Source organism: Telopea speciosissima, chromosome 8 (assembly GCF_018873765.1).
Source record: "Telopea speciosissima isolate NSW1024214 ecotype Mountain lineage chromosome 8, Tspe_v1, whole genome shotgun sequence".
NCBI classification, from domain to species: Eukaryota; Viridiplantae; Streptophyta; class Magnoliopsida; order Proteales; family Proteaceae; genus Telopea; species Telopea speciosissima.
The window spans coordinates 34,128,296-34,187,548 of NC_057923.1; the positions used below are offsets into that span (position 1 = coordinate 34,128,296).

General features: G+C 43.1%; 1 protein-coding gene and 1 pseudogene across 1 annotated transcript; one reads left to right on the plus strand and one right to left on the minus strand.

Annotated features, from left to right (window-relative positions):
* The first annotated feature begins 28,051 nt into the window (after positions 1-28,051).
* LOC122672304 (G-type lectin S-receptor-like serine/threonine-protein kinase SD2-5) lies at positions 28,052-30,930 on the plus strand. The gene is made up of 2 exons (XM_043869798.1): positions 28,052-30,712; positions 30,833-30,930. Exon 1 carries the CDS (start codon positions 28,164-28,166, stop codon positions 30,633-30,635), a length of 2,472 nt encoding a protein of 823 aa, XP_043725733.1. The 5' UTR covers positions 28,052-28,163; the 3' UTR covers positions 30,636-30,712; positions 30,833-30,930.
* A 2,472-nt stretch (positions 30,931-33,402) lies between these two features.
* LOC122672249 lies at positions 33,403-35,806 on the minus strand (annotated as a pseudogene).
* Positions 35,807-59,253: the final 23,447 nt, after the last annotated feature.

Sequence of the window (59,253 nt, forward strand, 5' to 3'; positions counted from 1 at the left end):
TGCATCCTCAGACTTCATAATTGGTATGGGAGTACGTGCACCAAGGCAAACCTTACCAAACACACCAAATGACAAGCAAGCAAACTGTGAGTGGGGGTTGGACTTTGTTTGTTTATTGAGTGATTCTATGTTTAAATGCAATGTTTATTTGCAATCACTTTACTTGTCATACTTCATTCATAACGCATATTTGCATTATTTTCCTATGGTTATGATCATGTGGATGTTAGTTGATGGCTATATGTTGTGATTGTATTGAAAATGGATGAAATAATAATGTGATTGTTTAATGTCTCTCATCATGCTTTATATTTGGCCTGTTATGTGTCGTGTCATGCTGGTACCCGAATGATAGATGGAATAGGACGTTGATGCACCCGGAATACCTCTCGATACAATAGTTTCATATAACCTTTTGCACAATATTGCATTTGTATTTTGTATTAAAGGGATACGTAAATGAGTAAGTTCCTACACCATGATTGCCTTATTGATAATCCAACTCGGGGATCAAGGGTAAGTTCTGGTACTGTGGTTGAGATTATCGGAGGTTTGCTGGGAGATCGATGGTGTGTTTCGAGACCCACAGGCTTCCATTGACGTAGTTAGGGTTATATCATTGGGGATCGAGGGTAAGTTCCAAAACAAGGGATATGGCTCTACTATGTCGTAGATTAATGGTGTTGTATCGTTGGGGATCGAGGGTAAGTTCCGGTACCAAGGATACAATTCCAGTAATCTACGCAGCATTTTCCTCTTCTCTTTTGCAATATTTGATTCGGTCTTACTAGATAGGGCTTAGCTTACATTCTATGAGTTGTCACAAATCATATTTACTTGTTTCTTATGATTCAATCTCCAAACCACAAAATCTGAAAAAAATTTCCTTAAAGTTTATAGCATGTTTCAAGATCAAATAAGTTCATATTTTGCTTGAACTCACTGTTTTGCATAAACCATTACTTTCTAGGCATATTATGACCATGAATCTTCATTATTTATCGTGTCATTCATATAATGACCATGCCCTTCCTTTTTCCCCAACTTCTTAGATCACAATTGGATAAAATCAGAATTTTCTAGCCTAAGAATCCTACTGTAATTTAATTGCTTTGGGAAAAGAATCAAAGGCTAGGTTTTAAACCTCATAACCTTACATTGATCATCTACTTAGGCCTTAGCATTCAAGGTATTAATTTTCTCTCTACTTGGCTCTTGGCTGCAGGTCAAAATAATCAATGGCCCCAAGAACACGACGTGCACGCGTTGAACAAGTTGCACCAACTATCCTAGGTCCACTATGGTTTCAAAAGATAGAGGACCAAGATCTTTACCAAGACTACTTCCGCTTCAAAAATATAGTGGAAGGGGCGGGATGTAGTATTGGATGATCTCAAAGCTTATAAGGTAGAACAGAGATTCGAGGCATTGGGGTGGACCAACATTCTCAACCTCCCTGAACCATATTACCCAAAACTCATCCGACATTTCTGTGTAAATCTAAACACCAAGAACCCGGGCACACAAAATTATCGGGTTGTCTCATATGTCAAGGGGGTCCCTATAGCCTTCATAGTAGCACAGTTAGTGGGGATTCTTAATGTATCTATTGGGAAAGCGAAGACCTATTGCTCACCGAGAAAGAACCCCTATATTTTTATCAAGCGGGAGGTATTGACATTCTGACGGCCATCAGGCGGCTGAACCTGCGAGTGGTGGATGGCTTCGATGAGGTCACGAAGCAACTCTCCGATCAGACTCGGTGCCTAGAGGGTATCGAGAGAGGGACAGATGACATCAACACCTTTCTTGGTCGCGGTGGTAGCGGTGGTGCAAACGACTACCCCAGTTTTCTCTCAACAAATTTGAAGTTATCTTGGATCAGTTCTTCTAGTTTCTTGTCTTAGGATAGATATTTGTGGATCTCTTTTTCTTTTCCTTTAGTTTTTCTTTTTCTCTTTTTTTTTTTTTGATCAGTTTGTTTAGAACAACTGGGAACTTTTAGAAATGGTGGACTTGTATATATTTAAGTTGAGATGAACAGAATCAAACATTTTGAGTTGGAATAAATGGGATCTTGCATTCTGAGTTGGGAAAGGTACAGTTATGCTAAAATAGAGAATCTGGAATAATTATGGTGTTTAGATTGGTATCTTTTGATTGAGCAGGATGTAGTCATATGTTTTTATTGGAATGGATGAAATCATGAATGTTAAAATGAGAAGGATATAGTTGCCTTCCAGGAAGATTTGGAACAACTGGATATTTGTAATTAATTTTATATGTATCTCTATGTATTTGTTTAATTCTCTCTTGTTTAAATCATTATTGATAATTGTGGTTGGTTATGATTGATTCATTATTGTTTATGAATTATAACATATAATTGCCCATTTATGATTTACTCAAGACTCAACCAAGCAATTACATAGTTGTAGCTTAACAGCCTATGGTTCAAGTCCTAAGTTTTATGTTGCCTATTATCTTCTTAGTTCTTGTTTCACCACAATCAGTCTTCTCCTATGTCTGCACACAATCATTTATGTTCTTGAAGATTTTTAGTTTAGAACCTAATTGTGGAGAGTAAATCAAGAGTCCGCGAGACTGTGGTCGGTGCAGAGCATCATTGTTCTGATACCACGCTATCACGCCCCTATTCTAGATAAGGAATATAATATAATATAAAGGGTGACTAGGACGACGCATGTCATCCTACTAAACCGCCCTGATCACTGACACAGTGTCCCAACGCATAGTCATAATCAATATTAAAGCAAGATAATATTAGAGTGCGAAAAGGGAATATTACATTCCAAAAGATCAATAGTTTTGCGGAAGCATATAAAATCAAATAGTTACAAGATGTTCAAAGGCTAAATGATAAATACTGTAATTAATACATTTCCCATGACCATCTAATAACTATCAACAAGGGTATCACAGTAAATGTTTATACATGGGCTTTAAGCCCTAAAATAACAAAAGGGAAACAAGTCTCAAGTATCTTCACGCCGTAGGCGCAATCGTCACAAGGACACCCGTTGCCATGTTCCTCAAACACAGCTTCCGGCTCCTCCGTATCTGCACCATGATCTAAAAAGTGTGTACACGAGGGGGTTAGCTCCACTGAGCCAATGAGGGGATGGGGATGCACAAACACGCAATTCACATAGTCCAATGATGCATGCACATGTAAATTTCATTTTTATTCCACCTATCACACAACTAAGTCAGGTATATGCTACTGTGACAACTCGGAAGACACTGTGGGTCACTTATCTTATCACCACAATGAATTCTCAATTATCACCAGGGGGCCTAAGCCGATCGAAGCCTCCAAGACCACTCAGTGGCAGACCCCGATAACCAATACTACCATGACTGGCCTCTCTTCCCTCCCCAGAATTCGGTGTACTGATTACCCAACACCTAAACCCCTGTTGGTAAGGGTCGTAGCATAAGGGTGCAAAAATCCTAGCCTCAGATATACTACATGCATGTCCTATCGTCTTAAGAGATAATCCAGGTACATCAACTTTTCATCTGGTTTAGTGCCCGGTTACCAGCACGGCATGGTGCATACAGTTCAATATGACAATCAATAATGGTATTTCATAATTATAAATCTTTGGGTTTCTGGCACCGGCACTCACCGGCACCGTAACCCATCAAAGTAAAGCATCTCTCATCAACATCAAAACAAACATATATATAAATATGCAATATGCACAAGCATGCTTAATAAATTATACTGACGACATAATATACAATGCAATAATAATATCAAGCCCAAATAACCAAACCCACTCACCCTAGGTGTTATATCCCGAAGTTATGAGATGTCACCGCGATTAAGTAGCACGTCGTAAAAATGGGAGATTTAATCTAGTGAAAAAGTGAGAATAGGGTTAATTATGTCAAAGGGGAGGATCCCCAAAAGGTCCCCCACAATTTACCTAAGTTGTAGACTTTAAAGGTAGGGTGATTTTATGGGTGGTTTCATGCCCAAACCTAAAATCACATGTAAATCCAACCTTAACAGGGGCTTAGGAAGGGTTCTGCTAGGTGCGATTTTATGTGTGGTTTCTCAGGGTATATGAAACCGCAGGTAAAACCGACTTTAATAGAGAGCTTCTTAAGAGGATGGTCTCGGGGTGGTTGCAGGGGCGGTTTCTCGTAAGTCTTGAAATCGTAGATCTCCAAATCTCAAAATTAAAGGGTTATTCACCAAGGCTTCCATTCCCAAGTGGATTGAAGGAAAGGGAACACCAAGGGAGCTTCCTCCTTAGTCCATTAAGATCCTAAGACCTCATTAGGTCTATGTATTCCAAGGAATCAAGAGGGGGTAAACAAGAGAACTTCATTTAGAGCATAATAGGATAGAAACCCTATGTCTATCGATTGGGATGGGATTGGGAGCTTTGAGGTTAGCCAATGGAGTCAAATAGTTCCACAAAATCAAGGTCATGAGTCCCCATCAATTTTTGGGTTCCAAAGTAAACCCTAGATCGATTCTCTCCCATCTGCCAACCCCAAAAAAATCCAAAATAAAGAAGGAAGGGAGGGCAATAAAGGCTTACCTACCTCAAGGAAGTAGAACCCACATTGAGGCTCCAAGAAGCAAGATCCTCAAGCCTCCCTAACAAGCTCCTCCACACCTCTTCTCCTTTCTCTCCTTCATCTTTCTCTCCTCCATATTTTAGGTTAGGTGAGAATAGTAATGAGAAGTAAATGTCTTTAGCTCTAAATAAGCAAAAAAAAGACCTTAGGACCCGTTTGGTTGGGTAACACTAAAATAGAAACCCATTTTTAGTTCATTAAGTCAAATGGGCCTAATGGGCTAAATGGGTCGACCCACTGGTTTCAAATAGAAAAGAACCCACTTAGGGATGGGTCTACCCACCATGGGATTATCAGCCCATCACACGCTCCCTTAAATAAATAGGACCCACAAATAAAATATTTCCTACCCAACTAAAATAGTCCGGGCGGTTCAAACCTTGGCCTGCACTTTGAGGGCATCGAGGAAAATGGTAAATAAATAAAATTAAAAGCTAGAACTTACTTCTCCAATTGTCATGGTTTGTCCCCCATGACCCCGATAGTTTTCTCTACAGGCAAACCCATACTGTGATCAATAATTTTATAGCTGGGTTTGACTATCATCAAGAATAGGTCACCAGCATACATGGCAGTGGTATCTACACGTCATGAGGGAGAAATAATAATTAATTACGATCTGGGGTGTGGGTATAACAGGTAGACCGATGCCAGACACCGCCTGTGCTAACCCATTTACGGCCTGGTTCCTTGATTGTGGGATGTGGCGAACCACTACATCCTGGAATCCCTCGATTAGCTTCTTGGCCTACGCAAGATAGTCCACCAAGTGTTCACTCTCACATCGATATTCCCTGGCCAGCTGCTTGATCACCAATTGTAAGTCTCTAATGATGTCCACGGTGTCAGCCTTAAGGCCCAGAAGTAGGCCCAACCCTAGTATGAGAGCCTCGTATTCGGCCTGGTTGTTTGAACAAGGGAAGTTGAACCGAAAGGCTACTTGAGTCTCTGTCCCTTCTAGTGATCGCAAGATAACCCCTGCCCCGGTGGCCCGCTCGGTCTTGGACCCATTGAAGAAAAGCTTCCATGGCGTGAGGCCGACAAGGGGGACCTCCATCATCTCCCTAGCGGTCTCCATGGGAGGATGATTCGTAAGGAAGTCTGCCAACGCCTGTCCCTTGACTGCTTTCTGGGGCACGTACTGGAGGACGAACTCAGTGAGGGCGAGAGTCCACTTTCCAATCCTCCCCCTAGAAATTGGGCGCGTAAGCATATACTTAATGACATCGGTCTGGCAAACCACCCTCCGTTGCTGGCAAGAGATAGTACCTAAGTTTGCTGCAAGGGAAAAATAGCACCAAACATAACTTTTTAATCATGGGGTACTTCCGCTCCACTTCCATCAAGGCCCGACTTAGGTAGAACACCGCCTGCTCGTTCCCAGCCTCATTGTCCTATGCAAGTAAGCTCCCTATTGAACCTTCCGCTGTGGACACGTACAATTTCAGAGGTACCCCTTTCCTTGGAGGCATTAGGATTGGAGGCCTTATTAAGTAAGCTTTTATCCGATCGAACGCCTCCTAGTGGGTATCATCCCACCTGAAGTCCTCGTCGGTCTTCAACTTTAATAGCGAGGAAAAAACCTTTGTCCGCCCTGCGGAGTTGGCAATAAAGCGTCTGAGGAAGTTTACCTGTCCCAGAAACTTCTGTAGCTCCTTTTTGTTGGTAGGCGGCCTTGCCTCCTGGATGACCTTAGCCTTGTTCTTGTCCACCTCAATTCCTTTTTGATGAACCAAAAACCCAAGGAAGTTACCGGTCGCCACTCCAAAGGCACACTTCAACAGATTCATCTACAGACCGTGACTCCTCATCTTGGAGAACACCTGTCTCAAGTGCTCAAGGTGTTCGTGCTCCTGCTTTGACTTGACCACAACGTCGTCAATGTAAACCTCAACAAAGGTGCCGATCATGTCATGGAAAATGGTGTTCATCCCCCGTTGGTAAATGGCACCGGCGTTCTTTAACCCAAATGGCATGACCAACCATTCATACATCCCTAAAGCGCCTGGGCAATGGAAGGCTATTTTTGGGACATCCTCTTCTGTGATGAAGATCTGATTATACCCGGCGTGGCCATCCATAAAAGACAGGATGCGGTTTTTTGCGGCCACATCAACCAGTATATCGACCACTGGCATCGGATACTCGTCTTTGGGGGTGGCCTTGTTCAAGTCTCTAAAGTCAATGCACACCCTTAGCTTCCCATTCTTCTTCATAACCGGCACTATGTTTGACACCCACTCCACATACCTGGCGGTCCTGATGAAACCCACCTTAAGCAACCGTTCGATTTCATCCTTAATTTTCAGGACGACATCCCGTGCCATTCGTCTGGGTAGTTGCTTTACCGATCTGTAGTTATCTTTGATGGGCAACCGATGTTCAACCAACTTTCGATCTAGACTAGGCATCTCAGAATAGTCCCAAGCGAAACAATCTTTAAATTCCTTCAATAGACTTATAATATCCCCCCTTAACTCAGGTAGGAGTAGACCACTAACATAAATAGGCCAGTGGTCCTTGGCTGTTCCTAAGTCTACCTCTATCAATGGATCTTAGAGCTCCGCCAATGTTTCTTCCATTTTCAACGGCACAGGTGGCAGATCTTGCAGCCTGACTTCAGGGCCTACCACCATAAGACATCTTCTACTCCAGGCTTACAACTATCAGTCGGCGCATTATGTCTGCCATAACCTTCTGGCTTCTCTTCATAAGTAATCTTTGTCAGTCTTCCTCCGTCATTCTCTGAGATTTGGCAGGGCTTCTGTCTACGGTCCCTTCAACTGGAACACCTCTTCCAGGACCGTAGATGAGGTAACCAAGGATGTAGGTCTCCCATGCTCATCTGCTCCAGTGAACTGGATAGGGCCAATACACCCATCGTACAAGGCGGCCTCGGTATGGCTGGCATTGACCATAAACTACTGATTATCGGCCATCACCAACTCAATCTTTCCTTTTCACCATAGTACTAGGAACTAGTGTAAAGATGACGGGACGCAGGAATTCACATGGATCCAGTCTCATCCTAAAAGGGCGTTGTAATTGGCCATGGCATCCATGCCAAAGAAGGTCGTCAAGGATACGTGGTCTCCCACTTTTAGGTCAATCGGGAGTACGCCTCTTGGCCTGGTGGAGCCACCCAAGAAATTCATGACCGATACGTCAGCTGGTAGCAAATCAGTCTCGTCCCTACCGAGACGTCTCATCATTCTTAAGGGTAAGATATTCACCGCTGCTCCGCTGTCAACCAAAACCCTGGACACGGGTTTGTTGTCCATGTGAGACTGAATATACAATGGCTTCTGATGCCGCATCATCTCACGAGTTGGCTCCTCGAATATGTCGGGCATCCTCCCCTGTGGGATTGGATTGTCAAAAGTGTACTCTGTTTCTCTGGTGATGACCGTCCTGACATTATCTTTAGGGCCCTGCTGGTCTGGCTCGCTGTAGTCCACCTTCTTCTTGGCCTGCTCCTGAGTGGGCACCAGTTCTATCCCCAATATCTCTGGATGCGAGCTGCCCCCTTTGTCTATGTCTCCCTCCAACTGCGTCGCCTGGCTGGGCTGATACTGGAAGGTCTTTGGTAGGACGTACACCATTGAGATCTGTACCTGAGTCGGGATCATGCCAAACATCATCTCAACCAACCCACCAAAGTTGATATCTAGTGAGTGTATGGGGCCACTATTGTCTGTATTGTCAACTCTTGGGCTGGCGTTCGTCACTATGTCTCCCAAGATTTCAGGATCACTGTCCTCGATCTTATAGTCTGACACCTTCGGCTCCAGAGCTCCTCCATTTCCTATGGCAGCGTCCGGGTCTTTTACCCCTGATTCCCCTTTGATCGCCTAGTTCTGTTTCCCAGAGCTTATGCCTTCCTCCACTCAGGCCTGAGAGGGCCCCCTGGTGCAGCCCTCGTTTATCCGAGTCTGTTCGTGCCGTCTTTGGGCTGCCCTCTTCTTCTGTCGCCTTCTTTTTGGTGCTCTAGACAAGCGAGCTGGATTAGGGTTAGCTGGGAACTTTGGATGCCTTGCAACCTTCCACTCTTCTCCATCTGCCTTAGGGACAACCATCCTCGGCCTGTGGCCCTCCTGGTGTTGAGGGGCCTTTTGTCCGGAGTACTCCTAGTGCGAGTAGTCTAGCCCATACTATTCATATGTCAAGCACCTCCTTACCGAAACCCTCCCAAGCCGATCTTTGGCGGACTGCCTGGAGGTGTGTGTTGGCTGATGAGGAACCGGCCTCCTATCTGCTGGATTAGCCCCCTCTAGGGCCCCCAGGGAAGGCCGAGTGCCCTGATTAGATGGTGCTCGGCCTGACCAAGCTATGGTTCTATTCCGTTGCCCCTCGATTAGGGACCTGCAACTGGGACAGACTTCCTGGTGGAGCCTTGGTGCTTCATTCAGCCTAGGTGTGCCAATCTCAAGTTCTTCTGGTCCCCTTGCTTCCCCTCGTAGACTGAACTCATAGCGGGGGTTCACTGTGGGCCTTTTACCCCTCCTTTGCCGTCTCTGGATCCTGGCCTATTCTTTGGACTGAGCTGGCATATGCTGGACCGGCCCATGATAGGTACCCTGGGTCACTCAAGTGGGGCCAGGCATTCCTGCGCTGTTTTGCCCATTGCATCTTCCAGATTGCTAATTGCTCGGCCGCTGTTGGCCTGGGTATGGAAAGGAGTGGCCCATGGGTTCAAACGGGAGCCTGATGATCGTGCCAGTGTATTCAGCCTGGGCGGGTTACTCCCCTGTCTAAAACTCATGGCTGGTGTGCTCCCTCTCGGCCCGGCCATCTTCTAGAAGTCGGCGCTGACCATGTTAACCGGGAAAGGATCTTCATTGACCATCATGACCCCCTTTTTCTTTCTTGGGAACTACAAATGTCCGACTGTAATTGTTTTCTGCAAGGCATTACGTAAAACCACACAAGTAGTAGTAATATGGGTGTGAGTGTTGTGCCACTTATAGTACTTCTGGTCTTTTAGCTCGTGACTAGGTGGTATCTGGTGCCCTGGTGGCAACTTAATCTACTAATCCTTGAGCAACTGGTCAAAAATCAATTCAGCCTTCGAAATGTCAAAGGAGTATGTCACCTTCGAGTCAAAGGTCCTCTGAGGTGCCATCTTGAATGGCTCGGCCTGCTTGGCCTGATCATTCGGCCTGGCCAAAGCCTTACATACATAGGGTTTTCCCTCTGTGATTTCTGCAGCGTCTACCTTAAACTCTACGTAGTCAACCTATTTTTTCTCGCTGTTCCCTAACAATGGGAAGGTGTGACTAGCTGCATCCTTATAATATGTTCTAATAGAGGCTGCTTTCCGCTAACCCTCCTTTTTTAGGAGCTACTCATAAGGTGCGGCCTGTAGCACCAGTTGACCGAGGTCAGCAAAGTATTGACTAGCAAACCTTTTTCGAAGCTCAAAAATGAGTCCCCCCAAGGCCATCTTCGCGTATTTGGCCTCGGGCAAAGTGGTTGGACATTTGTATTTGGCCATCTTAAATCGGGTAATGAACCCCTCGACAGCCTCACCCGGCTCTGAGTCATTTTGGCCAGGTCCCATCCAATATGCCAAGAAGTGCGAGCAATGTCAATTGTTCGCCCCAGTACCCCATCTACCCGCCACCAAGCTGACATCAATCCTCAACCCAATACCTTTTGCCATGTGGGGACTAGACATCTTAGGCAACTTCACTGCAACACCGGGAAACAGAAAGTACCTGGTCGTCACGATCGACTACTTCACCAAGTGGGTCGAAGCTAAACCCTTGGCCAAGATAACAGAGACAGAGATTGAGAAGTTCGTTCGCGACAACGTCATCTACAGGTTCGGGGTACCACGGATCCTCGTCTCAGACAATGGAAAACAATTTAACAATCCCAAACTCCAAGCATTCTATCACAGCTACAACATCGACTATCGGCCTGTGTCGGTAGCATACCCACAGGCCAATGGTCAGGTGGAGGTCACCATGTAACGCATCTTGGAAGGAGTCAAGAAAAGGCTAGAAGGAGCCAAAGGTAAGTGGGTAGAAGAGCTACCAAGCGTCCTGTGGGCATACCGAACTACAGTACGGACGCCCACAGGAGAGAGCCCATTCCGCCTAGCATATGGCACTGAAGCATTGGCGCCAGTAGAGGTCTACGCCATGTCCCATAGGGTTCTGCACTTCAATGAACGTACCTATGTCAACGCACTGCAGGTGAACCTAGACTTTATAGATGAGGTCCGTGAGAGAGCACTACTAAGGAACGTCGCCTACCAGCAACGTACTACCAGGTACTATAATGCCAGGATCAAGGAAAGGCTATTCCACCAGGGAGATTTAGTACTACGGAGGGCAAGTGCATCACAGCCACAGAAGGCAGGGAAGCTGTCACCCAACTGGGAAGGACCCTACATAGTCTCCAAGCAGATACGCCCAGGGACTTACCGCTTGAAGACTCCAGGGGGCAAGAAGGTAGACCGTACCTGGAACTCAGAACATCTGAAGAAGTACTACCAGTAGAAGCATAGCAGTAGTGGTAGTGATAACAGAAGCAGTAGTAGTAGGAGTAGCAGTAGACGACATCACTGTTTCAAGGTCAATTTGAATTTCATTCAAAATAAAGAGATGTTGCAGGAATACTTGTCTTCTTCTACCACTCAATCGAATCACTGCCACTACATTAAGGCATCATGCCAACATTGAGGCTTTATGCCTAAGGCAACATGCCAACATTGAGGCTTCATGCCTAAGGCGACATGCCAACACTGAGGCTTCATGCCTAAGGCGACATGCTAACACTGAGGCTTCATGCCTAAGGCGACATGCCAACACTGAGGTTTTATGCCTAAGGCAACATGCCAACATTGAGGCTTCATGCCTAAGGCGACATGCCAACACTGAGGCTTTATGCCTAAGGCGATATGCCAACACAAAAGGCTTCAGGCCTAAGGCGACATGCCAACACTGAGGCTGTATGCCTAAGGCGACCTGCCAACACTGAGGCTGTGTGCCTAAAGTGTCATGCCAACACTGAGGCTCTACGCCTAAGGCGTTAACCCACCAAGGTCCGAGGATCACCAAGGCACGACGCCACTACCAAAACCCCATAACTATCAAGGGTCAAAGAGTATCAACGTGCAAACAATCACCAGGAGACAATGCAGTCAAAGAGAAGCAAAAGCGATCACATAGAAAAGTCATAGTAGTTACAAACTCAAGTTCAAAAAAGGAAAAAGGTTGAGACGTCTACAGGATCGGTACGGACGTAGGGTCAAGGGATCACAGAGTGGTGGGTCACCTCCGACCCAGCAGGAGACATCATGTCCACCTCAAGAGGACGCGCAGCAGCACCCCCCTCAGGCAGGGCAGCCTCCAACTCTGACACCGGAACGCTCTCCACCACAGCTACACCCGGAAGCGCGGCAGCAAACTCAGAGAACCCCAAAATAGAGAAGTCATAATCGGGGGTCACCTCCAGGACATAAGCGGCTAAGTCCCCGATCCCTCCCTCATAGGCGGGCGGAAGCTGCGCCTGATACAGCATCGAGAACGCAGAGGATGCCTGGAACTCAGCCACAGCTCGCTCACCTGCAGATGCCAGCTTCGCCTCATGCCTTCCCCTCAATGAATGAAGCTCCTCCTCCAAGGCAAGAACCCTAGCCGAGCTCTCAGCCGCACCAGCAGAGGTCACACGCAGCTCCTCAGACACCTCCAAGAGCTTCCCGGACGCCACCGTGAGCTCCCCCGACACCCTCTATGCGTCGGCCTCGGCCCTCTCATGGGCATCGATCTGTCCCTGGAGCTCCCTCTCCACGTCACGCAGGGTGTGCTGTATCTGCACCTCACGAGAAGCGTGACCCTCCAATCGAAGCACCGCCTCAGCAATACGGTGATGGACCTACAATCAACATGGCAGGCGATAAAACAATCTAAAAATAAATGGAGCAATGAACATGACGAGACAAAAAAGGGATAACTCACCAAAGCCATATCATGGTAGAGGGTCTGAGCCAGACAAGCATCGCTAAGCCTCTGCAAGGCCATCCTCGCGGTAGGGAGCCTGCCCCTATCCACCCACTCCTGCGACATGCCGGCTTCGGCCAAGGTCGAGCCCTCCAGCACGCCCAAGGTGATCACCAAGGACTCACCCAGCGTGGGAAGATCAGTGGCAATACCGCCAGAGGAACTCGCACCTTTCCCCTTGGAAAGGGGCAATACAGAAGATCCGGAAGGAGCGACAGAGGGAGGCAGAGGCACAGAGCCTGAAACGCCATCATCATCAGGAGAAGTACGGGGAAGGAGGACAAGCACACCAGAGCTCGTCACGCGGGCATGTCTTGGTCCACCCTTCCGCTTCGCTCCAACAACCATAGGCGCAGAAGCACCACTAACATCGGTCACTCCAGCAGATGGACCACCCTGAGAAGCGGCCTTCCTCCGCAGATTACCACAGAGCAAACTGAAGTCCGGACGCGTATCCACTTTATAGACCACCCAACCAATCAGATGACATATACATTCAAATACCAACATGCCAATCAAGTACAAAAGACAATGCTCTTACTAGGACTCAGCTTCCAGAGAGACAGGAAGGCCTCCGAGTCCAACTCCTGGACGTGGAACGGATCGCGACCCAGGCACAGCTTGAGGGAGTCACCCTCAAAATCACTCAGCTCAAGCCCCTGATTGACCCTCTTGAGGTCAGTAACTTCCCTAACATTCCGTAATGAGCATCGGGGGACCGTGGAAAAAAAGAAGCGATCCCTCCAATACTTCATGTGGCTAGTGATCCCCATGAGAAGCTCCACAGAGGCATAGGGCCCCTTGAGCACGCGGCGAGCAAAGTGATAACATCCATGGTTCCCCTTCTTCAACAGATAAAAGTGGGAGAACAGGGGAACAGTGGCGGCACGCCCAGGCAGGCGAAGAAGACATAGAAACCTAAGATCACCCTCCAAGAGTTGGGCAACACCTGCCCAGGGGTGAGGTGCCAATGCTCTAACACCAACTCGACAAAGCAAGGTATAGGAAGGCGAAGGCCCTGGAGAAAAAATGAACGGTAGAGACAGATCTCACCCGCACGGTGAGAGAAGGCATACTCGCCAGGCCCAGGAGCACGCAACATGACCTCGGCGGGAATATGGAACTCCTCACGAAGGGAGACCAAGTCAGAAGGTGACAAGATGCTAGCAACAGGGCCCAACCTATCAGCAGGACCGGCGACTGAGGATGCCACCCCCGAGGGCCGACGATCCCTACTGGGACCGGAGACACTAGAAGGTCCCACGCCTCCATCAGTAGCACTAGGGGAGGGTATAGAGGAGGGAGTACCCACAGAAGAAGGCGATCCGGGGGAACGCTCCTCTGAAGATCCAACCCCGACAGAAGCAGGGCCAAGGTCACCCGGGAACTACATGAAGGACAAGAGAGGAACGAACTACTTACTCGAGAAAGCGATCTCCCCGAAGCTGGTAAGAAAAAATGAAAGGAATGCCACCTGCAAAATATAAACAGCTGATCCATCACATACAAGAGGAAGAAAAGAAAGGAAGAGCGAGGGTCCATCACACCCACGCCGCTGCCACCATAGGCGCAGCCTCACCGGCATGGCGCGGCCACCCCAGGCACGGCCACACCTGCAAGGCGCGGTCACCCAGGCGCGGCCAGCTAGGTGCGGCTACACCCACAAGGCAGGGGCCACACCCGCAAGGCGCGGCCACACCAAGGCGCGGCCACACCCAGGCACGGCCACCCAGGCGCGGCCACACTCACAAGGCGCGGCCACACCCAGGCACGGCCACCCCAAACGCGGCCACCCTGGCGCGGCCGCCCCGACGTAGCCACACCCACAGGCCCGGCCACCCAGGCGTGGCCACACCTACAGGTGCGGCCTCACCGAGGCGCAGCCCTACAGAAAAAAAAAAAACAAAAGAAAAAGAAAGAAAAGGGACCGAATTTACCTCAGAGAAAAGGCGACCGCACGGGGAGATAGGCACACGATGATGACGCGGCCACACCACGGGCACGATCAAGTGACAGAGATCACAAGAGGCAAGGCACTCAAGCCAAGCACCACTCAAGCCTTCCAAGCAAACCAAGGCACCAAGTGAGCACAAACCAAACACAAGGACCCAAAATCAAGCAAAGTGGATACTAGTGGAGGTGACCCAAAAACAAGCACATGGTGGGCACCAAAGAGAGGACAAAAGACAAAAAGTGGAATGCAAGGGGGGAATTAAAGAAGAGCAAAATGGGAGACAAAAAGTAAGAAAGAGAAATGAGAAGTGAAAGAAGAGAAAGTGAAAGAAAGGAACATATACCTACAAAAAAACAAAAGAAGAAAAAGTGTAGGAGGAAAGGTTTGAACCCCCAACCTCTCCAACCTCATTAGTGGATTTATAGGCAAACCCCGCAAGGAAAGTCTATTCGCAGCGGACCCCTCACTATGTAACGGCATCTACTCTCTTGGACATCCTATCCTAAGAGAGTGGGGGGCAAATGATACATCCAATATTCACCGGGCCAATCAACGACCGCCACGTGTCACAGACGACCCGCTCCATAACCAAGGGGAACAAACAGGGGTCCCAGCACCCGGGCACGGCCAGTACCCAGGCGCGGCCTCACCCAGGCGCGGCCACCACTTGGGTGCGGCCTCACCTAGACGCGGCCACACATCCGGGCATGGCCTCACCCAGGCGCGGCCACCACTCGGGTGCGGCCACACATCCGGGGCACGGCCTCACCCAGGCGCGGCCTCACCTAGGCCCGGCCACACATCCTGGAGCGGCCTCACCCAGGCGCAGCCTGCACCCAGGCACAGCATCGTGGGCACGTGAGGTGGGGGCTACCCACCTATGACCCGATCGTATCGCTACAGACTCATGTCACCACCAGGACTCTAGGCCGCCGCTTAGAAGTCACGTCACCCAGACGGATTCAAGCACCAAGGACGTTATCACCACACGCGGGTATCTATCCACCAAGGATCTTGATACCACTAGGACACTCCCTCCCACGGGGAGATGATCAATCAGGATAGAGCCCCGTTACCCAGGGTCTCTATCCACTCAAAGGGACAATCGCCATCAAACTGGGACTCTCCACACTGCCATACGCTACTATAAAAGGCAAGGTACACAACCCCATCAAGGGACATCTAAACTCATACTGAATAATCACTATTCATCTATTTACGCCAGGAGATCTAACTTTGGCATCGGAGAGCCCTAGGCCGGAACCACACCGGTTCTCTCTGTTGACCCCTTGGTCCACTTGTAGGTGACGGCACTCGCAGGACCGCTCGACGATTTCTTGACGCAACAGATCCATTCTTGCCTGTCCATAGAATTCAACTGAGCACAGCCGACGCCCTATGGGCTAAGCACTTCAAGGTAGTTGTGAATCTTGTGATATCCTTTAGACTTCCCTTGTCCCATGGTTTTACAGCCATTTTTGTGGTAGTAGATCAACTTACCAAGTATGGCCATTTTGCTAGCCTACCAACCCATTTTACAGCTTCCAAGGTCGCCACTGTGTTTATTGACATGGTAGTTAAGCTTTATGGATTTTCTTGTTCTATTATCTCAGATAGAGATCCCACTTTTCTTAGCAATTTTTGGACGCAATTGCTATCATTCAGTGGCACTACATTAAAATGTAGCACAACCTATCACCCCCAAACTGAAGGCCAGGCGGAGGTGGTAAATCGTTGCTTAGAGCAATACCTTCGATGCTTTGCAGCAGATAACCCGAAGAAATGGTACAGTTTTTTACCTTGGGTTGAGTTCTGTTATAACACCTCCAACCATACAAGTATCAAGATGTCTTCTTTTCAGGCATTATATGGGCGACTTCCACCTGTCATTCCATTCTATGTAGAGGGCAGTTCTTCCATAGAGGCGGTTGATTTGGATCTTCAAGATAGAGACCAATTGCTGCACCAATTGAATGGTCATTTACTCAAAACGCAGCAACGGATGAAGGCTTATGCAGATAACAATAGGAGGGAATTGGATTTTCAAGTTGGTGATTGGGTATGGCTTAAATTACAGCCTTATCGACAGTTGTCTGTGACGTCTCAACCCAGCCAGAAAATTAGTAAGCGCTACTATGGGCCATTTGAAGTGTTAGCCAAGATTGGACCAGTAGCTTATAAATTACAACTCCCTTCTCAATCCCGGATCCATGATGTCCTTCATGAGTCCCAGCTTAAGGCTTATTTTGGGATGATTCCTCCTGTTACAATTCAGCACCTACCTCCTATAAATTCTACCGCTCAACCAGTGGATGTACCGGTGGCAATTGTAGGCCAACGGCAAATCTGAGTGAATGAGAGGCTTGTACCTCAAGTACTTGTTCAATGGCATGGATTGTTGTTAGAAGATGCAACTTGGGAAGATTTTAATAAATTCAAAGCTTTATATCCCAATCTCAACCTTGAGGACAAGGCTTGTTTCAATGGGATAGGGAGTGATACACCCTCAAAATTACAGGTGGACATTAGTCAACAATTTGAAGATACAACTCAGCAAGCCATGGAGTAAGTTGATTAGCCTCAGATAACAGAAGAAGCCTTTAGACAAAGAAGAGATCTAGCTTGGCTTAAAGATTATGTGACTAGTTGAACTAGGAATTGATCCAGTGAATTGAACTAGTCTTGCAAGATTGCTGATTTTAGAAGAAGCTGTAAGTTGTGTTGGTCAAACAACGGTCCAGGGATCAAACCATGGTTCCGTAGGGAAACCAATTATAAACCAATTAGGGTATTGCACGCCCTGGGTTATCCCATGGTGTCCCATGGGTGCCCCATTTTAGTTTTAGGGTGTCCCATGGTTTCCCATGGGAACCCTGGTGCATCCCAATTAGGGTTTCTCCTTCCCTATTGCGTCCCATAAAATTAATTATCACAATAGGGACGGAGAAATTCGTCTCTAGTCCATCACATGGCAAGAGGGATCCATCCCATACTCGAATGCGCAGCGGAAATTAATCGATTCAAGTTTCTTTCGCATCCCATAAATATTAATAATCAATGAACAGAAGGAATTAATAAAGAACTGCTAACCTGGTGAGCCTCAAGTGTTGCTCCTCCAATAGACAGTGGTTCTTCCTCCAGTGAGCCCTCCAAGCAAACAGATATGAACCTCCAATGGTGCTACCAAGGTTCTACACGCCAATCCCAGATGCCCTCAAACTCCTCAGCACATATCTAGGGTTTCATAAACCGCAACTCTCAAACACAGGTGAGAGAAGCAAGAAGAAGAAGAGAGATCACAAGAGGAAGAGAGAGAAACCAAAAATGTAGGAGAGAGAGTGTCTGCTCCAAAAATGTGGAGAGCTTCTCTTCTGCGTTTTATGGTCCCCTATTTATAATAATAGGGTTTAATTAAATCCTAGATAGATTTAATAGAGCCCTAGTGAGAGTCTGACTCTCTCTCTCACTCAGTCTGGCAATTCTGTTTAAACTCAAAGTGCTACACAGGTGAAGAAGCAGAATCTAATAGGGAAAGTATTAATTAGATTCTTTATTTAATTATTAATGGATAATTACAATTAGCACCAAATCCATTAATTAAATAAAGAGCCAATTAAATTAGCAAATTCCAAATAACTCCCTATATGATAACAATTTATCATATACAACCCCCCCCCCCACTAATCAACACCATCATTATGGAATCTAGGGCATGTACACATGTACTGCCAAACCCCAATCCATAGTACATGTCCATATAAGAGTGTCTATGCATCCGATCGGGTCCCGTAAAACTCGATAAAACACTTTATTTGAAATAACTATAAATAATGTATCATTTTATGTAAAATAAATTTTGCAAAATCATTTCCAAAACGGTACTGGATCTAGATTTTGATCCGGCCATGCACGGACAGTCTCTATCTTGGTGTTCCCCAATCGGGCAGTGGTGACCGTGTTGGATAACTCCTTCACTCACAAAGTGTTCATGCATTCCCAGAACACCGGCTTTGACTCGCTTGAGTCTCAGTGATTGATGAACCAAAGAATGCGATCACACTTTGCAGTGACAGGGTTCCCTCAGGTACAGGGTGTTGATGACACATGTCTATCCCTTCCTACATTTGGCAGTAATACATGAGGGAATCGACAAAGTAGATTCTTCGCCAATGCACACATCAAACATGTGAGCACTAGCATTTGTACCCTAACATCACATGTCCAGGCATACCCAATGCGACGACCATATGATAAGGGTGCCCAGCCCAAACCCTAGTCGTGACTACCATTCTAAGTATAACTTACGGACACATAATGCTCAAAAAGTTTATATCGCATGTGACAATATTAAACTAAAATATATAAATGTTCAATACAAAGGTGAACCGGGTTGAATCGGACCGAACCGGGTTTGATGCACACACTTGTCCAACAGTCTCCCACTTGTACATCAAAGCCAATTCCCCATACATTTTAAACCCATGCCCTCCATGTGTTTCTCAAACACTCCTGGTGACATACCCTTTGTTATGGCATCAGACACATTTTCAGTTGTGTCCACTTTGGAGATACTCACGTCACTCTGCTGGATAATCTCTCTGATGAGGTGATACTTCCGCTGCACGTGCTTGTTCCTCTGATGAGCCCTAGGCTCCTTAACTTGTGCAATGGCCCCTCTGTTGTCACATAACAGGGGAATAGGGCCCTTGACAAGATCAGGGACTACTCCAGAAATGTTAGGAACTTCCTTACCCAAACACCTTATTAGCCGCATCACATGATGCAAGGTGTTCATAAAAATAGGGATCGGCTGTAGATTTCTATTTTGTACTCCTCTATACAATGGCACCTCCACTCATTAAACTCGTAATGACTCACAATACCTGCTGCATAGAAGACATCCGGCCTTGTGCGCAATATAGCGTACATTAGATTTCCTACTGTTGAGGCAAAGGGAATCCTCTTCATCTCTTCAATGCCCGTCTGAGACTGAGGACATCGAGATCTGGAGAGACTGACTCCATGACTGAAGGGAACACTTCCCCTCTTGGAGTTCTCCATACTAAATCTGGCCAGGACTTTGTCTATATAGGTAGCCTGTGACAAGCCTAGCATCCTTTTCTGGCGATCTCTTACGAGTTTGATCCCAAGGATATAGCTAGCTTCACCAAGGTCTTTCATCGAAAACGTTGTGGATAACCACTGTTTTACTGATGAAAGGAATCCTACATCGTTACCAATCAGCAATATGTCATCTACGTATAAAACAAGAAAACATACTGCCCTCCCACTGATCTTCTTGTAAACGCATGGTTCATCCATGTTTTGATCAAAACCAAATGATTTGATTAATTGATCAAACCTAATGTTCCAGCTCCTGGAAGTCTGCTTCAGCCCATAAATGGACCTCTACAATTTGCACACCTTGCTTTCTTCCTCCAAGGAAGAGAACCCCTCTGGCTGTTCCATGTAGATTTCCTCTTGAAGGAACCCATTTAGAAATGCAGTCTACACATCCATCTGTCAGATCTCATAATCAAAGTGTGCTGCGATAGCCAATAAAATCCTGATGGATTCATCATCGCTACTGGTGAAAAGGTTTCCTCATAGTCTATACCCTCTTTCTGAGTATAACCCTTTGCCACCAGTCTTGCTTTGAATCTCTCGACCTTTCCATTTGCGCCCTTCTTCCTCTTGAAGATCCATTTACATCCAATCGGCTTGTCGCCAAATGATGGATCGACTAGAGTCCAGACCTTGTTGGAATGCATTGAATCGATTTCAGAGCGCATTGCTTCCAACCACCTAGTGGCATCAACATCCTTTAGAGCCTCAGAGTATGTCATCGGATCATCATCCGATTCAACCGATACCATGTGGAACTCTTCCACTGTTTCCTCTTCGGTTAGAAGAGTTAGCCTGGTGGGTGGTCTAATAGTCCTCCCACTGTGTCGAGGTTCCTCAGGTGTTGGTATTTCAGCGGGTATGTCAGTTGGTCTCACTTCTGGAAGTGACGTTTCTGAGCCATCTGATAGCTCTTTTATGACTACTGGTTCGGACCTCTGGGTCATCATTTCTTCCTCCAAAAATGTGACATGTTTACTTACAATGACCTTTTGGTCAACTGGGTCATAGAAATAATAGCCTATCGTGCCTTTGGGGTAGCCTAAGAAATAGCATCTCAAAGTCCTGGATTCTAACTTGTCTGTCTATTGCTTTCGCATATGTGCTATGCAACCCCATACCCTAAGGTGTTGAATACTGGGCTTATGCCCTTTCCACAACTCAAAAGGTGTCTTGGCTACAGACTTAGATGGAACCCTATTCAAGATATATATCGCCGTGTCTAAAGCGTACCCCCAGAAAGAAAGAGGCAGCTCACTATAAGTGAGCCTCGTCCTGACCATATCCAATAGGATCTGATTGCATCGTTCGGATACACCATTTTGTTGTGGTGTGCCTGGATTAGTTAGCTGACTAACTATCCCTTGGGATATGAGATGTTCTTTAAACTCATCCGATAGATACTCCCCTCCACGATCTGATCGTAAGGACTTGACGCGTTTATCGAGCTGTCTTTCGACCTCGACTTTGAATTCTTTGAATTTATCAAAGGCTTCCAATTTCCTACGCATCAAGTATATGTAACCATATCTAGAGTAATCATCGGTGAACATGATAAAGTACTCATACCCATATCTTGCTTGTATGTTTATGGGTCCACACACGTCAGTATGTATCAACTCCAACAGATCTGTGGCTCTAGCACCTTTATTGCTAAAGGATTTCTTGGTCATTTTACCCTAAAGGCATGACTCACAGGTGGGGAATGGTTCTACCCTCAGACTCTCTAAGGGCCCATCCCTCACCAATCTACTGATTCGGTTCATATTAATGTGACCCAATCTTAGATGCCACAGATATGTTGAGTTCACTGGAGCTGCTTTCCATTTTAAATCAACATTTGAAACAACATTCGTTCTAATAGGGCAATCTAGAAAATACAAACCACTTTGCATATATCCGGATGCCACAAAGGAATTATTAAAACGAATAATCAATTTAGAATTAAAGAAAAAACTATATTCGTCCAAAACAAGTTTTGAAACGGAAATTATCTTCCTCTTGAAAGAGGGTACATAATAGCAATCCTTTAAAACTAAACTAGCAGAACTAAAATTTGAAATAAAAGTTCCCACAGCCAACGCCATGGTCTCAGCTCTAGTGCCCATCCGAAGATGCACTTCATTTCTTTCCAGGTTTCTTGTCTCCTTGAACCCCTGCAAATCATTACAAATGTGAACAGTGGATCCACTATCCACCAACCAAGAATTGGTTGGTTCAAAAGACAAATTAGACTCATAAAGAACGTGAACATCACATGTACCTTCTTTAGCAGTCTCTGTTTCATCCGGCTTCTTGTCTTTCAAAGTTTCCAGGTAAGCACAATAGTTTCTTTTCCAGTGACCCTCCTTCTTGCAATAGAAGCACTTGCCTTTGCCTTTATTGCCAGACTTCCCACCCTTGGCTTTCAGGGTCTTGCCCTTACTTCTCTTTTTCTTCTTCTTCCCATTTGAAGAAGGCTTTGCCTCAGTTGCATTGACCTCAGCCTTGTCCTTTTTCAAGGACGCTTCAGCCTCTACTAGTGCATTAGCAAGCTCGGTTCGCTCCATCTCCTTCTCGGACATCTTAAAAGGTGCGTAGGCAGAAGTGAGTGACGCTAAGATCACATCAGTCTTGTATCGCAGGCTAAAATCAGTCCCCATGGATTCCAGTTTTTCAAACAGATTGATCATTTTTATTACATGATCCATCATTGGAGTCCCCTGAGACATCTTGGAGTTATGGATTTGACTCACCGCATCAGAATGTGCGTGTGTCAACTGCCTGTTGAACAATTCAGCAAGCTTATCCATTTTACCCCCAGCAGTGCGTATATCCTTGACTGAGTCTACAACTGATTTTTTCAACGATCCTAGGATATAGAGTGATGCCTTGGAATCCCTCATAAGGAACCCTTGCATCTCTTCATTTGCCTCAAAATCGTTTGGGTCGGGTTGAGGAGGAACTTGTTCATCTAGAACCATGTATAGTCCTTCAGCAATCAGGAGCAACTTAATGCTCCGGTACCAATCGACATAGTTTGTTCCATTAAGTTTGTATTCGCTAATGAGTGTTAACAGGTTGGAATTAACGGCAGCCATCGTATATTAATCTACACATGCACAAGTAAATAACCACATGCTAATTAATGACCATTGAAAATAATAAATTGAGCACACACACATCAATGGTCTTTCATGATTTGGGTTTTCCTCATAACCCAAAAGATGAATTGGATACCTACAACCCTTGCATGCATAACTTTCCCTGTCGAGAGTCATTATACACACCATGGTAGTGTGGACTAAGCTGTCCGCCTCATGGGCTTCCAATATTTTCGGCCACCTGGGTGTTATGTCCAGATCCTGTCGGCTGACATACACCCAAGTCATGTACTTACCTATTGCATTAGTTAGAATCATGGAATCATGAAAGATGGCCCACTAACACAGTGTCCTCTCACTATCCATACCCTAACGTATCTAGATGGAGGTAAATATAGATAAATGCATGACAGAGGTCCTGGCAATGTCCTGTCGGCTTATGCGGGATCATGTCACACATTTTCTACATTTTTCTTCAATAGGAGGCCATTGACATGTCTACCGATTAAGACTAGTCCATATCATACATGTATTGTGAATAAAGAGGGATTAATTAACTCTCACATACATGGATAGATTTAAACAACATAATTAATCAACATTAATTAAAAGTGATTATGGGATGGCGGCATTTTTATCAGAAGCAATTAAAGAACCCTCCCAATAAAAATAAAACTAATAACTTTGGGTGCATTTTTCATGCCATGGATGTCACGCCTCGATCATCTCTTCCGCCCGATCACGTCTTCAAAGTAGGTGACTTGCATCTCCATAAGCTTTGAGCGCCACATGTGGATCACCATCTACATACCCTGGGAGTCCTAACTCCTTTAAAATTACAATGGAAACCTAGAAAAATTCTATACACTTTCCTTTCCATAATAATAAAGAAACCCCGCATGGAGAAACCAACCCACCATTTGGGTTGCCCATGGGGTGGAGTACATTTGTTTATAAAAAAGAAAGGGGGAGAGAGAGAAAGAGAGAGAAGCATCACATCCACCCACAATCCCATGTATCACATACATAAACAATCCATCCATTTATTAGAATGCCATTCCCATAATCACATCATAATATAATTTCATGCATGGGCATTAAAGCAAGTGAACCAAAAATTAAAACATGGATTCCTTCAATTATTGAACCACCACATCGCATGTGATATCATGTATCCAAGCCCATAAAATTAAAATCGCATTTTAATTGCAAGTGGGTAAAGAGGGAATCTCTTCACCCATCATCATCCTCCAAAAACAAAACAAAATAATAAAATTCTGTTTTGAAAAATCTTTTTTTTTTTTTTTTGTTAAACTGGAGGGAAAACAAGGGGGGTGCATGCAGCCCACTTGCTTAAGCTGCAGGCACTCCCTGCGCAACCCATAGGCACAGGGCCCACGGACAGCAGCCTTGGGCTGCAGGCCATAGGCCTGCTGCCCGTAGGCTAAAGCCCACAGACAGCAGCCTGCAGGCCCGCAGCAGCCCACAAGGGGATGCGCACAAGGGTAGGTTCATGGGGAAGGGCGTGTACAGAGGCTTGGCAGCGTGCGCTCCCCCCCCCCCCCCACATATAGAACATGATTAAAAAATTTAAAAATAAAAATTAGTAATCACAACCTAATTGGATACATGCTTCAATAATTGGAATAAACAAAACAAACCAAATCCATCATCACATGGGTAGGTTGTTACACTAACAACCTTGTAACTACCCATGTGCACATGGGAAGGTTGTTACAACAATCATATCCTAACTACCCATGTGCCAACTTGCATCCCACTCATGATAATCATATTAACCATTAATTATCTAATATTCATGGGTGGGAAAGGTGGCTTTGATACCACACTGTTGGTCAAACAACGGTCCAGGGATCAAACCATGGTTTCGTAGGGAAACCAATTATAAACCAATTAGGGTATTGCACGCCCTGGGTTATCCCATGGTGTCCCATGGGTGCCCCATTTTAATTTTAGGGTGTCCCATGGTTTCCCATGGGAACCCTAGTGCATCCCTATTGCGTCCCATAAAATTAATTATCACAATAGGGACGGAGAAATTCGTCTCTAGTCCATCACGTGGCAAGAGAGATCCATCCCATACTCGAATGCGCAGCGGAAATCAATCGATTCAAGTTTCTTTCGCATCCCATAAATATTAATAATCAATGAACAGAAGGAATTAATAAAGAACTGCTAACCAGGTGAGCCTCAAGTGTTGCTACTCCAATAGATAGTGGTTCTTCCTCCAGTGAGCGCTCCAAGCAAACAGATCTGAACCTCCAATGGTGCTACCAAGGTTCTACACGCCAATCCTAGATGCCCTCAAACTCCTCAGCACATATCTAGGGTTTCATAAACCCCAACTCTCAAACACAGGTGAGAGAAGCAAGAAGAAGAAGAGAGATCACAAGAGGGAGAGAGAGAAACCAAAAATATAGGAGAGAGAGTGTCTGCTCCAAAAACATGGAGAGCTTCTCTTCTGCGTTTTATGGTCCCCTATTTATAATAATAGGGTTTAATTAAATCCTAGATAGATTTAATAGAGCCCTAGTGAGAGTCGACTCTCTCTCTCTCTCGATCGCATTCTGTTTAAACTCAAAGTGCTACACAGGTGAAGAAGCAGAATCTAATAGGGAAAGTATTAATTAGATTCTTTATTTAATTATTAATGGATAATTATAATTAGCACCAAATCCATTAATTAAATAAAGAGCCAATTAAATTAGCAAATTCCAAATAACTCCCTATATGATAACAATTTATCATATACAACCCCCCCCACTAATCAACACCATCATTATGGAATCTAGGGCATATACACATGTACTGCCAAACCCCAATCCATAGTACATGTCCACATAAGAGCGTCTGTGCATCCGATTGGGTCCCGCAAAACTCGATAAAACACTTTATTTGAAATAACTATAAATAATGTATCATTTTATTTAAAATAAATTTTGCAAAACCATTTCCAAAACGATCTGGATCCAGTTCGATCCGACCATGCCTGAGCGTCTCTATCTTGGTTTTCCCCAATCGGGCAGTGGTGACCGTGTTGGATAACTCCTTCACTCACAAAGTGTTCACGCATTCCCAGAACATCGGCTTTGACTCGCTTGAGTCTCAGTGATTGATGAACCAAAGAATGCGATCACACTTTGCAGTGATAAGGTTCCCTCAGGTACAGGGTGTCGGTGACACATGTCTATCCCTTCCTACATTTGGCAGTAATACATGAGGGAATCGACAAAGTAGATTCTTTGCCAATGCACACATCAAACATGTGAGCACTCGCATTCGTACCCTGACATCACATGTCTAGGCATACCCAATGCGACGACCATATGATAAGGGTGCCCAACCCAAACCCTAGTCGTGACTACCATTTTAAGTATAACTTATGGACACATAATGCTCAAAAAGTTTATATCGCATGTGACAATATTAAACTAAAATGTATAAATGTTCAATACAAAGGTGAACCGAGTTGAACCGGACCGAACCGGATTTGATGGACACACACTTGTCCAACAAGTTGTTGGTGTACAAGTGGATGATTCTAGAAGAAGCTACAAGTTGTTGGTGCACAAGTGGTGTACAAGTGGTTCAGTTAGTGTTAGCTATACAAGTTGTAATCTGTTAGTAGCTCCGTTAGTTAGTTGCTATATTGTTAGTTTGGGTAACTCAATAGTCTATAAATAATTCTTGTAAGTCATTAGAGGAAATCAATGAAAATACAGATTTCTCTTCCTCTGTTTAACATAATCTTCTTCTTCTACCTTCCTCCTAGGAGTTGAATTGCTGTTTAACTATTCTCTTCTTTTTTCCTATTCTCATCAGAAAGACTGAACAGGGTTACCATTAGCAAAAACAAACTCCATAAAAAGAGTTGCAGCGGCGGCAGGGATGACCATCTTCCCAACTTAATCTTCTTCTTCAAACAACTCTGCCATCGCTGCAACTCCTTTCATGGAGTATTTTTTACTTTTTTAAATGAAACTCCATTCGACGACCACCCAGTGGGCCAACAAACCGTCGAGAACAATAGGGGTCACCGATCCTCTCATGGCTAGGGTTAAAATGAACATTCCAACTTTAGATGTTATCTGTGCTTAACATTAAGGGAAAATTGATATTTTGACATAGTTTGAGGTGTCATTGATACTTGATATACTTACATGGGATGTCCGTGAAACTTTCCCAATATAAAAATATACACCACGTGGAAACTGAGGACTTTCATTTCATAAATTTTCCCTTTTTTCCATCTTTAAAACGACACCCAGAAGGTCAAGAAAGAACCATTTTAGGACTTACCTATGTCATACGTCATACACGTATACACAACAACCCTATGGGCCCATGTCCTCTAATGTAAACTGCGGGGCCCAACTGATGAAGGTGTTCTCGTCCCTACGTTTGGTAAAACGGGTGAACATAATAAATCTTGGAAAACTGCGACGGACCCATATGCTGTGGGACCCACATTTCAAAAAAAAACCAATTCCAAATGCGATCCATTCTTGCCAGTCACAGAAATCAACAGAGCTCACCGACGAATCGTTATCGCCTCCAGCCCTATAGGCTAAGCACTTCAAGGTAGTTGTGAATCTTGTGATATCCTTCAGACTTTTCTCTCTCCAGCAATAAATTTGGTTTGACAGCGGGCACTGATTTCTTCTCCTTCCCCATCTAACTTCCACAAACAGTCACAAAAATCTTTCAAGTGTCGATGGAGGATTGTAGACGGACATGGATTCTTCTTTAGCAATAGTGATTCGTCTTCAACCGTGAAGCAGCTTCAAAGCCCACCCCTGAATCTCTCGCTCCGGGTTCATAACAGATTCATCTAATCCTCTCGTCCTTTGTCATAAAATCAGAAAAAAATCCAGAACACGCTTCTGCATATCCCACTTGTTTCAATTACTAGAAGGTACAAATGAGGTGAGTTCGTTTCTGTTCGTCTCTGTTGCTCGTTTCGAGTCTCCCTTTTCTTCTGTAAATGGCTGGGTAAAACTTCCTTCCTCTACATGGTTGTTTTGGTGAGATCTGTACAGTTTCTAATGCTTGCTTCCTGTGGGTTACATGACGAGACCTTGTTAGCTGTCACTGACCACTTTCTCATTACTAGTCTAATTGAGCAGTTCTTTTTAATTTTTAGGTAGAATGGTTTTCCTTAAGCAAAGGTAGAAGAGGAATTGATTTCCTTTTAAGACAGCATTGAATCTGTCTGCTTACTCGAAACCAGAAAATACTCATTTTAGTATTGAAATTATCTTATTTTTAACTGCTTAGTCAGTTCCTGTTATCGTCAATCACCTACAATTTTTTTTGAGCGAGATTCGCCAGATCCAGGCTCTCCGTGCAGCTATGGAAAGTCGAGTTCGCTCGAGTTACGGTGGGCCTATTTGTTTGCTTATTTTTTTTGTGTTTTCTGGAACCTCCATGGCAAGCATTCAGAGTATCGGCCAGATTTCTCCAGGGTTTCAAGGGTCTCAGATGACTTTTATTGATAACAATGGAATGTTTCTGTTATCCAACAACTCGGAATTTGCTTTCGGCTTCTTCACTACACAAGACGTCACTTTGTTTCTGTTAGTTGTTCAACACATCGGTAGTACAAAGGTAGTCTGGACTGCGAACAGAGGATCCCCAATTGGAAATTCTGATAATTTCATGTTTGCAGACAATGGGAATGCTTATTTGCAAAGCGGAGGGCGTGTGGTTTGGTCTACAGATACTGGAGGAAAGGGAGTAACTTCTATGGAGCTGAAAGACTCGGGAAATTTGGTCTTGCTAGGGAAAGATGGTAAACCACTTTGGCAGAGTTTCAGCCATCCCACTGATACACTTTTGTCTGGTCAAGATTTCTTTGAGGGAATGAAGCTTGTAAGTGACCCCAGCCCTAATAACTTGACTTGTTATCTTGAAATCAATTATGGAGATTTGATTCTCTACGCAGGCTTCCCAACTCCACAGCCTTATTGGTCTATGTCAAAGGAGAGACGTAAAACCATTAACAAGGTTGGTGGAGAGGTCACATCTGTAACTCTGAGTTCCAATTCATGGAAGTTCTATGATAAAAATCAAGCTCTTCTCTGGCAGTTTATCTTCTCGCAAGATACTAATCCAAACAACACATGGGCTGCAGTGTTAAACTCCCAGGGATTGATCTCATTCTACAATCTCGGGAATGATGGGTCGACTGTTGCAGAGCCTATGGTGATACCTCAAGATTCTTGCAGCACGCCTGAGCCTTGCGATCCATATTATGTTTGTTACAGTGACAACCGGTGCCAGTGCCCTGCTGTTCTTAACTCCCAACCTAATTGTGCACCTGGGATTGAATCTCCATGTAGTTCAAAGTCAAACGGTTCATTGGAACTTGTAAATGCCGGGGATAGTCTTGACTATTTTGCACTTGGGTACATCCCATCATTCTCCAGGTCTGATCTAAGTGGTTGCAAAAATGCGTGCCTTAGTAACTGCTCTTGCCTTGCTTTGTTTTTTGATAATAGTGCAGAGCAATGCTTCTTATTTGATCAGATAGGAAGCTTACAGCAATCTGGTCAGGGTTCCACAGGGTATATTTCATACATTAAGGTTCTGAGAGATGGAAACCAAGGGCAAAAATCAGGAGGCAAGGGAAGCAACAGCAGCCAGAAACACTTTCCCATCATCATGGCTATTGCTGTTGTGACAATACTAGCTATTTCTGGTATACTTTATTTGGGATTCCAGTACCACAAGAAGAAGACAAGTGTACCAGAGAGCCCCAAAGGTTCATCAGAAGAGGACATGTTTTTGGAGAATTTATCTGGTGCACCCATTCGGTTCAGTTACAATGATCTTCAAACTGCTACTAATGACTTCTCTGTAAAACTTGGTCACGGTGGGTTTGGCTCAGTATACCAAGGAATGCTTCCTGATGGGACTCGAATAGCTGTGAAGAAATTGGAGGGCATTGGTCAGGGGAAGAAAGAATTCCGAGCTGAAGTTAGCATCATCGGCAGCATCCATCATATCCATTTGGTCAGGCTCAAAGGCTTTTGTGCTGAGGGAACTCACCGGCTTCTTGTATATGAATACATGGCAAAAGGGTCTTTGGACAGATGGATCTTCCCGAAGGATAGAGAAGATCATATGTTGGACTGGGAAACGAGGTTCAATATTGCTCTGGGCATGGCTAAAGGACTAGCTTATCTCCATGAGGACTGTGATGTGAAGATTATCCATTGTGATATAAAGCCTGAAAATGTGCTTCTTGATGATAATTATTTTGCGAAGGTCTCAGATTTTGGTTTGGCTAAGCTGATGACTAGGGAACAGAGCCATGTGTTCACCACACTAAGAGGTACCAGGGGTTATCTAGCACCGGAGTGGATTACAAACTATGCTATATCGGAGAAGAGTGATGTATACAGCTTTGGTATGGTCTTGCTTGAGATAATTGGCGGAAGGAAGAATTTTGATCCAGCAGAGACTTCGGAGAAAGCTCATTTCCCCTCTTATGCTTTCAAGATGATGGAAGAAGGGAGTACCAAAGAAATCCTTGATTCAAAGCTGAACACTCACAAAGATGATAGAAGTGTGATCACAGCAATTAAGGTTGCTTTGTGGTGTATACAGGAAGACATGTACTTGCGACCATCTATGACTAAAGTGGTCCAAATGCTTGAAGGTCTCTCTCCTGTTCCTCAACCACCAACCTCCTCTCAGATGGGATCCCGTCTTTACTCAAGTCTTTTTAAGTCGATCAGTGACGAGGGTACTTCATCAGGACCCTCAGATTCCAACAGCGATGCCTATCTCTCAGCTGTACGCCTGTCAGGGCCCAGATAGCACAAACTGTTTACACAAATAGAGGTGCTGCCTTCAAAACTCGGATCCTTCAAAGATGAATCACCACATCTGTAAAGGTTGTATATTTTGCCTTATTGTATATTTACTCAGAAGTGCTGTAAATCTCGACTTTTGTAATAGTAGCAATTATAAAAGCAATTTTTTGTTGAAACAATTTTACTTCTCTCCTTTTCTAGTTTTCAAATGCATTCCTTGCTTTGTCATCAATTTTAAAGAATACTTTGTCAAGATAGGAGTGTAAAAGAACCCCATTATGTTTGCTTGTGTGGGGAAGTCCACGACCCTCCATTTGACGTGTGATGGATAGATGTAGTAAGAAAATCACCAAGGCAAATGACCTTCTAAGCCATTCCATCCTTTGTGGATAGAAAAGATGAAGTTTCTTTGGAGGAAAGGGGAAAAGAGAAACATGGAAGCCTTGGAACTGTATGACAAAAATTATTCAATTAGGTTAACTTTTACCTAGAGGATTTCTTTGGTGTGGTTTCTCCGTGCGTGTTTGATCTATTTCAGTCTTTCATTAATGTGTCAGAACAGTGGCGGCATTTATTCGAGTATTTCAACCACAAGCTAAAACAGTAGATACATTTGGTACAAATGTCATTTGATGTTGGAAACTGGGGTGTCTTTGTTCATGTGTGGTTCACTTTGTTTTGAGTTTCCAAGGTTGAAGGTGAAACTTATTGTTTTACTAATGATCACCTGAGGTTTAGAGAAGCCAGTTTACCTACCAACTCAACATTGATCAGAATATCCATGGCTGATCAGAGTGCCAGTTGACTCAAGGGAAAAATTGTCAGTGTTGAAGGATATATGTTATTGAATTTTAACAGACGTAGAATCTGAACTCATGAGGACATATTGATACTTCCTAAGCATTTCCATATAATTCTTTAGTGTATCTTGTGTTTCTCCGATACGCTACGCTACGTCTCTTCAAATCACCCTTCCGTTAAGGATAAATCTTTAGCGTATCGTGATTACTGGCGATGATTCTACAGGAATTGATAGTTTGAAAACTCATCTACAACAGAGATTTCAGACTAAGGATTTGGGAAAATTGAATTATTTCCTAGGAGTTGAAGTGGTTCAATCCAGGAAGGGAATATCTCTCTCACAGCGGAAGTATACACTTGATATGCTTACAGAAACTGGGATGCTAGGGTGTAAACCTCTTGATAATCCAATGGATCCCAATGTCAAACTTGCTGCAGATGAGGGAGATGCTCTTGATGATCCAGAAAGGTACAGAAGGTTGGTTGGAAAACTGAATTACTTGACATTCACTCGGCTTGACATCTCATTTTCGGTCAGTGTTTTGATTCAGTTCATGTCATCTCCTAGGGCTCCTCATTGGGATGCTGTCATTCGGATTTGGAGATATCTCAAGAAGGCTTCAGGACGCTGGTTAGAGTATAGTGATCATGGACATACACGAGTTGAGGGATTTTCTGAATTCTGATGCAGATTGGGCCGGATCATCGATTGATCAGAGATCAACTACAGATTACTGTATATTTGTTGGAGGTAACCCTGTCTCATGGAAGAGCAAGAAACAAAGTGTAGTGGCTAGATCAAGTGCAGAGTCAGAATATCGAACCATTGCACATGCTACTTGTGAGCTGGTCTAGTTGAAGATGTTGTTGACTGAACTTGGGTTTGAGAATTCTCCACCGATGCAGTTGTGGTGTGACAACCAGGCAGCAATACATATTGCCTCAAACCCTGTATTCCATAAGAGAACTAAACATATTGAAGTGGATTGTCACTTTGTGAGAGAAAAACTCCAACAGAGCATAATCTCTACAAAGTATGTCAAGACTGGAGAACAACTTGCTGATATTTTTACTAAGTCTCTAGGGAGTGGGAGGGTTGACTACATTTGTAACAAGTTGGGCATGATTGATATATATGCTCCAACTTGAGGGGGAGTGTTAGAAAAGGTAGATCGGGTATTCTCCCATCATCCTCTATTGTCAACAAAGGAAGACAGCCTTAATTGGGAGGCTGCCTCCATTGTCAAATGTAGGTGGGTGTTGGGAGCCTCCTCCATTGTCAACAAAGGGAGGCAGCCTTAATTGGGAGGCTGCCTCTGTTGTCAAATGTAGGTGGGTGTTGGGTGACTTTGCTTGTAGATGGTTATGATGGACCATCTATAAATAGATGTATTTCCTTGAAAGAAAGAACATGAAAAATATCTGTTCCTCTTCTCCTCTTCTCCTATAGACTTGTTTATCCAGATTCTGGTTTCTAACACTTTCCATTGTTTCAATCATCTGTATTAGACTGATACATTCCTTTTACTTAGTTCCTCATTCAAAGCACTGGTGTCCACTTTGATACATTGATTCAGTGTATTAATTTTCTTCCAAAATATATTTTGTTTGTCTGTTTTTTGGCACTTGAATATTTTGGAGTGCCTTGATCAAGAAGTGAAGAAATGAGGGAAAACCAAGAAGACATGAACTTCAGAAATTTAAATTTCAGGTATTAACAAATATTTTTGTTGACAAAAATAGGAAAAAGTTGAGCGTGCCTAACCTGAATGGGAGTTAGTTAACTACTACTCACCCAAAAGATTTCCCCTGCTCATTACCATTGATCTGTATCAGACTAATACAGATGATACAAAGAATGGAAAGAATTTTGTACTCAATTGGATGAATATTGACTGGTTTAACCAGAAACTGACAAGTATTTGTCAATATCAGCAGTTATACAATATTACTTAAGTTCTTTGGTTGATTTAAACCTGAATATAAATCTCTTGGAGTCTCATTCAGCAATTGATTATTTTTTCTGCTCATGATTTCTGAAATTATTTTATTTTGTTTCCTTGTCTTTCTTTAGGTTGGGTTTTTTTTATTGTTAAATCTATTCATCATTCCTACAGTATAAAAGGAAGAGATGTCACATCCAAGAAAATTGAGTGTATCAAATTAGCAATTAATCCAAATATAGTTTGGAAGCTCCTGTAGTGACATAATAGAGATGTTCTCAGAGGCTGGATGAATTGGTTTTTTGCATCCTTCTTTTCTGTCGGATCTCATCAATTCCCTCTGTTAGATTTGGACCTAGAAGTGATGGAGGGATGTAGTGTGAAGCTGACAACCCACCTCATCTGTATTGAGAGGATAGGAAAAATAAATTCATTATCAACTTTGCCAATTGTGGGGACTTGGGTTCAAATGATCCAGAGCCATCCCAGAATTGAACCTATTACTAACCCAATCACCAAGAACAAAGCCATCACAACTCCAGCTGTTTCTGCTTCTGCAACTAGTACTGATTTAGGAGCAAGTATCAAGAGAACACTTGTCAGATACCCATTGGATAGTCCTAGCATGCCTGTCAGAAATACCACTGGGACTTCTGTTCTCAACTGCTTTGGTCCCTGGAGGCAAGCTGTAAAAAGAGGATAGAATAAAAGCTTGGAGATGCAGGCCCATGTGGTGTTCCCAATTGTCTTTGGAACATATACTGTAGTCAAGGACTTCCCTGCTAAATTGGAGACATTATACAGCGTGATCAGCAAGATGTGATACCAATCTCGAAGAAGCTTGGGGTTCACATTTTCAGTTATGTATCCTGGGAAAATGGAGTGCGTTACAGTGTATATCATAAGAATCCCAAAAGCTGGCCATCTGATCTTTCTTGTCACATTCCATAATTTTGGCTGTTCAGGTTCATTGACTTCAAAGACCCTTCTCCTGGAACTCTGGATTATCTGGAAAATTGGAGACGATACACCCCAGCAAAATAACAGTGCTGACAACAAAATAGAGGTGGGCACTCACCCGGAGACCGTGCAGGGTCTGGGGAAGACATGCCTTTGTTACAATCCTTACTATGGAAACTAGAACCCCTGTAGACAGACGAAGAATTCAATTAAAGATTCAGAAGTGAGGCTTGAAATTGTTTGGGATTCGAAGTTGAAAACATGAAGTTATGGGTCATCAACCGTATATATTCTGAATCAAGATGCAAAAGGAATGAACCACATAAGCAGTGTTCACTCTTGGAGGATCTTTAAGATAGAGCAAAGTGTTCATGAATGGTAAAATGTGGTAAAATTTTGAATTTGTATTCCAAAACTAACTGCAATATGTGAAATTCTTGGTCAGGTATTCCTTAGGAACTAAAACTTTGGTTGTGAATAACCAAATCATGAAACCCATGTTTCAGTTAATCATACCAAAGATCTAGAAAGAGGTTTTATGGTGGCTCTTCTGATCAGGAACTAGCCTGAGACAGGGCTTAACTCTGATTATGCTCAGTAACAGAGGGAAATCAATTCAAACTTAAATAAAAATGCTTATATTGCAGCATGCTGTTCAAGTTTATCAAGTACTTGCAATCATGTAACTTAAGCAATCCAGTGAAGCATTTTTGTCTCTTGAAAAAAAAAAAGGGTCACTGAATCAAATTTTTAGCTCGACTTATATCTCTGCTGTGTTGGTTGACTCTCTGTAATTTTGAGTGCTTGATTGAATATTTTTAAGCTGGTTGGGTTTTGAGTTTCATACTCTTTTCTGCAGCTCCAGTCTCTCTTTAGTTTCACTTTGTGAGTATAGTTTTTGTTGATCCAGTTTTGAACTTACAGATTTGTATGAGTTGCTATACTGAACTGAAAGAAGTTAGAAGAACCATCTATGTTAAGAGATTACCTGAAGAAGCTGTTCCTGCAAGTACTGCCTGCATATACCTTTTGGGCAGCTTTCCTGTAGATCCTACCAAGCTTCCACCTATCAACCCGTCTGCTATACCACAGATTGCCACTGCTGCAACAGTGACAGTATAGGCTCTCTGTGGCTTCTTGCTGTCCAGTCCAGGAATGGGACTGTCATGAGAGATAGAACAAACATTGACAGTCCCAAGTTCATCCTTAATCTAAAACTCTGCTTCTTGCTGCAACTACTCGAACTCAACAGAAGGACAAATACTGGCAGCGAAGAGCCCATGTGAGCTACTGCAAACACGTTGTTAATATGCTCATCTGGATAGAGATAGCCAAAGTAATCAACAGCAGTAATTAGAGCATTCCATGGAAGCAGATTGCCAGCACCTAGAACAAAATGAATCATGTATGCCATGTTGAAGGTATCCCTTGTCTCAGTCTGATCATCATCAGGGCTCTTAAATCTTTCCATTTTACATTGATGTGGTCTTCTAACAAATACAACTACTTTTATAGTCCTGAGAGTTGGTTAGTGGGTCCAATAGAGATTGCAGCCAGCAAATGATCATTTCTCAACTAGGAATCTGTTGGTACTTGATAGTTTAAGAGCATGGTGTAAAACGAAATGGGCCCAGGCCCAGTCCAGACCTCCCACAAGGGGCAGATCGGCCAAACCCGCTTAAGGAAGAGGGAGGCGGTCACGTAAGTGACCAACTCCTCCCCCCCCCCCCCTCCCTGTTAGAGTCCCAGTGGGGATCTAAAAGGGGCAGTCTAGGGTTTTGGCTTTATATATCTAAGATAGCCCAAAACTCTAGAGTAGTGCATAAGAAATTATTCTCTCCCTCTCTTCAAGTTCTGTGTTTTTCTTTTGGGTTTCCATCCCTGCTGCCCAGGGATTTGTGGTGTGGATTTCTCTAAGGAGAAACCTGTAGAGATCTTGGAGCCTTGTTCATGTGTTCATAACCATAAGCTTGGCTATTGATCCTTCTTCCGCTGCGCTTCCGTACACGTTCAGGTATTGATCCTTCTTCCTCCAAACCCTAGTTTATTTGGATCTTGATGTATGTGATCTAACAATGGCATCAGAGCTATTGGTTTATGGTTCGCCTATATGGGGAAGAGATTATTATTTTTTGGATTTTGGAATTAGGGTTTTCTGGTTTGGAAGGAGCATGAGCACTACCCACAGAGCGCAGCTCATGCCTCTCCCCTATTTCCCTCTCTTTCCCTCTCTTTTTTTTCTTCCCCATGCCACGCTGCCCTTGGCACACGCCCACAGCAGAAGTAGGCCGCAGCCAGCGGCTACCGCGGGTGTGTGTCAAGCGCGCACGCGCTGGCCGCGCACAGCAGCAGCAGGCTGTGGCTGTGTGCAGTAGCGGGCCATGGCCGCTGTCTGTTGGGGTGTGCACATGGCAGCAGCCGTTGGCTAGGCCAAGCAGTTGCTGCCAAGCAAAAAATAGGAATGAAAAAAAAATGAAAGAAAAAGAAAGAAAAAGAAGAAAAAAAATTCTGCTGCCATATTGTTTTGGCAGTGGGCAGAATTGGTTTTTTTTAAGATTTGTTTTTAGGGTTTTTTATTGGGAAGGGGATGGGTGAAGTGGGAATCCCTTCACCTACCCCCTCTTATTTTTCCCTAATTGGTTTTTCGTTGTGATTGCATGCCTAATTGGTATTAATTGCCCTTATTTTTTATTTTTGCTATTATGTGCTTGCAATTTTAAATTGGTATTTTTACCTTCTAGTGGCGGCATGACTTTGTTTGACTCACACCATATGGGTAAGAGGTCAAACTCCATCCTATGCAACCCTAAATTTTATGTTTTATGGGATAGAATAGTGGTGCTTGGCATAAGGGATATATTTTGATGTATGTGAGATAGAATTGGTACCTGAACATGATACAAAGTGCGGTGCTCCCCAATAGTAACGTAGTAGGATTCTTGAATGTAAAGAGTTGGTTGTAATTTTTAATATTTTATTTTGAGAAGCCATGTAAAGGGAGGCTGTTATACTGCGTATCATGACTTTGTCACTTGGCATATTACTTCAAGTACCAATTTAGGTTTCTTGTATGAGTCCCTTGCGCATCCGATGTATGGCGTATTAAATTGTGGTTTGGAGATGTCCTTTCCTCCAAAATTTTTTGTTCGAAATCAATTAAAATTATACGTTCTCAAACCCACACACTGTGATATTTGATTATGAGCCTAGCAAAATTTTTGGTCTCACCGTGTGGAAGAGGGAACCATTAATTTTAATTAGAGTTTCTTGAACAAAAATTATTTTTTGTGTGGATATATATTAAATGTTGTTGTTGACCTTAATCAAGGCAATAAGTTGGATGGAATCAACTATGAAATGTGCCATCGTAAATTCTTAATGAACAAGATTACCTTGAACATCTAACCTCTGAGATGGCTAAACCCGATGAGGGTACTACCGCCTGTCACCGTCAAGAAAAGGAAGCCTATGAGGCTTGGTTTAAGAGAGATTGTAGTGCTCGCTTTATCATGTTAAGCTCGATGCACGATGATCTCATCGGCCAGTATGAGAAATGCGAGATTGTCAAGTCCATGTGGGACTAGGTTAAGTTAGAATGTGGTGGTACATCAACTACAAGGCTGCGGGCCATGTCCTTGAAGTTCGAAATGTACCGTAAGGACCCCAACACAACATGGTCAAACAACTTAGGGTTGTAAAAGACATAATCCGAAAATTAGGTGATGCTGGGGTACACCTTACCGATGAGTAACAGGTTCAAGCCGTCATAAGGATGTTATCTGATTCTTGGGTCCAAATGAAAGTGGTTCTCACACATAACGATAGTGTCAAAACTTTCAATGACATTGCCGCTCATGTGGAGTTAGAGGCGGAGCGCCTAGAGGCGACCCAATCACATGCCCTTATCGCCCAAGCAGGGCAACGTAAGACTTCTGGGTCTAAACGCAAGAGACAAAGGAACATAGGGAATCAGGGATAGGCTCAGAATGCTGCACCAAGTGGAGGCAAATCCGTCAAGTGCAAATGTGGCAAGTGAGATGGAAAGAGAGACATCACCAAGGTCAAATGCTATAACTGCCAGAAGATGGGGCACTTTGCTTGTGATAGTACTAAAGTGAAGAAGGTACCATTTCTACCCCTCTCTCCCTGTACTTTTATGTGTACGTATGTTTTGGTTGCCCAAACCCAGTCTGACTGAATTGTGGATACCGGAGCAACAAGACACATAGCGCGTGATCGAGGGGGGTTCGTAGATTATAGAAAGATTCCGGATGGGGCCCAAAATATCTACATGGGAAATGGCACATGCGAAGCAGTTCGAGGAGTTGATACCTATCAGCTCACATTGCGCGCTGGGCGCATCATACTTCTTCATGATGTGCTATACGCACTGAAAATCTAGTTTAATCTACTTTTTGTTATTGCACTTTTGACTTTAGGTTATTCATTTATTTTTGATGGTGATACTTTTGAGATATGTTGGATGGCAGTTATTTTGGACAATGTTTTTTTGAGAATGATTTTATTAAAGTAGATTTGATAACTCTTGTGGTTGCTTCTTCGTCTTTTGTGATTAATACTGATATTAGTTCGGAATCAATTGCATGGCATGCTAGGTCCAGATAGGATGGGACGGTTAGCTAGAGAAGGTCTTCTTGGCCCACTCGTTAAAATCAACCTATCGACATGTGAGCCATGTTTAGCTGGTAAGGCTCACCGGAAGCCTTTTGGAAAGGCAATCCGGGCAACCCAGACCCTAGAGCTTGTCCATTCGAACATCTGCGGACCAATGAATGTGAATGCACGTCATGGTGCTTCTTATTTCCTTACCGCCATAGATGATTATTCGCGATATGATTATGTCTTCTTGATCGCTCATCGCTACGAAGCATTAGATTACGTCAAACGCTTTGTAGTAGAGGTTGAGAATCAACAAGGCAAGAGTTTAAGAACTCTACTCACTGACCGAGGACGTGAATATCTATTAGACCAGTTTAAAGAACTGTGTGAGGAAAAAGTAATCACCAGACAACTAACTATTCCTTACACCCCGCAACAAAATGGTGTAGCGGAGCGACAGAATAGGACACTATTGGATATGGTTAGATCGATGATGGCGCAGGCCAACCTCCCAATATCTTTCTGGGGGATGCTCTTTTGACTGCTGTCTACATCCTTAACCACGTGCCGTCACTGTCAGTTCCTTCCACTCCCTATGAATTGTGGAAAGGCATAAAACCTGCTTCGGGGCATATGCGACCATGGGGATGTGCAGGATATGTTAATAGTACCTCCCATAAGTTTGGGAAACTTGGCCCTAGAGCTACACAGAATATCTTTATAAGATATTCCGATACCTCAAAAGGTTATGTAATGCATGGTGAACATCATGACAGAGGAATGACCGAGACTGAGTCCCGCGATGTTGATTTTCTTGAGACCAATTTCCCTCATATTAGTGACACTGGCAAAGATCTTGATCTCTTTGAGATAGAGATTGATGAAAATGGATCATCTACTCTTGGTGAGGGTGAGGAATCAATAACTCATCATGAGATTGCCAGAGAGGGTGAGAGTGATCATCAGCCTAGTGGGAGTGTGCCACTTAGTGAAAGCGCACAACCCAGTCAAGATCCCCTTGCGCGTAGGAGCGCACGTGGACACATTCTCCGTCGTTGATTTGAGATTGAGGGGGACACCCTTGTCTGTGTTCCTGAGGATGAGCCAGCCTCAATACGTGGGGCACTCTCCTCTCCAGCTAAGGAAATGTGGCAAGCTGCTATGGAAGATGAGTTGAGTTCTATGAATAACAACCAAGTTTGAGAGTGAGTTGACCTTCCATCTGGACGCAAAGCCATCGGAAACAAATAGTCCTAAAGGTCAAGCACAAGGTAGATGGTTCAATTGGCAAGTATAAAGCACGCCTTATGGCGAAGGGATATACCCAAAGAGCGGGTGTAGACTATGATGAGACGTTCTCCCCTATGGTGAGAATGGCCTCCATACGCCTCATTCTAGATATTATCGTAAAGTTGGATTTGGAACTCTACCAAATTGACATTAAAACTACTTTTCTCAATGGAGAACTAGACGAGGAGATCTTTATGGCTCAACCCGTGGGTTTTAAGAAGGAAGGACAAGAACGTAAAGTATGCCATCTCAAACGTTCCATCTATGACCTTAAGCAATCGTCCAGGCAGTGGTACACTAGATTTCATCATGCCATTACCTCTACAAGTTTTGACATGATTGAAGAGGACCACTGCGTGTATGTTAAATGGTCCAAGATAGAATTCCTTATTCTATCCTTAAATGTTGATGACATACTGTTGGCTGGGAATGACATTGAGTTGATTGTCGCCACTAAAGAGTGGTTGTCCTCTACTTTTGAGATGAAGAACATGGGTGAGGCCAACTTTTTGTTAGGCGTGAAGATTCTGAGGGACCGCCCTAGGAGACTTCTTAGTCTGTCTCAAGAGACTTACATAAAGAAAGTCCTTGAGTGACTCTATATGAACAACTCGAAACCCATTGACACTCCAATGGACAAAGCATGCACTTTGAGCCTAAACCAGTGCCCTAAGACTGATGAAGAGAGAAACCAAATGTCCAAAATATCCTATGCGGCGGCGGTAGGTAGTCTGATGTACGCGATGATATGCACACGTCCAAATATATGCTTTGCTGTTGGCATGGTTAGCCGTTACTAGAGCAACGCAAGACCAGTTCATTAGCAGACAGTGAAGAGAATCCTCCGATACCTACGTGGGACTACAGACCTCTCTCTCACCTTTAGTGGTTCATGACTTGAGACTATTAGGCTATAGTGATGCTGATTGGGCTAGTAACAGAGACGAACGCAAGTCCACTTCGGGGTATGCGTTTGTCCTAGGAGGCGGAGCTATTACTTGGAGTAGCAAGAAACAGACCTGCATCGCCTTATCCACGATGAAGTCGGAGTACGAGTACAGCATATGTTCAGTAGCAATTCAAGAGGCTGTTGGCTCCGAAGGTCCTTGCAGAGACTTAGTATTTCTGCTCACTCAGACAATGTTGTGCTTATACATTGTGAAAGCACGGTAGCGTTGGCATTTGCGAAGGACCCCAAGTTTCATGGTAGAGTCAAGCACATTGACATACGGTACCACTACATTCGAGACATGGTCGCGTAAGGTAAAGTTGTTCTGCAGCACATCTCCACTGGCAATATGTTGGCTGACCCTTTGACAAAGCCCATTGCTAGAGATGTTTTCCTAGTTCATGTTAGGAACCTGGGACTCAAGCGGATATGATGTGTATTTTTCGGACCACTTTTTATGGATGGACATTTATTAGTATTTCTCTTACATTTATTAATGAGTATATATTTGTTTGAGCAATTTTGTGTGTATACATTCGTTATTGTAAAGATGTCACCAGGTAATGAATCGACCCACTTACATGGGTGATTCGCCTCAGCGCTTGAGGGTAGCGAGCGAGATGAGCCCATGAGCATGTGTGCTTTGGCGCCTTAGTTAGAGTTAAGATGAGACATTTACTTGGTCCAACTTGGAAGATATCACACTTCTAAGTAGCCTGTTAAATAGCCGAATGTGAGTTTCTAGGCATAAACCATGAGGGTGATTGTGCTAGAAACTCAGGTTAGGCGCTTGAAGCAACAACTAGACTAAGATCCGTATGGCGTTTATATTTTCATGAGTGACATGCCCACCTCAGTGGAAGTTGCGCCATAGCATGCATATCATACTGCATGTGCTTATACCGACCGATAGTGAGAGTGACTGAATGGATCCCTACTTTGTCACTGTGTGAGCTACGTGGATTATATTAATTCCATAGTACCCTTATCACTTGAGACAATGTTATGAAGAGGACATCCAATGACACTACTTTGATGTTCTCCTTAGGATCATGGATGATGCGGTCCAGCGGGAAATGATTGGGAAAGCTATTGGAGATAATTAAATTGACATGAGGGGCTCAAGGAAAACCATCTGACATTACACCTTTGTTTTGTGACTCATTGCCCAGGCGACTTGTCGTATTTGTGATCGACGTAGTCATGAGTACATTGCATACAAAGGGTTAGCATTGCTCATCATGAGGGGTCGAGAGTGCTAGATTTGGTGTAATTGGATCGTTTAAGGTATTTCAAGATTGTTCGTGAGTGATGTACTATGTTAGCTAGATGGAAATTTGATATAGTACTTCTACCCTATATTATCTCGTCAGGTTGCACGCCCCATTTCCTGTATGAAGGACAAACACAGAATGAGAGAAACTTGAAGGCATACTTATGCGCCTTATGTGGGCGAGTGGGAGATGTAAAATGAAATGAGCCACGGGCCCGGTCCAGACCGCCCACAAGGGGCAGACCGGCCAGACCCGCTTAAGGGAGAGGGAGGCGGTCACTTAAGTGACCAACTCCTCTCCCCCCTCCCTGTTAGAGTCCCAGTGGGGATCTAAAAGGGGCAGTCTAGGGTTTTGGCTTTATATATCTAAGAGAGCCCAAAACCCAAGAGCAGTGCATAAGAAATTATTCTCTCCCTCTCTTCAAGTTCTATGTTTTTCTTTTAGGTTTCCATCCCTGCTGTCCAGGGATTTGTGGTGTGGATTTCTCTAAGGAGAAACCTATAGAGATCGTGGAGCCTTGTTTGTGTGCTCGTAACCATAAGCTTGGCTATTGATCCTTCTTCCACTGCGCTTCCGTACTATTGTTCCTTCTTCCTCCAAACCCTAGCTTATTTGGATCTTGATGTATGTGATCTAACACATGGAATCAATAGGTCTTTTCTGGCAAAGAGAGACTGTTAGTGTGGGGATAGAGAATGCATGGATAGAATATGGAGAAGTGGCTTTTATTCTGCTGCTTCACATGGCTCAGCTTGCTGGCATGTCCGAATCTCATCCCCCAAAACTAAAACTTTCGAGTGTCTAATGTATTCAGTTTCAGTCTTATGGACGAACATGGGTAGTAATTCATATTTGGCTTCACTCTTCATCAGTGTTCATCTATACTGCTAGAATCATCCAGGTAACATGTGGAGAAAATGCTATTCTTGTCGCTATGTATGTCTCAAATTTTTGTAGCCATTTCGAATATTGGTCTGCTCTGACATTTTTTTGTGGCGATTTGAATGAGATATTTTTTGTGGTCTGAGATGGTTACGAAGGGTTTGGGCCAATAGCCCCGGAGTCCATCACTGATCTCATTTGGGTGCGGGGTACAACCCGACTTGATGGATTGATCCAACTTTGAGGAGTATTTAAATGTTTTATTGTCCTGTTGTGTAAGCAAGTGAAACAAGTGAGATCTTTGTGTCATCGATGCTCTATTTTTTTTTTTTTTTTTTGTGTTTATTGGTGCTTGTGTTATCCCTTTTAATATGTCTCAATTTAGAGGGCAGTTTTGAGGAAGAAGAAAAAAAAAAAAAGAGAAATATTGTTCATTAGTCATTACAAACAGTAAACAGTTAAGGTGGGGAAGGGAGAGAAACGTTAGCAGTACATAATGACCAGAGCTGGAAATTTGTAAATTGGGGAAAAGGTCGAACCAGATTCGTCCTTTGGTGTCCCAAGAAGAGGGAATCTTACTAAATCAGGATTTGAACCATGGCCAATCAGAGAAGAAAATGTGATTTATAGCATGGCTGCCGTTATTCCTACGTTCTCATCTCTGTCGAATTTTGAGCTGTTCTCTTCTCTTCTCCTCTGCTTTTTCCTGACTCCATCACCCACTGTCATTCATGAGAGGTTGATTGTATGAATGAGGGGTCTAAAATCAAATGACCACTTCAAACATGTCCTTTTTCCTTTCTTCCCAAACGGTACCACGAATGGGGTTCTTTTGTTAACCAAAAATAAAAATAGGTTCTGGGTATGTTCTCCAAATGAAAACCCCTAGATCTTTCATGTGGATGCATGATGTGCGAATTCTAATTGTTAGATATCAATAGAAAGATCTAGATTGTGAAGGCGATCAACATAGATCCGCAGAAGCGTGGTAGGATCGATTCTATCAATGGAGAATGCTATTAAATTATCTTGAACAACAGGGGAATCGATCGTTACATAGAGTTCCACAGATGCAAAACCTCTAACCGATGATTGCCCTTTCTCAGTTGTTCCACGTACTACGCAAAGCTTGGCGTTCCACACGATCAAGCAAACTTCACGCATAAGGGTTCTCAAAACCCAAGCTTTCTCCAAGATCAAACACCAAGAGAAGGAGAGGAAGAGAGAACGGTTCTAGGAAGGAGAGTGCTCCACCGATTTTCCAAGGATGAGAGAGTGCCTCTTGAATTTTGGAAATCTCATGAATATATGTGATTTGTCCTCTCACTCTCAAATTGATAGCACACATGGACAAGGAATATTGAGTTTTCTATTGGGACTCAATCACCAACCCATCCAATCTTTCCCACCAAGGAAAGATTCTTATTGTTAGAGGAATCCAATATTGGGTCCAATATCCAATAATGACCCAACATCTTTCCTTTTCTAACAGATTGACCATGCGTTAAATTTCATATGCAAATTCAATCATATGGCATCCCACTTATTGACCCTCCCATGTACATGCATGCACCTTCTTGGTAATCTATGTAGCAGATTGGTAGTTTGTAGTTTTGAATTTTCTAATGTTTAATTTTGTGACTTGGCCGACTCTATTTGGGATGAAACTTGACATGTGAGCGGGTGAGTTTACGGTTTACCTTTCAAAAAAACTTCAGCCTCATTGGACATGCCTCATGGGAGAGCTAGGTACCTATCCAGAGAAACTTTTCCCAGGTAGCTACATCTAGGGACCCTACTCCCAAACACTAATAGAGAAAAACTTATTCACATGGCTTTGTGTCAAGATGCCTCTCAACATGGCAAAATATCTCTTACATAATAGTTCTTTTGATATCCAATATTTGTGGATATGTTAGTCACATCATATTTGTCAATGTGGGCATGAAGTCTTTTCCCTTGGAATAATGTTAGAGTGCATTTCTCAGCATGGCCTATCTACATTGCTCAAAACTATTCAATCCATAAATCTCCATTTATTAGAAAGCCCACTCGTCTTGTAACGCGCCCAAACCGGCCTAGGGGTAAGGATCGTCAAACAAATCCACAAGATCGAAATGGTTTTAGATAGATGAACCAAAACTGAACCATTAATCATAATCTCCAAATAAATCCTCAATAATACCATCATATAACACACCGGAAGACTTAAAGAGTTAAATTCAACATTTGGTTAATATGAATTTGAATATTCAAAACTAAGGTGCTGGTGGCACCACAACTAAAAGTAAAATAAATCCCTATTACATCCATCCATTGAAATGTAAATAAACCATGTACCTAAGGTCAAATCCAAATCTAAAATCATTACAATCATTCCAAATAAAAGAAAGTAAATGAATCCATAAATGTTCTAATCATCCCCAATCTGTGTATCATCTCCTCCAACAACTCTAGTGCACTCATCACATGAGCATGGTTCCTGACTCTCGCTCTCTGTATGGTTAAATAAAGGGGTAAACTTGGGAAAAGCTTAGTGAGTAAGGGAAAATAGAACATAAAATATCGAAAAACATCTGCATATCCAGAAATAAAATAGGATCTCAAAACATAAGTTGTATAAATCTGAAAATGTTATAAATTCTAGTAAAACATGCAATGAGTTCAAATGTTCATAACACCAGTTCTAATTAATAGCTTCAGTAGGTTCAAAAACTGACACTGCTAACAATCAACATATCACCAATATAATCAACAAGATGAGACTCAAGCTCTTGGCTAACAGAACCGGTAACAGGTTACTATAGAGGGGAAACCACGTTCCTTAAACATCACGCTCTTACCTTATCCCTCGGTCCACATACCCAAACATAGTGGAATTGTGAGCTTCGAGCGATTGGCTCATAGAATCGGACCATGTCCTTAAACGTCATGCTCTTGCTTCACTCGTGTGCCCACCAATCCACCCAAACACATAACCTCCTGTTGGAAGGGTTGCAGTCCAAAAGTATTACATTCCAATCATATCACTTAAAATAAAAAATCTCATCATGCTTTCGATAAAGTCACAACCATGCATTCTTTCCATAGAAATCAAATTATGTTTCAAAACATGCATAGTACTTCAAAGTGGACTTTAAAACAATTATGCACAAATAGTCATGTTGTCTCAAATCATGAAATTTCATAAAACAGTAAATCAAAGAAAAGGGATTTGTATATGAAAATAAAACATAGGTTTTGTGGGATCTCACTTACCTTAGCAAGTTTTAATTCAATTCTCACTGTACTTCGAATCACAAAAGTAACGACCCAATATCCCGTACATAGATCGTAAATAGTAAAATCAATAGGGTAATCTACCCTTACAAGGCTGTACCCAACTTGCTAACATAGATAGCCCTCACAATCCAATATTTCCCCCACTTATACATATCTTGAGACTATCAAAATTTAATGGAAACCAATTTGCCTTAAGACCAAGATCTCAACCAAAAATCATTTCCAAATTCTCATATTTTATATTTAGGTCATGCATCTCAATCTTAATGCTCAGATTCAACCAGAGTCTGTGCAATAGAATTCAAATATATTTAATCCAAAATTTTCAAGTATGAAACTAGAACAAAAAATAATTATTCACACCAAATTTCAAGTATGAAAACCAAGTATTAATTGGGCTTTCATTATTCCCAAGTTCAGGTTCAAATTCTGCAAAGACAACAGACTAGTCCCAAGTTTTCATTCAAATGGGATATCGAATGAAATTGGATGGGTCCCAAATTTGCAACAGTTCTCCATCTACAAGTTATCCATGATCCCACCAAAATTGGGGCCCAAAATCCTCGCCTATTAAGAACTACAATTCTTTTTCTAATAGTAGATAAAATCTGTCCAAAACATAATACTATAGCAATACAACCTTAAAACTCTATCTCCTATATTCAAATGACTTTGATATTGTTACACCCTCTGCTTACAAAAGTTGTTTCGGTTATGGATGCCTTAAGGCCGTGCACTGCACGTTGCCATCAAAGAGGTTCCCTTTTTTGAATGACAAAGTGGGAAGGTGGTATAAGAGATGGTGGGTAGTTACTCAACCACCTAGACACATCATGGAAGTGGTTGGAACTACCACAACCGTCAAGGGAGCAATTATAAAAGAAGAGAGTACGAAGAAGAAAACAACACAATCAACAACACAACACTATATAATAGAGTTTTTATCTTTTCTTTTTTATCTTTCGAGATGTAAATCTCTCATTTTGTCTTGTAATTTTCGCTGGAGTTGCCTTCCAGCTACCGATGTCTCATTGGCTCATGTTTCAAGGGGCATTCAAGTAGGTCTTGCTTGGAGAATAACTCTAGCAATCTTGTCTTTTGACCCATGTTTTAGAAGGCAGCCATCATCAGTCCGTGGCTGGCAGAATTGTGGAAGCTTTATCAAATTCGTTTTTGGGAGATGCTTAGAGAATAAATCCAACAATCTTGTCTTTTGGCCCATGTTTCAGAAGGCGACCATTAACATCAAGTTGTAAGCTCCATCAATCCATGACTGCTAGAGTTGTGGAAGCTTCATCAAATCCGTTTTTAGGAGATTATACGATTTGGTCGTAGAATAGTTGTAGTGTAAATACCAAGTTGTAAACCTCATCAATTTCGGATTTCACAAGTTGTACTGACTCCAATTGGATACAGATTGCAAGTAAGCAACTTTGATTTTCAATCTTCTTCCTTTGCTTCGACCATCGCAATTTTCTTACACCCAGAAGACCTTAGAGCTACTCAGGCACGAAAATATCCCCTTTTTATCCTGGTTAAAAGTCAGAACAGGCCATTTCGTCCTGGCTGGTAGATGGAGCAGACCATTTCATCCTGGTTGGGACCCCGGACAGGCTGTTTCCAGTTCCGTTTGGGCCTACGTAAAAGGCTCTGGCACGCCCGCGTTACCTCCACCACGTGTGTTGTGCCCCTATGTGTAGGTGTTGGATTTTTGACCAACACATTTTTGGCATGCCTGGTGGGACACCAGAAAGAGAAATCGTGATGGTTCGAGGAAGAAGAAATGCCGACGAAGGAAATCCATTCCCGAATCTGGCAGTGAGAATGTGCTCAAGCGGGGGCAATTCTCGTTATCAATGAACAGCGAGAGGCCATAGCCCATCGGCAAGGGGCACGGTTTATGTCCAATAGGATTTGGATGGTTCGAGGAGCAGGGTACACCACCAAGCAAGGGGTAGGTCTTTTTGTTGATGCTGTGATAATCCAATATGCATGCGATTGAGGCCGAGATAATCCAATGGCATCAGGTGACCTGTCATGCTTCACCTACCCTCCCAAACCGAAGTTGATTCTCACATTCCTGATGTAAGCAGCAACGGTTTCTCTTATTAAAATTTTGTTTCGCGATTGATGCCATCGGTGAGTCGAAATAAAGTCAAACCGAAGTTTACGTTTGGTGTGAAATTAAGAACCCGAGGACTTTCACCTTTTCATGGCACCAAGCCTCGGGGTCTTGGTCCTTCATTTCCATTTCTAGTGGCGTGAAATGTGCATCATATCGATCAACTCGGTATTCAGTTTGCTATTGTGGGAAGTTTGAGAGTGCAAAGTGGTTGCTTGGATATCCCATACATGAAACGAGGGGAAAATCCCCTTGTAAACAAGCATTGAGAAGCCGTAACCCATCGTCAAGGGGCACGGTTTGTGTACCAGCCTTGTTGCTGGTGTTATGAATGGCCGTCAATCTATTTTATGGCTAAAAACTATAGACACCAAACAAGGGGCAAAGGCGGCTGAAATCTGTCACATAGCCACTTTTTCTGCAATAAAGTAGGCTGTTAAAAAAAAAAAAAAGGGGAAATCTGAGGTATACTTAGAGCAAGAGGCCGATTTACTTGGCTCAGTGGAGTACAAGATGCGGGTAGTTGAAGATAAATTAGATTCTGTCTCTTCCTTCCATCATTAGAAAGAGAGTAAGGGGCACGTGTCCTCCATCAGATTCTCTCTCATCTCCCCATTATCTCTCTCTCTCCCCTCTCACATGCCCTCCACGATTCCCATTTATCTTTTCTAAAATCTCTCTTTTCTCTCTCATCCCCCCATTATCTCTCTCTCTTTTCCCTCATGCTTTCCACCACCTCTCTCCCTAAGTTATCTCTCTTTTCTCTCCACATGCCACCTACTACTTCCATCTCTCCTAAATCTCTCCCAACTTTCCTAGAATTCCATCTTTCTCGCATATGGTCATATTGGTGTGGGATCCATCATCTACAAGTGTCTTTAACCGATATGGTTATCAAGGAAAGTGATTATGGTTAGTCATTAAAAAAAAAAAATCCTTATGAGATGGGTTGAAGACATGTCCTCTCTTAATAAGTCACCATTAGATGTGTTTCTCAATGGCAACACAGTGTAACTGCCATGAAGACGTGGGTGCCCTCTATCAAGTGCTATGTTTTTGTTGTTTGTTCTCCATTCCAACTTCCAAGTACCAATCAAGTGCTTGCGAGAAGAAACAGAGAGAAAACCTAAAATCAGAAACACCATGAAGCATACGATGGAGATCCGATGATGCTCGCTCTTTTTCCGCCTTACGCCACTAAACTCTCTGGTGCGATAATGGCTTTGAGTGGTATCCCTTTAGTTGCTTACTCACCGATCGGAGTCACAGTTGGCGTCACTGGCAGCGTTGCTAAGCCTGTTGAGTCCTTGCATGGCATAGAAAAAGGTTTACTTCGCCAGTTTCACTCCTCCACTCCATAGTTCTTTGTTTCTGCAAGAAGATCCCAGGCTGACCGAGACAATGATCAAGTGGAGGACTATTCAAGTGGGACCACCTCAAGGTTGGTTCACCCTCATCTCCATTGAGACCAATGAGGATTATTTAAGTGGGACCACCTCAAGTTCGATTCACCCTCATCTCCATTGAGACCAAGGAGGACTATTCATGTGGGACCACTTCAAGACTGGAACAATTGGGAAGGGATTATTTGTGCTTTAAGGCCGTGTATTACACGTTGCTATGTGATTGGAAAGAGGAAGAAACCTCATTCCAAAGGAGAAGAAAATAAGACCGACAAAAGCATATCCACAATCCCATTCAAACTCGTGTGGCCTCATTCAAACGGGATTGTGAGGAGCATTGTTACACACTCTGCTTACAAAAGTTGTTTCAGTTATGGATGCCTTAAGGCCGTGCACTGCACGTTGCCATCAAAGAGGTTCCCTTTTTTGAATGACAAAGTGGGGAGGTGGTACAAGAGATGGTGGGTAGTTACTCAGCCACCTGGACACATCATGGAAGTGGCTGGAACTATCACAACCACCAATGGAGCAATTATAAAAGAAGAGAGTACGAAGAAGAAAACAACACAACACTCTACAATAGAGTTTTTATCTTTCAAGATGTAGATCTCTCATCTTGTCTTGTAATTTTCGCTGGAGTTGGCTTCCAACCACCGATGTCTCATTAGCTCGTGTTTCAAGGGGTATTAAAGTAGGTCTTGCTTGGAGAATAACTCCAGCAATCTTGTCTTTTGGCTCATGTTTCAGAAGGCAACCATCATCATCAAGTTGTAAACTTCATCAGTCCATGGTTGGCAGAATTGTGGAAACTTCATCAAATCCGTTTTTGGGAGATGCTTGGAGAACAAATCCAGCAATCTTGTCTTTTGGCCAGTGTTTTAGAAGGCGACCATTAACATCAAGTTGCAAGCTCCATCAATCCATGGCTGGTAGAGTTGTGGAAGCTTTATCAAATCCGTTTTTGGGAGATTATGTGATTTGGTTGTAGAATAGTTGTAGTGTAAATACCAAGTTGTAAACCTCATCAATGTCGGATTTCACAAGTTGTACTGACTCCAATCGGATACAGACTGCAAGTAAGCAACTTTGATTTTCAATCTTCTTCCTTTGCTTTGTCGATCGTAATTTTCTTTCACCCAGAAGACCTTAGAGCTACTCATGCACGGAAAGATCCCCTTTTCGTCTTGGTTAGAAGTTAGAACAGGCCATTTTGCTAGTTAGAACAGACTATTTTAGCCTAGCTGGAAGTTAGAACAGGCCGTTTCATTCTGGTTGGCAGATGGAGCAGACCGTTTCATCTTAGAATAGGTCGTTTCGTCCTAATTGGGAGCCCAGATAGGCTGTTTCCACTTCCGTTTGGGCCTGCGTCAAAAGCTCTGGCACGCTCGCTTTACCTCCACCACGTGCTTTGTGCCCCAGTGTGTAGGTGTTGGATTTTTCACCAACAGATATAGAGCATGAAAATGTGAAAATGTGTTACCTTCTGAAAAATGAAAGGCTCAATGGAGCTCTCCCTTGTTTGCATGAAACTTTCTCTCCCTCTCTCTTTTTCTCCTTATTTCTTCTTCTTCATTTCTTATTTATTTGTTGGAGTAGGTTTCAACTCCCTTTTAATAAAACTTCAAGGTTTAATCTCCCAATTATTCTTACATTTTGTTAATTCTCTCTCTTCCTTTATTTTATCTCAACTTCTCAAGTACACCTTGACAAAGGAAATCTTCCCTTAATTTCAAAATTGATCTATATTCCTCAAGTCAAAAGTCAATATTGTGTGGGGTCCAGCATGCTATCTAAGGCAAAAGAAATAAAAATCCCTGTAATTACTTCCATTAAGAATTGATTGTTAGACCTCTTTAAAATCATATAGGATCCTAACCACTAGGCTAACCTACTTAGATGCTAAGATACTTATAAATAAAAATATTTCGATATTAGCAACATGTAACCCTGCACAGCGAAAATAAATAAATAAATAAACAAGCATACCCTGCACTAACACTAATAAAATACTAGCAAGGTTTTTACCTCTAGTGTGCATACTAACTACTAAAATTCCACCCTTTATTGGTCCACTGATACAGATTCTACACACACAGTGAAAAGTCCAAATTACCCCTATATTTTGGGCATGGGTATTACATCCCTCCCCCTTACAAAAATTTCGTTGTCGAAATTTACATACTTGGATCAGTAAAAAGTTTTGGATACTTTCTCTGCATATCATCTTCTATTTTCTAAGAAGCCTCATGAATGCCATGATTATTCCAAAGAAATTTCATGTATTATATGGTGCGGTTCCGTAGGACTTGCTCTTTATGATCCAAATCCGAATAGGAGTTTCTTCATAGGATAGGTCTTCTCTTAACTACAACGGTTCATAACTCAGGATGTACAATGGGTCTATGACATATTTCCTGAGTAATGAGATGTGGAAGACATCATGTACTTTAGCTAAAGTTGGGGTAGTGCAAGTCCGTAAGCTACTGGTCCAACCCTTTGCAAAATCTTGAACGGACCAATGAATCAAGGGTTAAGCTTCCCTTTCTTGCCGAATCTTACTACTCCCTTCATTGGTGTAATCTTCAAGAAAACACTATCTTCCACATTGAATTCCAGCTCCTTCCTTTTCGTGTCGGCGTAGCTCTTCTACCTATCTTATGCTGCCTTAATTCATTTCTGTATGAGCTATATTTTCTCCTGAGATTCTTATATCAATTTTGGTCCCATAACTTTTCGCTCACCTACCTCATTCCAATGAAGAAGAGATCAACACTTCCTGCCATATAATGCTTCGTCTGGGGCCATACCAATGGTCGCTTGAAAAGTATTGTTATATACAAATTCAACCAAAGACAAGTGTTTCTCCCAGCTTCCTTTCAAGTCTAGAGCACAGGCTCTCAACATGTCTTCAAATATTTGTATCACCCTCTCTGAGTGTCCATCGGTCTGTGGGTGAAAAGCTGTACTAAACTTCAATTCTATCCCTAAGGCTTTATGTAGGCTCTTCGAAAATCTGGACATAAACCTCGGGTCTTTATCTAACACTATCAAAATTTGCAGTCCATGAAGTTTGACTACCACATCGATATACAACTGCGTCAACTTCTCCAAAGAATGCTTCATAGAGTAAGCAATGAAATGTACCGACTTGGTCAGACGGTCTATCACTACCCAAACTGAATCATATCCCTTAAGGGTCTTCAGTAGTGCAGTGACAAAATCCATGCTTATATGTTCCCATTTTCACTACGGAATTTTTAATGGATGCAACAATCCTAATGGTCTCTGATGCCCAGCTTTCACTTGCTGCCAAGTCAAATATTTTTCCACATACAGAGCAATTTCTCTCTTCATCTTATTCCACCAGTAATGTTCCTTTAGATCTCAGTACATCTTGGTACCGCCCAGATGAATGGTGTAAGGAGAATAATGAGCCTCCTTTAAAATTAACTCCCTCAGCTCAGTGTCATCTGATACACACAAGCGAGTGCCATACATCACAACCCCATTCTTTGTCAACCGGAACTGTATTTGTTTCCCCACCTGAATTTCACCTCTGACCTTCATCAAGTAAGGGTCTGTAGTCTGAGCTGATTTAATTTGGTGAATCAATGATGGTTGGATAGTCAATTTGGCAAATAATGTTGTGGGGAAACTGACAATCAGTTCTAATTCCAGGCTCCTGATGTCCTCCTGAAGCTGTAATTGTTCAGTCAAAATGGCTACTGAAAGTCCTTATGATTTTTTGCTTAATGCATCTATAACCACATTCGCCTTCCCTGGGTGGTAGTGAATGTCATAATCATAGTCCTTTATGAGCTCTAACCACCATCTCTGTCTCATATTCAGTTCTTTCTGGGTAAGGAAGTACTTTAGGTTCTTGTGATCTGTGTAAATCTCAAACTTCTCACCAAATAAGTAGTGCCGTAAAATTTTGAGCGCTAACACCATTATTGCCAATTCTAAATCATGTGTGGGATAGTTCTTCTCATGATTTTTCAATTTCCCCAAAGCATAGGTTACCACCTTGCCATGTTGCATAAGCATGCAGTCTAAACCTCTGTATGAAGCATCATTGTAAATAACCATTCCTCCAGTTCCCACTGGTATAGTCAATACTAGTGCTATCACCAATCTATGCTTCACCTCTTGAAAACTTTTCTCACATTCCTCTGACCAATCAAATTTCACACCCTTCCTGGTAAGTCTGGTCAAAGGTATAGCAATATTGGAGAAGCCTTCAATAAATCTTCTATAATAACCATCCAAACCCAAAAAGCTTCTGATCTCAGTAACTATGGTTGGCCTGGCCCAATCTATAACCGCCTTGATTTTAGCAGGATCAACTGAAATCCTACTAACTGATATAACATGACCCAGAAATGCAACTTGGTCGAGCAAAAAATCACACTTGCTCAACTTGGCCTACAATTGTTTTTCTCTGACTCTGCAGTACAGTCCTTAAATGTTCCTCATGATCTTCCTTGTTTATATCAAAATAACATCGATAAACACAATAACAAATTTATCTAGGAAGTCATGGAATACCCTGTTCATCTAGTCCATAAATGCAACTGGTACATTAGTTAACCCAAATGGCATAACCACAAATTCATAGTGGCCATAACGGGTCCTGAATGAAACCTTTGGAATGTCTTCACCCTTGATCTTCAACTGATGGTACCTAGATCTCAAGTCAATTTTGGAAAAGACACTTGCACCCTGCAATTGATCGAATAAGTCATCAATCCTGGGTAAAGGGTATCTGTTCTTGATGATCACCTTGTTCAGTTCTCTGTAGTCAATGCACAATCTCAAGGTCCCATCCTATTTCTTTACAAATAACACTGATGCTCCCCAAGGAGACACACTAGGTCTGATATACCCTTTCTCAAACAACTCTTGTAGCTGGTCTTTCAACTCTTTCAGTTCTAATGGTACCATTCGGTATGGTGCTTTAGAGATTGGCGCCGTACCAGGTACTAGATCAATGACAAACTCCAATTCCCTATCGAGTGGTAACCCAACAAGGCCATCATGGAACACATCTGGAAAGTCCCTAACGATATGGATATTCTCCAACTGTTTCTCCTCTTTCTTCAAATCAACTAGAGAAGCCAAAGATTTGTGGCAACCTTGAGCGAGTAACTTCCTTGCACGCACTGCTAATATTAGAGGCAATGCAGGTTTACCCGTCTTCAACCCACTAAACTTAAATTTAGTCTCATCCTTGGGTTTAAAAACTATCTCCTTCTCATAACACTGTATACTGGCGTGATAAGTAGATAGCTAGTCCATGCCAAGTATGACATCAAAGTCTATCATGTCTAAAAGAATTAAGTTTGCTGGCATCTCTCTGCCCTCTATCTGAACCAAACAAGACTCAAACACAGTGTTTGCAATCAAATTCTCTCTAGATGGTAGGGTCACTAATAAGGAGGGTCTCAATGGTCTAGGGTCAACACTAATCTTCTCAGAAAATGATTTAGATAAAAAGAGCGTGTCAAACCCGAGTCAAATAATACATTGGCAGATATGGTAGAAATGTTCAGTGTACCTGAATTATGTTCTAGGTTTCAGCTTTCATTTCTTAGTTCTAGATGCAATTCATCAATCAAGCAAGCAATCATTAGTTATTGGTGGCAGAGGCGGGAGTCCTTTATGGGGAGGCATTATACCTAACAATAAGGGGTATACATTAGTTCAAAGCAGTATATCACTCCGATGCTAAAATTTCCAATACACAGAAAACCAAGACAAACTGCCCTATTGATAGGGGTTCAATCCTAGCTGTAATATCTCTATGTTCAAGATCCTATTCTACCAATTCTAGTTCATACTCTGCTGTAAAACTCCTCTTTGATACCACTTTTGTAACACCCCCAAACCAGCCTAAGAGTAAGGGTCGTCACACAAATCCACAAGATCGAAATGATTTTAGATAGATGAACCAAAACTGAACCATTAGTCATAATCTCCAAATAAATCCTCAATAATACCATCATATAACATACTGGAAGACTTAAACAGTTAAATCTAGAATTCGGTTAATATGAATTTGAATATTCAAAACTAAGGTGCTGGTTGCACCACAACTAAAAGTAAAATAAATGCCTATTACATCCATCCATCAAAAACTAAAATAAACTATGTATCTAAGGTCAAATCTAAATCTAAAATCATTACAATCAATCCAAATAAAAGAAAGTACATGAATCCATAAATATTCTAATCATGCCCAATCAAAGTACATGAATCCATAAATATTCTAATCATGCCCATTCAGAGTATCATCTCCTCCAACAACTCTAGTGCACTCATCATATGAGCATGGCTCCTGACTCTCATTTTCTGTATGGTTAAATAAAGGGGTAAGCTTGGGGAAAGCTTAGTAGGGGAAAATAGAACATAAAATATCGAAAAACAATTGCATATCCAGAAATAAAATAGAATCTCAAAACATAAGTTGTATAAATCTGGAAAATGTTACAAATTTCAATAAAACATGCCATGAGTTCAAATGTTCATAACACCAGTTCTAATTAATAGCCTCAGTAGGTTCATAAAGTGACACTGCCAACAATCAACATATCACCAATATAATCAACGGGATGAAACTCAGGCTCTTGGTTCACAGAATCAGTAACGGGCTACTATGGAGGGGAAACCACGTTCCTTAAACATCACGCTCTTGCCTCCCCCCCGGTCCACATACCCAAAAATAGTGGATTGTGAGCTTCGAGCTCTTGGCTTACAGAACCGGACCATGTCCTTAAACGTCATGCTCTTGCCTCACTCCTATGCTCACCAATCCACCCCAACACATAACCCCCTGTTGGAAGGGTTACAGTCCAAAAGTATTACATTCAAATCATATCTCATAAAATAAAAGGTCTCATCATGCTTTCTATAAAGTCACAACCATGCATTCTTTCCAAAAAAATCAAATAATGTTTCAAAACATGCGCAAATAGTCACGTTCTGTCAAATCATAAAATTTCATAAAACAATAAATCAAAGTGTGAGGATCCATCCCCGGCACTTCGCATGCAAGGAGGGTTTTAGTGCTCCTCTGTTTGGAGGGAGGCTGAAGGAATGCGTCTTCTCATTGAGTATGTTTCAATTTATCAGGGGATCGGGGTCATACAATAAAATGAAATTGAGTTGCCACCTAGGGTTAGGGCCTAGGACCCATTGGAGTAGCCCTCAAAGGGCTACGAGACTTTGCTTGGTCTGGTCAGAGATTCGGGGTAAGTGTTCAAATTACGAGAGTGAGAAGGTGTTAGGCACCCACCTCGCTCGGATAAATTAGTCTTTCTACTAGATGCTTATTTTTGAATATTCTCCCTTTATGAATATCCTATTCCCACATGTATGGCTAAATAATGTTGCACAAACTATTTATTTAAATTAAACTATGTTATACTAACTACTGTACACTACACGAGAATATTTGAAAGGACTTCATTATACTGAAATTAAAAGTTAATAAGAGAAATGTATACCTGTACGCTTTAAATAAATGCAATTATGCAAAACGGACAGCGTCCCCCAGTTCAGGTGGAGGCAAAAGACTAATTTATCCCTTTATCGGACAGAGTAATGGCTTGAGAGTGTTGAATCTTACGATCTCAGACAGAATAACGGTGTTCCAAGGCTTTGGAAACTAGAGGCTAAAAGGCTGGACAAAGTGGCTATGCCACAGGAGGTTTCCTAGATTTGGGTAAGAAAGGGTCAAGGAAGCCAAACTCGGATAGCCCGAACTTCGGATAAAGGGATGAGGCTTGAAGGCTCGAAATCAGACTGGGGAAGAGCCCCGAACAAGGAAAACAAGGAAAAATTGGAAAATTAGAGCTTTGGGGGTGCCCCCCTCTCCCAAAAACTTCTCTCTTCCAAATGAGGGGGTGACCCCCTGTTTATAGGCAAATTTTGGGTTCGACGGTGCAGCAAAAAATGTGTGGTCCTCATGGTGGGGTTACAGTAGAGCAAAAATGGAGGAAAACTTAGATTTTGGGTGTTTACGGGGCCGCAAGACAGGGTCGCATAGGTCGTGGCGCTGGTAGGGCCGTAGCCCGCATGTGGCACCACATGGCACCGTGCGGTAGGACCACACAAGCTGCAACATCGCACAGTGGGGCCGTGCAGTGTAGGGCACTGCCTTATGAGGCTGCTACTGTGATGCTGCCTAATGGGGTTGCATGGGCTGTCTGGGACTATTTGGGGGCGAGTCGCACGTAGGATGTACGCTTTATAGAACGGGAGGAGATGTTTTTTGATACAGCGTTTGGTTTTCAGGGACATTGCCAGTCTTCTGCGTTTGATTGTCGTCATTGCTTAGGGGGTGACAAAATCAGCGTTTACAGTTTGCCCCTCTTCGACCGAGGCTTGGGCCAACAGCCGAAGGGCAAAGATAAAAAATCACCTGATTTTGTCACCAGGATCATGCATCACTACCACTTTACTCATAGGTGACGGAGTTGAACGATAAAACCTTGTCGACAAAACCATCCGATGAGCGAAAACTACCGTCACTTTGCTCATGGGTGACGAATCTTTAAACAACACTTTGGCAAACCATTTATTAAATCTGTTTTGAGATTTCAGACGGCATTACCTAGGCGTGTGTTTATCTGATGGGGAGACATTGCTCCGCTGGGTTTCTCCCTGGTGCTCGAACATTTGCCTACGGGGATTCTGATCTTTGAACATTGCTCTGCTGGATTTCCTCCCGGTGTTCGAACATTGCTTGGCGGGAACTTGATCTTTGGGCATTACTCGGCTAGATTTCCACTTGGCGTTCGAACATTTTCCTACAGGGATTCCTGATCTTTGGGCATTGCTCGGTGTAGATGTTGAATTTTGTCACTACCCCTGGCAATGATGACAATCGAACACGAGTGATTGACGACATCCCCCATAAGGACTTTTTCCCTCGAACATGAGCCATATGACCCCCTCCATATCCCTAAAAACAATTTACAAGACCCTCTTACTTAGTGCTGAAGGAGCTACTGCTCACCTTCCCCAACTACGACGGTCTCGTTACCATGGCTTGGCGGCACCACACGCGGCCGCAGCACTGCATGGCTGCACCAC

Bases quoted from the DNA above. Each gene is read 5' to 3' on its own strand.
- LOC122672304 (XM_043869798.1), top strand. From the start codon at position 28,164: ATGGAAAGTCGAGTTCGCTCGAGTTACGGTGGGCCTATTTGTTTGCTT.